The sequence below is a fragment of the Hemiscyllium ocellatum genome, chromosome 44, assembly GCF_020745735.1.
Source record: "Hemiscyllium ocellatum isolate sHemOce1 chromosome 44, sHemOce1.pat.X.cur, whole genome shotgun sequence".
NCBI lineage: Eukaryota > Metazoa > Chordata > Chondrichthyes > Orectolobiformes > Hemiscylliidae > Hemiscyllium > Hemiscyllium ocellatum.
The window spans coordinates 9975799-10046586 of record NC_083444.1 but is presented as its reverse complement, the minus strand read 5'-3'; the positions used below and the strand labels follow the sequence as shown (position 1 = coordinate 10046586).

The window sequence follows — 70788 nt, the reverse complement described above, 5'->3', positions numbered from 1 at the left end:
CCACACAGACAGCTGCCCGAGGCAGGAATTGAACCCAGGTCCCTGGTGCTGTGGGGCAGCAAGTGCTAACCACTGAGCCATCATACCGCCCACAGGGGTGGCAGCAAGAGGCCATTCGGCCCATCTGAATGAGCTTCATGTCTTGGCGCTGATCTCCCCTGTGAGCCTTGCGCATTGTTTCCATTGAAATAACCAATGCCTTGACCGAACCTACCTACAGGTCAGGCATCCCCAGACTCTAACAACACATTGAGTGAAAACAAGTCTTTCCTCACCTTGCCTTTACTCTTTTCTTTTCAAATCCATTGATAAATCAGTTCCCTCTCCTCCTCAATCTTTTCTGAATTGACAATGTCCAGCTCACTTTATAAACTTCTTTCAAAACCTTCCCTTCAAGGTGAGCAGTCCCAACCACTCCAATTTCTCTCAATCACTGAAGCCAAGAACCATCCTCGTCAATCTCTCCTGCGCTCTCTCCACTGGGTTCACCTCCTCCTTACAGTATACTGTCCACAACTGTGTCCTGCACTGCAGTTTAGGTCTGACTGGGGTCTCACACCAGTTCAACATAACCTCCTGTACATCTAGCTCTGTCTCCAACATGTAGCTCTTTCACAGCTCGGGGCTCGACCATTGGCACGTGTGTCTTAGGTTAGTGGTTAGCCCTGTTGCCTTACAGCACCAGGGTCCCAGGTTCGATTCCAACCTCAGGCAACTGTCTGTGTGGAGTTTGTTCCGGTTTCCTCCCACAGTCCAAAGATGTGCAGGTCAAGTGAATTGGCCGTGCTAAATTGCCCACAGTGTTAGGTGCATTAGTCAGAGGGAAATGGGTCTGGGTGGGTTACTGTTCGGAGGATCGGTGTGGACTGGTTGGGCCGAAGGGCCTGTTTCCACACTGTTGGGAACCCAACCTTAGCTCATTCTCCCCACTCTCTAGCAGGAGAAGTTTCTCCTGAAGTCTCATTTGGATTTGTCGGTGACCTTCTTCTACAGATGGCTGTATTGGACTGCCCTGGTGTGAGACGCATCTGTAGTGTTGAGGCTCCCCTCTCTGACTGTACTGCCCCCCTCCCCCATTCTGAACCTGTTTCATCTCTGGCTTTGCCTTCTCTCAGAATGACCACTGGCGGGCTCCTCCCCCTTTCTTCACACGTTAATGTCGATAGCTCTTCCACCCTCCCTTCTCAGAGGGTCGGTATGGACTGGTTGGGCCGAAGGGCCTGTTTCCACACTGTCGGGAATCTAATCTAATCTTTCAACCTGAAATTCCCTTGATAAACCTTTCACTTGCCTCCCCTTCTCCCATCCACCTCAGATTCTCCCTCTTTGAATATGCCTTTCACAATTGTACAGCTCTCTTGTGGCTCAGTAATCTTGGAAGATAATCTCACCGAAAATGAAGGGATGTGTTTTATTGAGTGAGGCACTGATGGTGTAGCCTGTGACATATTGCTTTAGTCTGGAATGTGTTATTCTGGAATTGGGAGAAAACATAGCTGACATGCAAATACCATCTGTGGAGGGAAGTGAGTGATATTTTTAAAAAAAAGAGTTCATTGCAGGAGGTGACAAAGAGTTTGGGTGGGTGGGATTGGCTCGGCTAAGATTTGTTGTCCATCTCTAGTTACCCTTGTGTAGGTGGTGTTGAGCTACCTTCTTGAACCGCTGTACTCCACGCGCTGTATGGCCATCCACACGGAAACAAATGTGATCCAGCGATATATTTCCAAGTCAGGGCAGTGGGTTATTTGGAGGGTAGTTCGCAGGAAATGGTGTCCGCTGCCTTCGCCCTTCCAGAGGGCAAAGGTCACAGGTTTGGAAGGTGCTGCCGAGGGAACTTTGGTGAGTTTCTGCAGTGCGTCTTGTACACTGCTGCTACTGAGCGTCAGTGGAAGGAGGGGCTGTTTGTGGATGTGGTGCCAATCAAGTGGGGGGGGCTTCTTGAGTGGGAGCTGCCTCCCCCTCCCGTCCAGGGCAAGTGAGGATAATTCCCTCACACTCCTGACTCATGCCTTGTCGATGGCGGACAGGCTTTGGGGAGTCAGGAGGGGAGTTTCTCGCTGCAGGGTTCCAGGGAACATCAGGAATGATTTCCGATATGAAGGAAAATTGTGATCCTGAGCCTTAGTGAATGGGGACATGGGGTGACCCACAGTTGCAAGCTCTCCAGGCCACTCCTGAAGACTTCAGACTAATCTCCAGCCTATAAATGGGAGCTAACATGATAGGGAGGAAACACAGGGCCACATTTAAGGACCTGTCGATTGTCCATGGGCTCATTCATTCATTCAAGGTTGGCAGAGGGAGGAAAAGAAGGGTCAAGTTTGGCTGACATCCAATTGGGTAACTGAGGAACTGCCAATTGGTTGGGAAGTGGGTCATGGAAAGCCAGGCAGCCAATAGGCAAAGGGGAATGTGGATTGTGGGGTGAGGTCATGTGATCAACCACTGCCCCACCCCCCCCCAACCCAGAGAGAGTTGGCAACTGCCACCGTCCCTTGGCGGTTGCTCAGACTCACACACTTACATTTCACACACGACAGAAGTGAGGCTTGTGTGCGATGCCTTCCAGAGTGGAACAGCTCATGAGATTGTCCCCACCCCCCCCCTTCCCCCCGCTACTGGGGCACACAGACCAGGCAGGGTGGGGGAGTTCCACAATTACGGAAGGTGGGGGGGCACGTGAGGTGGGGGTTTGCGGGAGGGAAATTCAGTCTCACGCCTTCGGAAAGCAGAGCTTGTGACTCACCTTCTACCGCCAGTACGGTGGGGGCGAGGCACAGGAGGATCCAAATGTCCATCTTCATGGGATTCCCAGGGGGTTATCTGACCCGGTCCCGCTCACCCAGTTCAGCGCGAAGCTCACTGCACTGCTCCCAGTCGTGTTAACGGTGGGGGACCTTTGCTCCATGCGCTGACTGACAAGCCGTTGACCTGCTCTGCCCGCCCCGGCCCAGATTCCTGCAAATCTTTACTGTTCATGTTCTTATCCAAAAGTCTTTTAAACATTGCAACCGTACCCACATCCACCACTTCCTCAGCAAGTTTATTCATCACATACAAACAACCTTCTCTTTAAAAAAAAATTGACCCTTTTTTAAATCATTTATCTCTCACCTTAAAAATATGCCCCCTCATCTTGAAATCCCCTCAGGGACTGACACCTGCCATTCACCTTATCTATACCCCTCGTGATCTTATAAATCTCTAAAAATGCCGTCTCTCAACGAAAAAAAGTCCCACCCTCTGTTCTCAGCAATATCCTTCAGAACTTATAGGCATCCTTCCTATCCTGCACACCATGGGACAATTTAGCACAGCCAATCCACCTTAACCCGCACATCTATGCACTGTGGGAGGAAACCCACACAGACACACGGGGAGATTGTACAAACTCCATACAGTCACCAGAGGCTGGAATCGAACCCAGGTCCCAGGCGCTGTTAGGCAGCAGTGCTAACCACTGAGCCACCGTACCACTCAGTAATCAATTGAGAGTGTGAGTGCTGATAGGTTTTATTTAAGGCAAGGTTACATTATTATTGAAGTGATTTCTGCTGTAAAGGAAATGTAACAGTGACATGTATACCGCTGGCATTATGCTCCTGTTACTCAGTGAGCTTTTACATTGATATGGAGGAGCCAGTGTTGGACTGGGGTGGACAAAGTTAAAAATCACACAACGCCAGGTTATAGTCCCACAGGTTTATTTGGAAGCACTAGTTTTCGGAGCGCTGCCCCTTCATCAGGTGGTTGTGGAACAGCATAATAAGACACAGAAATTGTCTTCCTGGGAATGTGACTGGAAAAAAGTTCTGGGATTTACATACTAATGAACCAAAACTTGCAACCCATTAGATTAGATTACTTACAGACCCTTCGGCCAACAAGTCCACACTGACCCTCCGAAGAGCAAGCCACCCAGACCCATTCCCCTATACCTAACACTACAGGCAATTTAGCATGGCCAGTTCACCTAACCTGCACATCTTTGGACTGTGGAAGGAAACCCACACAGACACAGGGAGAATGTGCAAACTCCACACAGTCAGTCGCCTGAGGCGGGAATTGAACCCAGGTCCCTGGCGCTGTGAGGTAGCAGTGCTAACCACTGTGCCACCGTGCCGCTCACCATTCTGGAAGATGAAAGACTTAACAGCAATCTAGGTTTGTTCAATATAATCGTTTCAGTTGCATTACGATGAGACCTTTTGCTATAAACGCTGAGTCTAATTATCCTGCTCCACAACCACCTGATGAAGGGGCAGCGCTCCGAAAGCTAGTGCTTCCAGATAAACCTGTTGGACTTGAACCTGGTATTGGGGGATTTTTAAACTTTGTTTTAGGGGTGATAGGTATAGGACAGGTGTCAGAGGTAGGTTCTTCACTTAGAGGGCGTGGAATGGCCAGCCTGCAACACTGGTCCAGGGCATTTTAATGGTCATTGGATAAACATATGGATGGTATTGGGATAGTAAAGGTCAGATGGGCTTCAGATTGGTTTCACAGGTTGGCGCAACATTCAGGGCTGAAGGGCCTGTACTGTTCTGGAATGTTCTATGTCGGCCTCCTGATGATGCAGAGGATCTGATCAAGTGGTGCCATTTGCTGTTACATACGCCAATAGAGATGATATCGGGGCAAATTCAGATCCCCCAGGGGTTTAATCGCAAACCTCGCAGGCTTTGACGGAGTTGACCGTCCACGAGGAATGAGCAGGAGTATGATCGGAAGACGGCCTAGGAGCCTTCAACTGTGGCCTCAAGACACTGTCCGGTGGAAGTCCGCCACTGGCCTCCTCCATGACTCCCGGCTCCCCGAAGGGGCTGAGGATGGGGTAGATCTGGCGAGGGGTGGGCACCAGCAGGCTGTACCTCACCAGTCGGATGCCAAGGCGTTTCCTGGCGAGATGCTTCATGGGCACGTATCCCCGGTGGTGGAAGCGGAGGGTGTAGAACAGGAGCAGACCACTCTCCAGCAGCAGAAGGAGGAACCAGAGGCCGTGCAGGAGGAAGAGGAGGAAACAGCTCCATCTGAGCATGCTCAGTGCCTCAAGGAGGGCAGAAGATGGCGCCCAGCGGTGAACAGCCTCATCAGGATCGGGGCTCAGGAGTTGTGTGGTGGTCTGCAGGCCTGCAGTGCTGAGAACTGTCAGGGTCGTGTATCCAGGAAGGCTAGTGGTGCACAGCTCTGACGGGTGCAGCTCAAGGAAGGACAGTCCCCTCATTGCAGGGGGGTCATTGCAAACAGTGTCTGTGGGGTTGAAAGTTCCTCCACCATTGACTTTATTCCTAGCCCTGATCCATTCCGTTAGGTACTGAATGTCACAATCACAGAGCCAGGGATTGTTAGACAGACGCAAATACAGCATGGGGTGTCCCTCTAAGAAATCCGGAGGGATTGTTCTCAGCTGGTTATCCGAGACATCTAATGTTGTCAGACTTTTTAAGTTGTGCAGTGAGCTGCTGGGAAGATTCTTGATGTTGTTTGCAGACAAGGTTAAATATTTGAGGTTTTCGAGAGGGTCAAAGATGTTCTCAGGGATAACCCGGATTGCGTTTCCACTGAGACTCAGTTCCTCCAGTGACACCAGGCCATCGAAAGCTCCCTCAGGGAGAGCCTGTATCTCATTGTGATCGAGGATGAGCGTTCTGAGATTCCGGAGGTTGCTGAAGTCGGGAATTCTGGTCAAGGAGTTTGCCGAGAGATCTAACTTTATTACTGGGAGAGGAAAGTCCGAGTCAAAGTGTTGAATCATGTTGTTGGAAAGGTCAAGGTCACTAAAATTTGAGAAGATTTCAAATGAGCTTAAAGCCACCGTGGTGAGATTGTTGTAGCTCAGTAAGAGGATCTCTGTGTCCAATGGGAGAGACCGAGGGACAGACACTAGGGAGCGATGACTACAGTTGATTCCTGGTTTACCTGCTAGATCAGTGTATCCAGCACAAGCCCCCAAAGGTGGTGTTGTTATTAAGTGCCTGTGTGGAGTGGTGATTTGGGGTCTTTCTGTAACAGTGGATGTCTGAGGGATCGTTTCAGTCATTGTAATGATCTCACAGATTTGCTCAAAAGGGAAATCGATAATTGGTGTCCCAAACCATTCACGTGGAGTTGAACATGTAACACTCTTCAAATCAGCCTCCTTTCTGCTGTTATAGATGCTACCATTATTGGACTGAATCCATTCAATCAGGTGTTCCACAGTGTCACACTGACAGTGCCATGGATTATTGTAAAGGTAGATGTAGGGTGCTGAGATTTTCAAAAAGTTTTGAGGAATTGTCTGCAGGATGTTGTTTGAGATATCAAATACATCTAAATACTCCTTGTTTTCCAGGGCATTTACACCGAAGTTTTCGATGTTGTTTGCAGACAGGGTTAAATATTTGAGGTTCTCAAGAGGGTCAAAGATGTTCTCAGGGATAGCCCGGATCGCGTTTTCACTGAGACTCAGTTCCTCCAGTGACACCAGGACATCGAAAGCTCCCTCAGGGAGAGCCTGTATCTTATTGTGATCGAGGATGAGTGTTCTGAGATTCCGGAGGTTGCTGAAGTCGGGAATTCTGGTCAAGGAGTTTGCCGAGAGATCTAACTTTATTACCGGGAGAGGAAAGTCCGAGTCAAAGTGTTGAATCATGTTGTTGGAAAGGTCAAGGTCACTGAGATTTGAGAAGATTTCAAATGAGCTTAAAGCCACCGTGGTGAGATTGTTGTAGCTCAGTAAGAGGATCTCTGTGTCCAATGGGAGAGACCGAGGGACAGACACTAGGGAGCGATGACTACAGTTGATTCCTGGTTTACCTGCTAGATCAGTGTATCCAGCACAAGCCCCCAAAGGTGGTGTTGTTATTAAGTGCCTGTGTGCAGTGGTGATTTGGGGTCTTTCTGTAACAGTGGATGTCTGAGGGACCGTTTTAGTCATTGTAATGATCTCACAGATTTGCTCAAAAGGGAAATCGATAATTGGTGTCCCAAACCATGCACGTGGAGTTGAACATGTAACACTCTTCAAATCAGCCTCCTTTCTGCTGTTATAGATGCTACCATCATTGGACTGAATCCATTCAATCAGTGGTTCCACAGTGTCACACTGACAGTGCCATGGATTATTGTAAAGGTAGATGTAGGGTACAAACACATTCAGAAAATTCTGAGGAATTGATTGCAAGTTGTTGTTTGAGATATCAAACTTATCCAGATTTTCCAGATCTCCCAGTGCATTTACACCGAAGTTTTCGATGTTGTTTGCAGACAGGGTTAAATATTTGAGGTTCTCAAGAGGGTCAAAGATGTTCTCAGGGATAGCCCGGATTGCGTTTCCACTGAGACTCAGTTCCTCCAGTGACACCAGGACATCGAAAGCTCCCTCAGGGAGAGCCTGTATCTTATTGTGATCGAGGATGAGTGTTCTGAGATTCCGGAGGTTGCTGAAGTCGGGAATTCTGGTCAAGGAGTTTGCCGAGAGATCTAACTTTATTACCGGGAGAGGAAAGTCCGAGTCAAAGTGTTGAATCATGTTGTTGGAAAGGTCAAGGTCACTGAGATTTGAGAAGATTTCAAATGAGCTTAAAGCCACCGTGGTGAGATTGTTGTAGCTCAGTAAGAGGATCTCTGTGTCTAATGGGAGAGACTGAGGGACAGACACTAGGGAGCGATGACTACAGTTGATTCCTGGTTTACCTGCTAGATCAGTGTATCCAGCACAAGCCCCCAAAGGTGGTGTTGTTATTAAGTGCCTGTGTGCAGTGGTGATTTGGGGTCTTTCTGTAACAGTGGATGTCTGAGGGATCGTTTCAGTCATTGTAATGATCTCACAGATTTGCTCAAAAGGGAAATCGATAATTGGTGTCCCAAACCATGCACGTGGAGTTGAACAAGTAACACTCTTCAAATCAGCCTCCTTTCTGCTGTTATAGATGCTACCATCATTGGACTGAATCCATTCAATCAGTGGTTCCACAGTGTCACACTGACAGTGCCATGGATTATTGTAAAGGTAGATGTAGGGTACAAACACATTCAGAAAATTCTGAGGAATTGATTGCAAGTTGTTGTTTGAGATATCAAACTTATCCAGATTTTCCAGATCTCCCAGTGCATTTACACCGAAGTTTTCGATGTTGTTTGCAGACAGGGTTAAATATTTGAGGTTCTCAAGAGGGTCAAAGATGTTCTCAGGGATAGCCTGGATTGCGTTTCCACTGAGACTCAGTTCCTCCAGTGACACCAGGACATCGAAAGCTCCCTCAGGGAGAGCCTGTATCTTATTGTGATCGAGGATGAGCATTCTGAGATTCCGGAGGTTGCTGAAGTCGGGAATTCTGGTCAAGGAGTTTGCCGAGAGATCTAACTTTATTACCGGGAGAGGAAAGTCCGAGTCAAAGTGTTGAATCATGTTGTTGGAAAGGTCTATGTCTTGGAGTTTTGAGAGGATTGCAAATGAGCTTGAAGCCACCGTGGTGAGATTGTTGTAGCTCAGTAAGAGGATCTCTGTGTCCAGTGAGATAGAATGAGGGACAGACACCAGGGACTGATGACTACAGTTGGTCCCTAGTTTACCTGCTAGATCCATGTAGGGTTTGCACTGAGGTGTAGTTAGGCAAACCTTGAGAATAAATAGACAACAGATGGCTGGAAGGTTTATTCTCCTTAATGGCCACATTCCTAAAAGGTAAAAGTACAAACAATTGGAAATGTTGACTTGCACTCCAAAGTTTCTAATCAGACTCTACTGGATTAACTAACCTTGGGGATTGGGATTCTGAAAGTAATCTTCAAACAGCATTTATTAATGTTTCACCCTTAATTCGAAGAAAGGTAGGAGAAATAGGCAGGTAATGTCTTCTGCGGCTATCCCCATTTCAAACAAGTATGCTGTTTTGGAAAATGTAGGGGGTGATGGATTCTCAGGGGAATGTAGCACAAACAGCCAAGTTTCTGATATTGAGACTGGCTTTAATGCAATGAGGGGTATGTTGGGTTCCAAGAGATAAATTGTGTTCGGGGACTCTCTAGTCTGAGGTACAGGCAGACGTTTCTGTGGCCAGCAGCTAAAAATCAGAATGGTGTGTTGCTTTCCTAGTGCCAGGATGTCTCAGAGAGGGTGCAGAATGTTCTCTCGGGGGAGAGGGGCCAGCAAGAGGTCATTGTCCACATTGAAACCGACGACATAGGAAGGGAAAAGGTTGAGATTCTGAAAGGAGATTACCAGAAAGTTATGCAGGAATTTAAAAAGGAGGTCCTCAAGGGTAGTAATATCTGGATTAGTCCCAGTGCTACGAGCTAGTGAGGGCAGGAATAGGAGGATAGAGCAGATGAATGCATGGCTGAGGAGCTGGTGTATGGGAGAAGGATTTTTGGATCATTGGAAACTCTTTTTGGGGTGGAAGTGACCTGAACAAGGACGGATTGCACCTAAATTGGAAGGGGACTAATATACTGGCAGGGAAATTTGCTGGAACTGCTTGGGAGGATTTAAACTAGTAAGGTGGGGGGGTGGGACCCAGGAGATAGTGAGGAAAGAGATCAATCTGAGACAGGTACAGCTGGGAACAGAAGTGAGTCAAACAGTCAGGGCAGGCAGGGACAAGGTAGGACTGATAAATTAAACTGCATTTATTTCAATGCAAGGGGCCTAACAGGGAAGGCAGATGAACTCAGAGCATGGTTAGGAACACGGGACTGGGATATCATAGCAATTACAGAAACATGGCTCAGGGATGGATAGGATTAATAGCTTAATGTTCCAGGATACAAATGGTAGAGGAAGGTTAGAAAAGGAGGCAAAAGAGGAGGGGGAGTGGCATTTTTGATAAAGAGATAGCATTACAGCTGTGCTGAGGGAGGATATTCCCGGAAATACATCGAGGGAAGTTATTTGGGTGGAACTGAGAAATAAGAAAGGGATGATCACCTTATTGGGATTGTATTATAGATCCCCTAATAGTCAGAGAGAAATTAAGAAACAAATTTGTAAGGAGATCTCAGTTATCTATAAGTATAGTAGGGTGGTTATGGTAGGGGCTTTTAACTTTCCAAACATAGATTGGGACTGCCTTAGTGTTGAGGGTTTAGATGGAGAGGAATTTGTTAAGTGTGTACAAGAAAATTTTCTGATTCAGTATGTGGATGTACCTACTAGAGAAGGTGCAAAACTTGACCTACTCTTGGGAAATAAGGCAGGGCAGGTGACTGAGGTGTCAGTGAGGGAGCACTTTGGGGCCAGGGACCACAATTCTATTAGTTTTAAAATAGTGATGGAAAAGGATAGACCAGATTTAAAAGTTGAAGTTCTAAATTGGAGAAAGGCTAATTTTGATGGTATTAGGCAAGAACTTTTAAAAGCTGATTGGAGGCAGATGTTTGCAGGTAAAGGGACGGCTGGAAAATGGGAAGCCTTCAGAAATGAGATAACAAGAATCCAGAGAAAGTATATTCCTGTCAGGGTGAAAGGAAAGGCTGGTAGGTATAGGGAATGCTGGATGACTAAGAAATTGAGGGTTTAGTTAAGAAAAAGAAGGAAGCATATGTCAGGTACAGACAGGATAGATCGAGTGAATCCTTAGAAGAGTATAAAGGCAGTAGGAGTATACTTAAGAGGTAAACCAGGAGGGCAAAACGGGGACATGAGATAGCTTTGGCAAATAGAATTAAGGAGAATCCAAAGGGTTTTTACAAATATATTAAGGACAAAAGGGTAACTAGGGAGAGAATAGGGCCCTCAAAGATCAGCAAGGCGGCCTTTGTGTGGAACCGCAAGAGATTGGGGAAGATACGAAACGAGCATTTTGCATCAGTGTTTACTGTGGAAAAGGACATGAAAGACATACAATGTAGGGAAATAGATGGTGACATCTTGAAAAATGTCCACATTACCGAGGAGAAAGTGCTGGATGTTTTAAAATGCATAAAAGTGGATAAATCCCCAGGACCTGATCAGGTGTACCCTACAACTCTGTGGGAAGCTAGGGAAGTGATTGCTGGGCCTCTTGCTGAGATATTTGTATCATTGATAGTCACAGGTGAGGTGCCAGAAGACTGGAGGTTGGCAAACATGGTGCCACTGTTTAAGAAGGGCGGTAAAGACAAGCCAGGGAACTATAGACCAGTGAGCCTGACCTCGGTGGTGGGCAAATTGTTGGAGGGAATCCTGAGAGACAGGATGTACACGTATTTGGAAAGGCAAGGACTGATTCGGGATAGTCAACATGGCTTTGTGCGTGGGAAGTCATGTCTCACAAACTTGATTGAGATGTTTGAAGAAGTAACAAAGAAGATTGATGAGGGCACAGCAGTAGATATGTTCTGTATGGACTTCAGTAAGGCATTCGACAGGGTTCCCCATGGGAGACTGATTAGCAAGGTTAGATATCATGGAATACAGGGAGAACTAGCCATTTGGATACAGAACTGGCTCAAAGGTAGAAGACAGAGAGGGTGGTGTTGGAGGATTGTTTTTCAGACTGGAGGCCTGTGACCAGTGGAGTGCCACAAGGATCAGTGCTGTGTACACTACTTTTCATCATTTTTATAAATGGTTTGGATGTGAGCTTAAGAGGTGCAGTTAGTAAGTTTGCAGATGATAACAAGATTGGAGGTGTAGTGGACAGCAAAGAAGGTTACCTCAGATTACAACAGGATCTTGACCAGATGGGCCAATGGGCTGAGAAGTGGCAGATGGAGTTTAATTCAGATAAATGTGAGGTGCTGCATTTTGGGAAAGCAAATCTTAGCAGGACTTATACACTTAATGGTAAGGGCCTAGGGAGCATTGCTGAACAAAAAGACCTTGGAGTACAGGTTCATAGCTCCTTGAAAGTGCAGTCGCAAGTAGATAGGATAGTGAAGAAGGCGTTTGGTATGCTTTCCTTTATTGGCTAGAGTATTGAGTATCAGAGTTGGGAGGTCATGTTGCAGCTGTACAGGACATTGGATAGGCCACTGTTGGAATGTTGCGTGCAATTCTGGTCTCCTTCCTATCGGAAAGATGTTGTGAAACTTGAAAGGGTTCAGAAAAGATTTACAAGGATGTTGCCAGAGTTGGAGGATTTGAGCTACAGGGAGAGGCTGAACAGGCTGGGGCTGTTTTCCCTGGAGCGTCAAAGGCTGAGGGGTGACCTTATAGAGGTTTATAAAATCATGAGGGGCATGGATAGGGTAAATAGACAAAGTATTTTCCCTGGGGTCGGGGAGTCCAGAACTAGAGGGGTATCGGTTTAAGATGAGAGGGGAAAGATATAAAAGAGACCTAAGGGGCAACTTTTTCACACAGGGGGTGGTACGTGTATGGAATGAGCTGCCAGAGGAAGTGGTGGAGGCTGGTACAACTGCAAAATTTGAAAGGCATTTGGATGGGTATATGAATAGGAAGGGATTGGAGGGATATGGGCTGGGTGCTGGCAGGTGGGACTAGATTGGGTTGAGATATCTGGTCAGCATGGATGAGTTGGGCCGAAGAGTCTGTTTCCATGCTGTACATGATTCTATGAGTGTCTACACGTGACTCTAGACTGTTTGTAGCCGTCTCTAGCTGCTCGCTCCTTGGCTGGTTTGGTTTCTACCTCTTTTAGCTGTATCTGAGGTGGGGAAGGTGAAGGTCACTGGGTTAGACAGCCTGAAGCATCAGCTCCTATCCTTACAACACTCAACAACAGACACAGAGTCTGCTGCTGCTACAGTCATAACCAGGTCTCTCAACAGAGGGTTTGGGACTGAACCCGCTATCTTCTGTGCTCATGGTTCAGTTGGTGAAGGCATAAGGATGAAACAATCAGAGTCAGGGTCAAGAATCATTGAAATGCTCACCGTGATTCCCCGTCTCTCGGTTTGAATTCATATAGCACCTACAGTGCAAGGAAACCCTTCATAGGAGTGTTACCAAACAACACTTAATCCCGCAATTGCTTCGGGAGATGTTTGGAGAGATGACCAAAATCTTGGTCAGAAGGTTGGAGAGTTGCTAAGGAAGAGAGGCAGAGAACCATGAGTTTTATTTAGGGAGAGAATTCCAGAGTTTGGGATTCTGAGGCTGAAGGCATGTGAGGAGTGATGGGAATCAGGCCCAAATTGAAGGAGGAGAGATGGCGGGAGAGGAAAGTGTGCAGACAGTTGGAAATGTGGCCAGGAGGAATCTGCACTCTAGGATGAGGCTTTCCAAATCTAGATGGCAATGGACCAGCCGCCAACGCAGCTCAGCAACAGCCAGAGGGAGAGGTGAAGGGGACATGAGGTGGGTAAGAACAAGGGGCTGCTGGGTAATGGATGCACCTCATTAGACCAGCTCTTTGGCAGCAGTGACAGGTCTCACCAGGGCTGGGGGTGCCAAGCAGCCGTGAGACCAGAATGTTGTAATAATTCCCAGTCCCTATGGAGGGCAGAGGAAGGAAATGGGTCAGTGCTTTGTATTTGAATTCTGAAGTGATCACTGTGCATCTGCTGCTTATGGAGGAGAAAGATAGGGGTGATTCTGTCTCTGGCTCCAGATTAGCAAGCGGGCTTGCTGATAGAGCCACATCCTGTTTTTCTCTCTCGCTGCTCTCACTCACTGGAACACGCACGTCAATCATTATTGAAGAGGAGCAAGTGAGGCTGAGGCAATTTCTCTCTCCGAGATCACTCAGGTCAATGGCTTCATCACACATCACAACAAACCTCCTTAGTCTGCATTGCAGAAATTCACCAAGGTTCCTCAGATAGCATCTTCCAAACTCACAACCCTAAGCATCTGGAGGACAAGGGCAGCAGATACATGGGAACACTACCCTTGTAAGTCCCCCTCTCAGCCACTCACCATCCCGACTTGGAAACATATCGGGTTGTTCCTTCAGTGTTGCTGGGTCAGAATCCTGGGACTCCCTCCCTAACGACACTGAGTGGGAGTCCCTACACCACACAGAGCTGCAGCGGCTCAAGGAGTTAGCTCACCCCCACCTTCTCAAGGGGCAATTAGGGACAGGGCAACAAATGCTGTCCCCAGCCAGTGTTGCCCACAAAAATGGATAAAAGTCTCCAACACAAAGGTCTGAAGTGGTCAAGATCAGCTCCCACAGTGATCACACACGGAGAAAATAATTGTACACAGTCTCAAAGATATTCACACTGACTCTCTCTCTCTCTAACACACACACAGACACATGTACATATACACATACAAAGGCAAACACACTCACAAAAACAGATACATACAGACACACAGTTGGACACATTCACAAATGCACGTGTGTGTATATACACACACACACACACACATAGACACATGTACATATACACATACAAAGGCAGACACACTCACAAAAACAGATACGCACAATCACACAGTTAGACACATTCTCAAATGCACGCGCATATACACACACACACACACACACACACACGCGGAAGGGAGCAATATATATGAGTAATCCCACAAGGACCTACAAGCACAAAAGCAATTGCTGCAACATTGTGCGTTCTACATTGTAAACCACGTCAACATCTTACATTTCTACAGCGCCTTTAGCATTGTAAATCCTTCCGAGAGTGTTCAACAATCACATTTACCCAAGACAGTGAAATGGGGCAGGAGGATAAATGAGGCAAGGCTTTGGGGAAATACAGAGGTTTGAGGGAGCATGGTAGGAGAGAGAGATGGTGAGGCAGGGAGGAGATTGCGATGTTTCAGGGGCTGATGGGGGTGGGGACCTGCCTTTCTTATCAAGGTATGGGAGGTGGGGGGGGAGGGTTCTAAACTTTTGGGAGCAGAATTCAGTCTGGGTCTTCTCGTCCAGTTCTCAGCTCTGACCTGTAGCCCCACGCTTTCCAAACAGGGGAGGGACAAGGTGGTAAAGTCCCGGTGTATTGAAGACCCTGTTGTTGGCACCAATCTGGTCCATTTCCCTGAAGAGGGGTGGCGAGGTCTGAGCTGTTGTGGCAGTGTGCCACCATGGACATTCCATTTCTCTACCCAGTGTGGGACTGCCTAGGACTCTCTTCCCGTCCCCCCCACCTGTCACTGCCATGTGTTGGAAGCGATTACAAGCCGATGGTCAAGATGGTGTTTATGACCACCTCACATCTTCAAGCGTCGGGTCCAGGAGTGGGACTTGAACCTGGATGTCCCAGCTCCGAGGATATTCTCCGCTGTGCCCATTATCTGTGGTCGGACCCAGTGTGTTCATGACCAGACTCTGGATGCTTCCCAGGGCCCCTAGTACCACTTAGGGGAACCCTGGGATTCACAGAGAAGTGCCAGCACTTACTGAAGACCGCCGTCATCCCCTCCCTCGGATGGTGATGTCCTGTAAGAACGTAGCGCCTGCGACCACAAAAGCTTCAATGCGGTGCTCCAAAGTACAAGTGGATCTTGAAGACCCGAGATATCTCCGGCTTGAACACAGCGGGGAATGGATGCTGGGCTTGGCAGCGTCCTCTTATCCCTGATCTCCAAGAGGAAATAACCCTCCTCCTACCATTCCTCACCCCACCCCCACTCCCTCCCCTTCCTGTCAGTAATGACACAGCCCGACAGGAATTGGAATAACCTACGCCCGTCCATCAGGCACTGTTTACAAACCCACAGACCATGCCGTTTGGTGGTGAGTGTGATTGTACAGCTCTTTCCTGGCCTCAGGATACCCACAGCGCGCATCGCAGACAATGAAGTCCCTTTGAAACATTGCAATACAAGGAACACATCAGCCAAGTTGCACACAGCAAGATCCCAGGAACTGGATCAATGGTGCTGGAAGAGCACAGCAGTTCAGGCAGCATCCAACGAGCAGCGAAAAGATCCCAGGAACACCTACCTTGATAAACATCTCCATAAAAACTGTATTATCAATCGCTCAGACCTTTTTGAGTATAGGAGTTGGGATGTCATACTGAGGTTGCACAGGACATTGGTGAGGTAGAGCACTGTCTCCAGTTCTGGCTGTCCCGTTATAGGAAGGATCTGATCAAGCTGGAAAGGGTTCAAAAGAGAGTTACCAGGATGTTGCTGGGAATGGAGGGTTTGAGTTAGAAGGAGAGGCCAGGATTTTGTTCACTAGAGCATTTGAAGTTGAGGGCTGACCATATTGAGGTTTACAAAATCATGAGGGACATGCATAAAGTGAATAGCAAAAGTCTTTTCCCTAGGGTGGGGGGATTTCAAGACTGGGGGTATATTTTTTAAGGTGAAAGGAAAAAGATTTTAAAAAGACACGAGGGTCAACTTTTATTTTAACAGAGGGCGGTTTGTGTGGAACAAACCTTCAGAGCAAGTGGTGTATGCAGGTTCAGTTACAAATTGTAAAAGACATTTAAATAAATACATGAATAGGAACGGTTTGGAAGAATATGGTGTGGGAGCAGGCAGATGGGACTAGTTTATTTTGGGATTATGGACTGGTTGGGCCGAAGGGTCTGTTTCCACGCTGGATGACTGAAATAAGCCTTTGTTACCAATAACTGGTCACCAGTCCACTGAACAATCAGGGCTCCTTGTTACCAATAACCGGTCACCAGTCCACTGACCAATCAGCTCCTTGTTGCCAATAACTTGTCACCAGGCCACTGACCAATCAGCTCCTTGTTACCAATAACTGGTCACCAGGCCACTGACCAATCAGCTCCTTGTTGCCAATACCTTGTCACCAAGCCACTGACCAATCAGTCCCTTGGCATTAGTAACTGGTTCAATCCTACATACCTCTTGACTCCAGTTTGTCTGCAAACAGGGTTTTAAGACCATAAGGAGTGGAAGTAAGGCCATTCGGCCCATCGAGTCCACTCTGCCATTCAATCATGGCTGATGGACATTTCAACTCCACTTACCCCCATTCTCCCCGTAGCCCTTAATTCCTTGTGACATCAAGAATTTATCAATCTCTGCCTTGAAGACATTTAGCGTCCCGGCCTCCACTGCACTCTGCGGCAATGAATTCCACAGGCCCACCACTCTAGGGCTGAAGAAATGTCTCCACATTTCTGTTCTGAATTGACCCCCTCTAATTCTCAGGCTGTGTCCACGGGTCCTAGTCTCCTCGCCTAACGGAAACAACTTCCTAGCGTCCACCCTTTCCAATCCATGTAAACAAGCAGTGTGCAAACAGCACTTACACTGAGTGTTGGGTTTTAAAATATCCAGTCGTCCTTTCAACCTCTCTCCTCCCATATCTGTCCACAGTCTAAAATACAATAAAATAAAAAGGTAAGCTTTTTAATGGGTGTCCTCAAGGTGCAGGTTCACTTCAACGAGAGGAGCTATAGGAATGATTACTGATTTAAAGAAAAGATATAACAAGTTGCCTCTCTGTCATAAAATATAGCAGGAGGAGGCCACTCAGCCCATTGAGTCTGTTCTGATATCCAACGAGATATTGGCTAAGATGAATAATCATTTTCCTGCCTTTCTCCCCAACACTTGACGCCTTGATTAAAAATCAGCTTTGAATATAACAAATGAACACCTGCAATAGCTCTCTGCTGCAAGGATTTCCACTCCCCTCTGAGTGAAGGAAGCCCTCCTCATCTCTGTCGGAAATGGGTGACCCCTTATTCTGAGGTGATGGCCCTCTGGTCCTAGATTCTCCCACAAGGAGAGACAACCTCTCCCACATTTACCCTAACAAAGCCGGTAAGAAGCTTGTATCTTTCAATAAGGTTGCAAGTCATTCTTATCAAATCCAAAGCAGCACAGACTGAACCTACTCAAATCTTTCCTCATAAAACAATCCCTCTAATCCTGGCATCAATTTTTTTTGGACTGGCTCCAATGCCAGTATATCTTTCCTCACATAAAGGGCCCCAAGTCTCTTCACAGTACTCCTGCTGTGGTCTGGCTAGTGCTCTTTGCAAAACCTCAGTACCCTTTAGAGTCGTAGAGTCATACAGATGTACAGCACAGAAACAGACCCTTCAGTCCAACCCGTCCATGCCAACCAGATATCCCAACCCAATCTAGTCCCACCTGCCAGCCACCCAGCCCTTATCCCTCCAAACCCTTCCTATTCATATACCAATACAGATGCCTTTTAAATGTTGTAATTGTACCAGCCTCCACCACTTCCTCTGGCAGCTCAGTCCATACACGCACTTAAGGGCAACGTGCAATCTGCTTTCAGTACTGCAGGATAACCTTGGATGCTAGTTTTTTATGATTCGTATAAAATCATTCAATGAAGCCTTAACCCCATTCCTGTCTCTCCCACTATGACTCTCGGCATTCTGGGTCCGCTAAGTGTTTATCTAGACCTTCAAAGTCCCAACCTCTGCTATTCTCTTGGGAAGAGCATCCCAGACACGAACAAATCCCAGAGGGAAAGAAAAATCTCCTTATCTATAATTGGAAGATCCTTGTTAACTACAAAGTCAGATTCAAGCACCTCCATCTATTTACTTCATGGTAGCCTAATGGAGACTTAAAACAAAAGGGATGTGTACAGGTGGAATGATAAGAGTTTGATTCATTTCGGGATGTACGTAAATCACGCCAGCACAGGAGCGGAACAGCACACCTTTTCCTAGGGAGTCCTGAATTTCTTAACCGTGGAACAGTTATAGCACAGAGGGAGGCCATTTGGCCCATTTTGTCTATGCTGGCTCTACACAGGCGACTCACCCTGTAGCAAGGCAAACGTTATTCTCTTCACGTGCTGATCACATTCTCTCCCAAAAGCCTTGATCGAATCCGGGTCCACCGCACTAGATTCCAATCTCTCACCGCGTCAAAAAATAAACTTTTTTTTTGCCCTTCCTGCATTGCCTCTTTTTGCAAATTCCTTTGAACCGGTACGCTCGTTTTTATATTCAAACAGCAAGAGATTCTTTCAACCTCCTCCCTGAGACCCCCTCACGATTCTGAGCATCTGGACTGGGGGTCAGGGGCTGGCTGTTTTTAAAGGCAGGACCTGCCCACAAGTACTTGCCAACAGCGAAAGGTGATGGAGGGGCAGTTTCCAGCAGCTTTTTTTTAACAATACATTACTTACACCGACCCCCTGAAGCACAACCCACCCATACATTTACCCCTTTACCGAGCAATATGGGCAATTTAGCATGGCCAATTCACCTGACCTGCACATCTTTGGACTGTGGGAGGAAACCGGAGCACCCGGAGGAAACCCACGCAGACACGGGGAGAATGTGCAAACTCCACACAGTCAGTCGCCTGAGGCGGGAATTGAACCCGGATCTCTGGCGCTGTGAGGCAGCAGTGCTAACCACTGTGCCACCGTGCCGCCCACCATTTCTCTATTCCCCCTCTCCTATTGTTTCCATTTGCCCTGCATATCACAAAGCTGTGAGACTGAGATATGGAACACCGACAAAAGGATTGTTAGCAGCGACGGTGCAATACTGACTGCTTCTGCACACTGAAGAACATCCTCCATTAGTCCCTTGGTCCTTCTTGGCAGCACCTGGTCTGAGCTCTCCCGCTTTGTGGGGACAAGTGGGGTGGGCTGCTTCACCAGGTCAGAACTTCTCTCATGGATTTATCTTGCCATTAACTCTCCGCCTCTACATCCTGTGCCTCTTTCCACTTCACCTGACGAAGGAGCAGCGCACCAAAAGCTTGTGATTCTGAATAAACCAGGACTACAATAACCTGGTGTCGTTTGACTTCTGAAGTTGCCCACTCCAGTCCAACACCGGCACTTCCACAGCAGAACTTGCAGGAACCTCGCAAGATATGGGAACAAATTCAGACTTAGCAAGGCTCCCTTTGAATGCTGTGCTACAGGAGACAGTGTATGTGCGTACATAGTGAACAAGGTGTAGTTGGGAGGATTGGGAAGCTAAGATGGGGCTGTCTAATCTGCCTTGCTTCAAAGTCAATAGTGGCTCTCACTTCTTAAGAAAGGGAATGTAAATCCACACACTTCAACCAATAATAGATTTATTGTCAGGAGAGGGCTTTTTAAAAAAAAATCCTCAAAAAATTACACATCACATGATCAAAACATCAACATTAGCTTAAAGACACCCATAGTGTCCCTCTGTTGGAGCTAGGACACAAAAATGGGCCAACAATATCTTTGGAGGATTGTCATGTTGGGTGGGGATACATGATCACAGAGATCGCTCAGAGCAGAGCACATTACAAACCCCTGTTCAAACTCTATATCCCCCCTCCTTGCTGAGGAAAAGGAGTCCCTTTGATGAGCTGCTGTGTGAGAAACAAGTCCAGATTCAAGAGGCCTTTACAGCACAGAACTGGAATCCTGCTGAAAAGGCAGACACATTCTGCAGCTTGAACTAATCAGGACAAATGGCAAGAATGCCAAAATTTAAATAGCAAGTTAGCTGGTGGCAGCAGAGAATGCGGTAGGCTCCTCTCGGGACACTGAAATAAAAGGTCCATTTAAGACCTCTCCCCTCCCCCACTTTTATTTTAAACCACAGTCCAAATCATGAGACTGTTGGAAATTTGGCATTCTTGCATTTGTCCTGATGAGAATAACACAAAGGTAACACGTCATTCCTTTTCAGCGACATTTAAATCCAGATTCGTTTATTCCAACATTTACCCAGAGTACCGAAACGTCTCAGGAACTCGGTAATTAATTCTGATCGGTGATCGTGATCAATCCCAAAGAAGAACACCTTCTGGGTGGTGACAGTGAGAATGTCTTGCTCACAAAGCTTATTCTAGAGTTTTTAAAAACTCCCAAAAGGTTTTGTGCTTTGAAGCAAATCATATCAATTTTCTTTTTAATGTATGTTTAGACTTAAAATATTTTCATTATATATACTTTTTTTTAAATATGAATTCAATGGATGTAAGGGGGACATTAGGCGTTTATCTGCACGTTAGGAACAAAAATACAATTTCTCTAGCATCGCCCACTGGATATCACAAAGCTTTATCTAGTTAATAACCTTTCTTTTGAAGTGCAATCACCTGCTGAAACATAAGAAACGTTGCAATCGATATGCAGACACCTCTCAAAATGCAGCAGCTGATCTGAGCTCTGAGGGGGATTGAGAAATAGCTGCTGAGCAATCGATATGTAGACTGAGACACACCTCAGTCAGAATAGGAGAAACTCCCCTGACCACCTCCAGAAGGGTGCTGCAGAACCTCAAAGGGCCAGTGGATGGGGAGCACGGGGTTGGGCGCGGTTAGTTCGGCTTCAACTTAAGGGCTGTGCCTTCAGCAAAACCTTGAGCTTTTGCAGCGGGCGATTTGTATTTTCATGGCCGTTCCACTGGACGGACGAGGTGGTGGGAGCAGGCAAGAGAAGGGTGGGGGGAGGGGGAGACAGGGAACACACCCTGCTCCATGGAGGTTTCAAGATTACGGGGCGTAAGGTGAGAGGAGAAAGCGTTTGGGTTGCAAGGAGAGGCTGAGACTTTTTTCACCGGAGTGTAGGAGGCTGAGATACATGGGGGGTATAAAATCATGAGGGGTATTGATCAGGTGATTGGCAGGTGTCTCTTCCCTAGGCTGGACAATTTCAAGATTAGAGGGCTTTTTTTTTGGAAAGGTGAGAGGAGAAAGAGTTAAAAAATTAGGTGAGGGGCAATTTCTTTTTTAAACACAGGGTGGAATGACCTTCCTGAGGAAGTGGTAGATGCAGATACAGTTACAACATTTAAAAGACATTTGGATAAGGACATAAATAGGAAAGATTTGGAGGGATATGGGTCAGGAGCAGGCAGGTGGGAACTCGTCTAGTTTGGGAATATGGTCGGCATGGACTGGTTGGGCCGAAGGGCCTGTTTCCGTGCTGGATGACTCTAAACCGGAGCCACACAGACCTGCCCTGATCACAGTTGAGTTTCTAAACCCCAGGAGGAGGACTGTGGGCAGGGACAGGCTACAGAACAATGCAGGAATTTGGGAACAGGGATTGTTTTAAAGTATAAATTTTCCAAACCATTTTTGGGGAGGGGAGAGTGGTGGCAGCAGAAACTCTGTGCTAGCCCTGTAGTTGGGATCTGTGTTAAGGGATTAATTCAGATGTCATCACGAGATGACAGCTTTAAATTACAAATATAAAAGTCTTCTGGCCAGAGATAATGGGAGTTTCTTTCACAAGACGCACCTGCAACTAGGATCCAAAAACTTTTGTGTTTTTTTTCAAAACTATTTTGAAGACAAAGGGAGGAGACTATGGAAAACTGGCCAGGGAAGAGTTCTTCCAACAGTACAATGAGATCTTTTGACCGAGACACGCAAAGACCTTCCCTAAAGACAGTGACTGTGAAAGTGCAGCCATCCCGCAGTAGTGACACTAGGATTATGGGCTCCTGAACCCAGGCTGACACGAGCAGTGGGTTCTGAGAGAGGGCGTTGAAAACAGAAAGCAAATTGCTTCAAAGGTAAACGCTGCAGATAGGCAGGGGAAGATTCAAGAGGCCAGACGTCCCTGCTGGCGATATATTAATAGGTGTGCGGTTAATGTTTCTGTGTGACATTCCTTGCGGCTGTTTTAATGCCCTGAGCTTATTTAATTATATCGCAAACAGTCACGTCTGGCTTTGCACGTCCTTCACCAGAGGAGTCAGGGTATGAACTGTCAAGTTCATTTCTCAACTGCAACACTGACAGAATAAAATGCGGTTTATAACAGGGATTATCTGGGCTCCTACTCACCCATAAGTGACATTTCAACGTATCGTCTTAATCCTCAGGCCCCAGCGCCTGTGATTCAGGCAGCACCGAGCACAGTCTGCAGGGTCAACCGAGGCTGAACTGCCCCCACAGGGGGCATCCTGACGCTCCAACTGCCCAACTGGCAGGGATCAGGAGAAGGCAGAGGATTCCTGCGTAATCTGGTCAGGCTGTAAGACTTTAGTGTGTGTGCGCATGTTTGTGTATGTGTGCCCACTTATGTGATTACACGCGAGAGACTGAGAATGCTCAAGCATTTGCAGAGAACCGTGGAATCCCGAGTGTGGAATAAGGCCATTCGGCCCATCGAGCCCACACCAAACCCCCAAAGAGCATCCAACCCTACCCTACTTCCCATGGCTGATCCACCCTAACCCACACATCCCTGGGCCCTTTGGGTAATTTAGCACGGCCAATCCACCCTAACCTACACATCCCTGGGCACTATGGGGCAAATTAGCACGGCCAATCCACCCTAACCTGCACATCCCTGGGCACTATGGGGCAAATTAGCACGGCCAATTCACCCTAACCTGCACATCCCTGGGCGCTATGGGTAATTTAGCATGGCCAATCCACTCTAACCTGCACATCCCTGGGCGCTATGGGTAATTTAGCATGGCCAATCCACTCTAACCTGTACATCTTTGGACAATGGGAGGAGACCCACGCAGATAAGGGGAGTATGCACAAACTCCACACAGACAGACATCCGAAGTTGGAATCAAACCCGGGTCCCTGGCGATGTGAGGCAGTAGGGCTAACCATAGAGACTGACGGATGGGTGTGTGGGTGCCCTTTACCCCAGTGCCAGACAGAATGTCAACGCCCCCTCCCCTGCCTGTGACAGTCCAGGCTGGGTGTTACCTGGAATGCCCCATCCTGGCACCATGGTGGCTTTGGGCCAGTCGTAAGCTGGAAAATCCCAGGTAATCAGAAGCCTCTCACCGACCTAACCCAGACTCCGGCCTGGATTGGACAGCACCCAAACCTCACCCTGAAACCCCCCCCGACCCCCACCCAGATCAAAGCAAAGCCACAGAGAGACACAATGGCGCTGTCACCCAACGGCAGAGGCTCCAACTTGGAGGGAGACCTGTGGCTGCCTGGGGGACATTTTGAGATTAACCATGACCTAAGTCCAGCGCTGTGGGAAACTTGGGAGGCAAGTTACAGACAACTCACGGTCCGCCAAAATAAAATAAGACAGCCCGCCACGCGTGTTTGTGGGACCCTCCCTTCGCTCCCATCCCTCACCCGGCCCAAACAGCCTCTCTGAATTCCTGCTGTTGGATCCGCGCCAGCCCCACCCCTAACCTTTCAGTGTTTTGCCCCCAAGTGTAAGGTTCCACTTGTTGGTGGACACCAGAACAAAGAATCTGGGAGCACGGGTGTGGGCACCTTAAACTCAGAGCCAGGTTCGCTCTGTGGGTGGGGGGGGGTTGAGGGGGTGATAGCAGGAAGTATATCTTCTTACAACAGGGAACTCTCTCTCCCCCAGACCGCACCCCCCCACCCCACCCCCAATCCAAAAGAAAAAGACTCCATGTCAACCAGAGGGCGAAGTGGTCATCTAGGGGGGAATAGTCAAAATGGAGGTGGACAGCAAAAGTGTAAGGGCAAGGGGGCCCTCGATCAGCAGGGGATAGAATTGAAAGGCTCGAAGGGCCGAATGCTCCCTCATGCTTGGGGAATGGGGCATGGGTCAAAGGTCGGGAGAAACAGGTTGAAGGCTAGCGCGTCGTTGTCAGAGCGCTCAATCTTCAACAAGTTCTCGGACTGGGCACTTTTCATCCCAGGCAAACAGTGGACAATTAACCATGACCTAGTCCAGCGCTGTGGGAAACCCAGGAGGAAACTTACAGACAACGCACGGTCTGCTAAAATAAAATAAGAACACAACACCTAAGATTATAGTCAAGGAAACTGCCAGCCCTGGCAAATAATATAACCCATCAGTCTCCCTCTCTCTCCTTCCTCACTCTCTCGAATATGTTCAGGACCCTTTCAGCAAGGGAGCTTCACGCAGTCACCGTTTTACTGATCCAGGAAATATTTCTTGTAAAACTTGTTCATCTGCTCCAGAAATATGAAGGTGAGGACTGTGTGAGGTCCCAGCCGTGCATAGTATGGAGTGAAGCCTTTCCACAGGCTGAAGAATCCCTCTTGTCGGATGACTCTGATGAGGACGTCCTGGGAGGAATGGGAAAAAGCGGGTGAGCAGGGAAGGGACTCTGCTCCCTGTTTTCCCGTGAAAGACGATCCATAAAGGCATTGCACTGTGTAGGTCTGGGCTGGGGAAAGACCCCAGAGGAGCACAGGGTTACTCTCTCATTAGACAGACAGAGACAGAGAGAGAGACAGACAGACAGACAGAGAGAGAGAGAGAGAGAGAGAGAGAGAGACAGAGAGAGAGAGAGAGACAGACAGACAGACAGACAGAGAGAAAGAGAGAGAGAGAGAGAGAGAGAGACAGACAGACAGACAGAGAGACAGAGAGAGACAGATAGACAGAGAGAGAGAGAGAGAGAGAGACAGACAGACAGACAGAGACAGAGAGAGAGACAGACAGACAGAGAGAGAGAGGGAGACAGACAGACAGAGAGAGAGGGAGAGAGAGAGAGAGAGAGAGAGAGTGAGAGAGAGACAGACAGAGAGAGAGACAGAGAGAGAGAGAGAGGGAGACAGACAGACAGAGAGAGAGGGAGAGAGACAGATAGAGAAAGGGGCAGGGAGACAGAGAGAGAGAGACAGACAGATAGACAGAGAGAGAGAGACAGAGAGAGAGAGACAGAGTGACTGAGAGAGACAGACAGACAGAGAGAGACAGACAGACAGAGAGAAAGAGACAGAGAGAGGGGCAGGGAGAGAGAGAGAGACAGAGAGAGAGACAGACACAGAGAGAGAGAGAGAGAGAGGGGGGGGAGGGAGGGGGAGGGAGAGGCAGTGAGTGGCAGGGAGAGGGAAAAAGATAGAGAGAGAGAGACAGACAGCAGACAGAGAGAGACAGAGACAGACGGAGAGGCAGGGAGAGAGAGAGAGACAGACAGACAGAGAGAGGGGCAGGGAGAAAGAGACAGACAGAGAGAGAGAGACAGAGACAAAGAGAGGGGCAGGGAGAGAGAGACAGACAGAGAGAGAGACAGGGACAAAGAGAGGGGGAGGCAGGGAGAGAGAGAAAGACAGAGAGAGATGGGCAGGGAGAGAGAGACAGACAGACAAACAGACGGGTTGATCCATGAGACAGCATGATTCATGCAAGGGGGAAGAGGTTGAGAAGATAGTACTGTCATGGAGTCCTCAGTCCTGCCACTGGGCGACAGTGATGGTAGATTGGAAATTCTCTAGCATCATCACCTGTCCACCTTTGACCCCTTGTTATCCCTTCACCCTTGCCCACCAGTCTAACTCCTCTGTCCCCGCTCCTCCCTTTGTCCCTCATAGGCAAAAGTGAAGACTGCAGATGCTGGAGACTAGAGTCGAGAGTGTGGTGCTAAAAAAGCACAGCAGATCAGGCAGCATTACTGTTTCCGTTGCTCTCCACATTGGGGAGACAGGACGCCTCCTCGCAGAGCTCTTCAGGGAACATCTCCGGGACACCTGCACCAACCAACCCCACTGCCTCGTAGCTGAACACTTCAACCCCCACTTCCACTCTGCCGAGGTCATGCAGGTCCTGGGCCTCTTCCATCGTCACTCCCTCACCACCCGATGCCTGGAGGAAGAACGCCTCATCTTCCACCTGGGCACCCTCTAACCCCAGGGCATCAATGTGGACTTCACCAGTTGCCTCATTTCCCCTCGCCCCACCTTACCCCAGCTCCAACCTTCCAGCTCAGCACCGTCCCCATGACCTGTCCCACCTGTCAATCTTCCTTCCCACCTATCCGCTCCACCCTCGTCCCTGACCTATCACCTTTACCCTCACCTCCATCCACCTATTGCACTCTCAGCCCCACCTCCGTCCCATCTACCTCACCATCACGGAGGCTCCCTGCCTCATTCCTAATGAAGGGCTTTTGCCCGAAACGTCGATTCTCCTGCTCCTTGGATGTTGCCTGACCTGCTGTGCTTTTTCAGCACCACCCTCTCAACCCTTCGTCCCTCATGTTATCCCTCCTCCTCCCGTGCTCTCCTTCCTAACTTGCAACCACCGCCCCAGAACATTACTGCACCTCTCTCAGGTTCCTGTTTACCTCTCTCCCCCACCCTCACCACAGCACCCACCCGATCACAACTCCCAGAATGCTTCCTCACCAGTCCATTCTTGTATTCCGGTTTCCCATCGATCATTTTCATATTCTGAATTCTGTGAAGGGAATGAGAGCAGCGATCATTTATCTTTCCTGCCTTCAGTTTGACGCCAACAGGCAACCACAAGGGTCAAGCACCACACAGAACTGGATGGGCATTCGCGTCACTTCATTGTTGAGTAAAGCTGTCTCTACTCATTTAAACTGACAGTAAAGCTCCCTCTACACTGTCCCCCCATCAAACATTCCCAGGACAGGGACAGTACGGGGTTAGATACAGAGTAATGCTCCCTCTACACTGTCCCCATCAAACACTCCCAGGACAGGGACAGCACGGGGTTAGATACAGAGTAATGCTCCCTCTACACTGTCCCCATCAAACACTCCCAGGATAGGGACAGCACAGGGTTAGATACAGAGTAATGCTTCCTCTACACTGTCCCCATCAAACACTCCCAGGATAGGGACAGCACAGGGTTAGATACAGAGTAATGCTCCCTCTACACTGTCCCCATCAAACACTCCCAGGACAGGGACAGCACGGGGTTAGATACAGAGTAATGCTCCCTCTACACTGTCCTCATCAAACATCCCCAGGATAGGAACAGCACAGGGTTAGATACAGAGTAAAGCTCCCTCTATACTGTCCCGCATCAAACACTCCCTGGACAGGGACAGCACGGGGTTAGATACAGAGTAAAGCTCCCTCTACACTGTCCCCCATCAAACACTCCCAGGACAGGGACAGCACGGGGTTAGATACAGAGTAAAGATCCCTGTACTGTTTATGACTGAACGTACTGTCCTGACGTAGGATGATGCAGCTGATGGTCGTACCTTGTTTTTGCGATGTCCACTGGCATGGAGGCTGCGGTTGTTACAAGCCCACTGATCATACTGGCACAGAAATGGCACAGGATGTTATCACGGAAATAACCTGCGGTCACAGGAGAAGATCACAATTCAAACCCAGATTAAAGCAGAGGCACACCGAGCCGAGTGACAGACCGTCTGGCCTGCAGGGTTTGAGATCGAGCCAGGGAGGGATGGGGAAGGGGGAGACAGGGGGAAGGGAACAGGTTAAAGGGCGAGCAGGAGAATCCGGACATGGAGCCATCTCACCTAAACCCAGCAGGAACTGCTTGGACTGGGAGTACGAGGCCAGCTGTGCTGCGTTCACCACCACCGCTCGCGTCATCGTCGGGATACAGCCCTGGAGAGGGGGCGGGGGGTGGGGTGGGTAAGAGAACAAGGAGAGGCTATGTCGGCGTGATCCACAAGCTGGCTCCAACACCAGAGACCTGCATTTGTGTGGCACCTCCCCGCACCCCAAAGCGTTTCCCGAGCAGGAGGAAGGCTGGGTGAGCTAATTTGGGCACAGTCAGCCCCCACACTGAGCGCTGCTGGGGCTGAGTGACAGGACTCCAGGGGAGAGCTCTTCCCGCCCTGTTTGACACCCACTGCCGAGGGGTCGGCAGGGTCCTGCGAGAGCAGATACCTCCGACTCTGTCGGCGGCGAGTGTTGGCCTGGAACACAGCCTCTGCGTCTGGATGAATCGCGCACAGCGCCATCGCCCCCACGATCTGAGACAGCGTACTGCGCAGTCCCCCAGCGCAAGGACTCCGAAACATGCGAAGTCAGGACAGAGGAGCAGCTACATGCAGGCAGCTAGTACTAGCTTCTTTTGGTTGGGCTGGAGGGGCTGTTCCCAACTCTGTTGGCCACGGTGATGTTGAACAGTGCAGCTGAACGGCCTAGCATTGGCTCCTCTCACTTGGCCGAGAGGAGCAATTTATTTCAGAGCGGGGCTGTGCTGCGGCTTACATTTGCTGTCAGCTTACCCTCCAGAGTGTGACGACCCCCTCCTCACGGGTAATTCGAATCAGTGCGTTAAATACGTTGGTGTAACCTCTCTGTTGGTCGACGGGTAACCTGCAGGAGAAAGGACGGCTTTCACGCTGGGGCCACTGTTCATCGCAAAACCCTGGCTGTAAAACTGGTCCCGATACATACACAGCAAAGACTGTGGATTGGAAACCCCTTCTTTCTCATTGGAGGAGTCGTCCAGAACCAGGCTGGGGTGGGGGGTGTGTGCGTATGTGAGTGACGGGGTGGGGAGAGGGGCGGTGGCAGATTTAAAATAAAAGGTGAAAGGTTAAGAGCAGGGTTGAGGAGAGATGTTGTTGGTCAGAGGGCGACTACAGTCTGGAACTCTCTGTCCGAAAGAGTGTTGGGGTCAAAGACTCTCGTAACATTTAAGTAATATTTGAGATAGACTCAGTTGCACTGCCAGGGTTACGGGTGAAAAGGTGAGCAGTGGGAGGAGTGGTGACAGATCCTGGTTAATCGGATAAAGACCTGCCTGAGTAACCTCCTACACTGTTAATGTCAATGAGTCGACATGTATGTAAAAAGGCAGCAACTGAGCTGGACACAGGTCCCTTGGAGGCTGAGACAGGATTAATATTGATGTGGATAAAGAAAACAGCAGCCATCACAGAATCACGTAGGCCATTCAGTCCATAGAGTCTGCACTGAAAACTATTCTACATCTATACTAGCCTCACTGCCCAATTGAATGTTACGATGATTCAAGCGCTCATCCACACTGTTTTGAAAGTTATCCACCTCAGCTACCCTCCCGGGCTGACCCCCACCAGCTGCTGGGGAAACATTTATTTCCTCAAGTCCCCTTGAAACCGCCTGCTCTTCACCGTAACATTATGACTAAGGGGGAACAGCTGCTTCCTATCCACCCTGCCCATGCCCCTCGTAATGTTATATCCCCCTATCAGGATTCCCACCACCACCCCCCCCCCCAACCCCCCTGCTCCAAAGAAAACAGCCCGAGCTTATCCAGCCTCTCTCCGTCGCTGAAACACTCCATCCCAGGCAATACCCTGGTGAAGCTCCTGTTCACACCCCTCTCCCTATGCAATCACATCCTCCCGAAAATGTGCGGACCAGAACTGACCAAACCTTTTCTGCACTCCAACATCACCTCACCACGTTTATAATCTGTGCCAGAAATGACAAAGGCAAGTGTTCTGTTTGCCTTCTTGACCTGCCGTGCCACCTTGGGCACGCTCCCTAAGATCCCTCCGACCTTCCTAGTGTCCTGCCATTCATCCGGTACTCCCGGGTCTTGTTATTTATTCCGGAGTGCACCACCTCGGATGTTTCAGGGTTCAGTTCTATCTATTAATGGTCTGCCTGATTCGCCTGCCAGCTAACACCTTCCTCCCACCCGGCCAATCCTTATGCCACCTGACGTTAGCCAAGTGTCTGGTGGTCTTCCTTCCCAGTGCAAAGTCACAGCACACGAGCTACATCAATTGCATCTTCCAGCCCAAACTCCGAAGTCACCTGAGGGTCCGGTCACAGATTCATACAGCACAGAAACAGACCCTTCGGTCCTACCTGTCCATGCTGACCAAGTTTCCCCAACTAAACTAGTCCCAACCTCCTCGTGTTTGGTCAAACCCCTCTAAACTTTTCCTGTCCATGTACTTGTCCAACTGTCTTTAACATTAAAAATCACACAACACCAGGTGATTTTTATCTTTGTACACCCGAGTCCAACACCGGCATCTCCAAATCATGTCTTTAACATTGTAACTGTACCAGTATCCACCACTTCCTCAGGAAGTTCACACACCCTCTGTGTGAAAAGTTCCTTTTAAATTTTTCTCCTCTCACCTTAAAAATATGGCCCCCTAGTTTTGAATTCCCCCACCTTAGGGGAAAAGACCTTTACTACCTACGACCCTCGTGATTTTATACACCTCAACAAGCTCACCCCTCAATCTCCTACAGTCCAGTAGAAAAACATGTCCCTGCCTGTTTTTATAACTCAAACCCTCCAATCACAGTAACATCCTGGTCAATCTTTTCCAAACCCTCTCCAGTTTAATGATACCCTTCCTATAACAGAGCGACTAGAACTGGACACAGTTACTCCAGAACAGGCCTCACCAAAATCCTTTACAACCTCAAAATGGCGTCCCAACTCAATGGTCTGAGCAACGATGGTAAGCATGCTAAATACCTTCCTAACCACTCTGTCTACACATGATGCAAATTCCAAAGAACTATGTACCTGAACCCCTATGTCTCTCTGCTCGATAACACTCCCCAGGGCTGAAAATGTGTTGCTGGAAAAGCGCAGCAGGTCAGGCAGCATCCAAGGAACAGGAAATTCGACGTTTCAGGCATAAGCCCTTCTTGAAATCCTTGTAGAGGGAGGAAGAGAGCTTCTTCAAGGAAGGCATCCTTGCAAGAGGATTTGCAGTAGGTTAAAATCTTCGAGGAGAAAGTGAGGTCTGCAGATGCTGGAGATCAGAGTGAAAATGTGTTGCTGGAAAAGCACAGCAGGGCCCTACCACTTACCGTCTTAGTCCTGGTCTTGATCATTTTACCAAAATGCAATACCTTGCATTTATCCAAATTAAACTTCCACTCACCATTTCTCAGTCGATTGGCCCAATCGATCAAGATCCTGCTGTACCCTCAGTTAACCTCCTTCACTGCCCACTAGACCACTAATCTCGGTCAACTGTAATTTTGAAGGTACTCTGGCGATTACAATCTCCAGCTCAGGGAGAACAGCATCGACCCGACCGCAAACTAAAAATGGTAAAGTACTGGAAATCAGAAACAAAAACGGGAAGTTGCTGGAAAAGCTCAGCAGGTCTGATGGCATTTGTGGAGAGAGGTCAGAGTTAAAGTCTCTCTGAGGAAGGGTCACTGGGCCTGAAATGTTAACTTTGATTTCTCTCCACTGATGCTGTCAGACCTGCTGAGCTTTTCCAGCAGTTTCTGGGTTTTTTTTTGTTTTTAACTCTACGAAGTTCTGTAATATTTTTACAGAGGGACCAGCTCTCAATTCCTACATTCCGGGGATTATGGGACCGTTCTGCTTGACCATCCTCAGTGGCCATATTGTCCCTGGAGAGTCTACCAGTCACCTTGTGTCTATTCTGTCTGATTAGTGGAGGCAGCTTCTCTTCATTGCCTCCAGACCCACAGGTGACTCTGGGCAGTTAGGGATGGGCACTAAACGACAGAAACACCCTCATCCTGTGAATGAATAAAGGCACGTCTCTTTCTGCAGCACTGCTGAGGGACTACCCGCCGGCCGCCCCTGCCTGTGCCAATGTCCTGCCCAGTGACGGACGCTGCCTGACCCACTGCCCCAGCCGCGGCACGCGCCCACCCACCTGCCGTCGGCGGTCATCCTGATGAGCGAGACCTCGGCTGGCGTCCCCACGAAGGCTCCGATGGCTCCTGCCGTCATGCCGATCAGTGCCTTCAGCAGGAAGTTGGGCGGCGTCCCATCGGCTTTGGTGAGCTTCTCGAAGAGCACGGTGTAGATGCCCAGCCGGGTGGTCGTGTAGGTGGCCTGGCGCAGCAGGCCAGCCGAGAGTCTGCAGCCGCCAACCGGGGAGTGTTGACCAGGAGGAAGGGGGTGGGGTACAGAGGGGCGGGGGGGTACAGGGAGAGTGTGACCAGGAGGAAGGGGGTGGGGTGAGGTGAGGAGGGAGAGAGAGAGAGGGGCGGGGGGTCCAGGGAGAGTGTGACCAGGAGGAAGGGGGTGGGGTACAGAGGGGCGGGGGGGTACAGGGAGAGTGTGACCAGGATGAAGGGGGTGGGGTGAGGTGAGGAGGGAGAGAGAGAGAGAGGGGCGGGGGGGGTACAGGGAAAGTGTGACCAGGAGGGAGAGGAGCAGGGGCGAGGGGGAGAGAAAGGAGGTGGAGGAGGGAGAGAGAGGAGCGTGGGGTTACAGGGAGAGTGTGACCGGGGTGGGGGGGAGATGGGGGGGGTGACACAAAAGGGGAGGGGGGCAGGAGAGAGGGTGTGGGGAAAGGGTGTAGGGTGAGAGGAGGCAGGGAAGAGGGTGGAACAGCACGTTCTGATTTTACTGCTCAGACAAAATGATAACATTCACGTAAGAAGAACACAGCACACGGCAAAGCAAGGACAAAGCAGCTCTCAAAAAGAGCATACTTTACAGGTGGGAGGGACGAGAGATATAACCTTGTGTTCTCCTGGTCAGTAGGGGCCCTTCTGCCTCTGGTGTTAGGTCTGGACAATCTCAGACTAGATTACAGTGAGCATCACGACTCAGTTACGAGCAGATGACCCTGCCATTAGAGAGAGGGAGGCAGGCTCAAACAAAATGACTCCTGTTCCCCCTCCTGCTGCACCAGCTCCCCTGGCCTGGCCTGGCCAAGGGAAAGTGGGACTGTAGCCATGTGGTGAAAATGTGTTGCTGGAAAAGCGCAGGAGGTCAGGCAGCATCCAAGGAGCAGGAGAGTCGACGTTTCGGGCATGAGCCCTTCTTCGGGAATCAACGCCAAATCTCCTGCTCCTTGGATGCTGCCTGACCTGCTGCGCTTTTCCAGCAACACATTTTCAGCTCTGATCTCCAGCATCTGCAGACCTCACTTTCCCCTGTAGCCACGCGGCACAAACAGGGAAGACCCAGAGCTCACACGGCGACACCGCGGAAGGTGAGTGATCCCCGTCTCGGCAACTGGCCTCAGAATGCTGGGCGAGGGGGGGTCTGGGAACAGGGAAAGGAGAGGTGGGAGCCACAGCTACCTGACGTGGTGCAGGGATCTTAACTTGCATTAATCCCGTCTGGAGCAGGGTGCCCCAGGCAGGATTACTTACCCTGTGTAGATTCCAGTGACCCCCTCGGCCTTCAGAATGTTGGTCAGGGCGTGGAAGCTGGTCTTGTACTCCTTTGTGCGTGCCCCTTGGCCACTCAACTGCATCCGGTTCTTCACCAGGTCCAAGGGCTGGACAAAGAAGGTGGCACCCATCCTGAAAGAGAAAACCCAGTTCTGGTTCAGTCTGGTTTCCAAGCCCGGGGCGGGCAGGGTGTTAGAGACTTTAACCCTAAGTGAGAGATGCAGGAGTGCTGGCCAGTGAAACACACTCCTGTGCGGGGTGTCCTGTCACACCATTAGGGCCTGAGCAGAACAGCAATGATTAAAATCTTACTCCCACCTCAGACACTGACACAAACCTTTATGCACAGACTGCCTACAGTGTGGGAGCAGGCCCTTTGACTTAGTCCCCCACCCCATCCCTGTAACCCCGCGTTCCCCATGACTAATCCACCCAGCCTACACGCCCCTGAGCACTATGGGCACTTCAGCACGGCCAATTCACCTGAACCTGTCCATCTTTGGACCGTGGGATTAAACCCACACAGACACTGGGAGAAGGTGCAAACTCCACACAGCCAGTCGGTTGAGAGTGGTGCTGAACCCGGATCCCTGGTGCTGTGAGGCAGCAGTGCCAACCGCTGAGCCACTGTGCCATCAATGCAGCCTTGACTTTATCAGACACCCTTGTTGATGGGATTGCCAAGTGGGGAAAGGTGCTGAGGTAACATGGCCATGGGAAAGTGATGTCCTCAGTGACAAATCTTGCAGGAAAAAGAGAAGCTGAGACTTTGGCAGCGTCTGTGGGAATTGCTTATGTTTAAGAAACACAGGATTACGGGGGCTCAGTCCTTTTCACTGGGTGGCACGGTGGTTAGCACTGCTGCCTTACTGCACCAGGGACCTGGGTTCGATTCCAGCCTCGGGCAACTGTCTGTGTGGAGTTTGCACGTTCTCCCCGTGTCTGCGTGGGTTTCCTCCGGGTGCTCCGGTTTCCTCCCACAGTCCAAAGGTGTGCAGGTCAGGTGAATTGGCCATAGTGTACAGGGATGGGAAGGTTAGGTGCGTTAGTCATGGGTAAATGTAGTGTGATAGGGTAGGGGAATGGGTCAGGGTGGGTTACTCTTTGGAGGGTCAGTGTGGACTTGTTGGGCCGAAGGGCCTGTTTCCACACTGTAAGTAATCTAATCTAATCAGAACAGGCCCTTTGGCCCATGATGTTGTGCCGAGGTTTAATCCTAATGTAAATAAAATAACTTAACCTATGCGCCGCTTAACTCTCTGCTATCCACATGCAGTTGTACAAGTGTCCCCAATGACTCTACTTCCACCACCACCACTGACGTTTAATTTAAAATGGGAGAGATCCATTCAGGAGTCAAAGAACAGCGGGGAAGGAGCTGTCGGTCCCTGTGTTTAAGCTTTTGTATCCTCTGCCTGACTGAAGGGGTTGGGAGAGATTTTAACCAGGCTGCGAGGGGTCTGCCATGATGTTGGCTGCCTTCCTGAGGCAGTGGGAAGTGTAGATGGAGTCAATAGATGGAAGGTTGGTTTGTGTAATGGACTGGGCTGTGTTCACAGCTCTCTGTAGTTTCTTACTGTCCTGGGTACCACGCCGAGATGCATCCAGACAGAACGCTTTCTAAGGTGCACCTAAAAAACATGGAAAGTGTCTTTACGGACATGCTGAATTTCCTTAGCTTCCTGTGGAAGCAGGGGCCTTGTAGAGTTTTCTTGACTGTCTTTATCGACGTGGGTGAACCAGGATAGGTCATTGGTGGACATCCACTCTCGACCATCTCCCTCTCAGCCCCGGCGATAGACAGGAGGCTCCTCCACTCAGCTGCTTCACTGAGGGAGAGATTGTTCTGTTTAACAGTACAGTAGAGGATTGTGGGACTGAACGTGAGACAGAGGGATGGGGTGGAGGGGATCGGAGTGGGTGGGAGGATTTGATTGCGAACTTTACACAAATCTGTCCCTGGTCAGGGGGAGCGGGAGTCAAATACAGCTACTACCCAACTACCTAGCCTCCCTGTGGACAGCAGAACTCAAGGAAGCAGCCTGGCCGGGCGGGTGCATCAGAAGAGGGTCCAGAGAAACGAGACGCTGATGAATCCTGTACCTTCTCAGCTGCTCCAGCCAAATCAGCAGAGTGTGATGCTGGAACTGGAGGGGTGGTGCGTATTCCTGAGCGACTCCATGTTTAACACGGAGCAATAATAGGAACCAGTGCCTCAGGTGTTGGCATGTAGCCAACGCAAGGGCATGGAGTGAGGTCAGGTGCTGAACACCAAACGCTCCGCTAAAGAAAATAAAACACCAGCAATCTGACCGATTGGGTGCCTCGTGGTGAACATTGCAAAACTACAGTGTCATCAAATAGCCTCAAGGTCTCATCACTAAAGGGGGGGGGGGGGAGAAGGGAGACCACGTTAACCTCCGACACAGATTTGGACTGGTTTGAGCATGTCGCCCAGGTGTGGAATGGCAGGAGCAGAGACCAGCTATCCCAACTCCAAACTTAAAACGGCTCCCTTACCCAGAGAAGCTCAGAGCGGCTGAGTCACTGTCACGCAGAGATATGTCGGCTGGAGGGGGGGGTGGTTTTGTTAAAGTGAATCAAAGCACAGGGTAGGCAAGTTATTCCAACTTGATCAGGCTTTCATCCCTTTATTCATCCATGGGATGTGGGTGGGGATAACAAAGGCCAATGCTCGTTGCTTGCCCCCGATGCCCTTCAACAGAGAAGCTTACAGGGCCATTTCACTGGGCAGCTAGAGTCACATGCAGGGCACACTGAGTAAGACACTTCCCTACGGGACATCAGGGAACCAGATGGGTTTGACAACAATCGATGGTCACCATCGCTTTCAATTCCAGATTTTTAAAACTGATTTCCCAACCGCATTAGCCTTGGCGTCCAGATTACTGGCCTTCAGCAGTCCTCAGCAATGACTCTGACCCCATGAAGTCTCATGGCAGCAGGTCAGTCAGGGCTGATTACCACGTCCTGGCCCTCTTTAGCAGAAGTCTCAGTGTTCCTCCAAGTGAAGCAGTGCTTGGAGAAGGTGTGGAGCGTTCCAATGGAACAGGGCAGGGGGAGATTCATCGCCCATCACCCAGAGTGGCTCAGCAGCATGGATATCGAGCTGAGAGACAGGATGTGAGGTGAGGGAACCATACTGTAAAACATCCCTGACCTCATCCTCGCTAACCTGCCTGCCTGTTTCAGAAGCATCGAGCTGTGACAATCTCGGTAAGACTGACCATTACCCAGTCAGAGTCTGGAAACAGACCCTTCGGTCCACCCCGGCCTGGTATCCAAAATTAACCGAGTCCCATTGGCCTCGAAATCCCTCTAAACCCTTCCTATTCATCTACCTCTCTAGATGACTTTAAAAAGCTATAATTGTACCAGCCTCCACCACTTCCTCAGACAGCTCATTCCATACACGCACCCCCCTCTGTGTGGAAAAATCTGCCCCATTTCAAATCTTTCCCCTCTCACCTTATACCTATGCCCTCCGGTTTTGGGCTCCCCCACCCCAGGGAAAATATACTGTCCATTTACCCTATCCGTGCCCCCTCATGATTTTATAAGCTTCTGTAGGGTCACCCCTCCTCCGACACTCCTGGGGAGATAGCCCCTGTGAAGGGCATCTCCTGACGTTTATTCCACAGTGCAGGAGCTGAAGGGAGGCCCTGTGAATCCAGAGTCCGGAGATCCGTAAGGGAAACTGGAGGCTCGGTTAGCCAAAAGCTCACAAAATCTTGTACCTTGGGGAGGAACAGCAAGGAGAAGCCAGAGCGAACACCACCGAGTCAAACTAAGGCCAAATCTTTACGTTTCTTCTCGATGTCGATGAAGTTTTGTTTAAAAATGTGAATTGAAAGCAGCCCACTTGATTGGCACCACATCCACATGTATCCCCTCCCTCCATCACCGACGCTCAGTAGCAGCAGCCTGTACAAGGTGCACTGCAGCAACTCACCAAGGCTCCTCCAACAGCACCTTCCAAACCCACCACCACTGGCCACACATTCCACCCCCCCCCACCCTCGAAGATGCTGCTAAAACCCACCTGACCAAGCTTCGGCCACTCCTTCCTAACATCTACTCCAACGGTTTGCCTCCCGTCTTTTATCCAGTTCCTCTCCCAAAGTGCATCATTAAGGCACTCTTGTTGAGAATTTAGATGGCCATTCAGTGCTCCAAGCCTGCTCTGCCCCTTGTAGATCATGACTGATCATCTGTCTCTGTGGCATTTAATGCATTGAGTGTTTCTTCGGCGCTTTGCAATTGTTGAAGACATTTTTACTCCTGCGTTCAAATCCTCTTGCGATGAAGGCCAACACTATATCTGCTCTTTTAGTGACTTGCTGGACCCGGAACATCAGCTTTCAGTGATTTGTTCACCAGGACACCAAGGTTCCTTAGACACCAATACTTTCCAACCTCTCGCCAATTTTGATGCTTAAAATGTGCAGCTTATACAAAACGAATTGCATCTTTCACGTCCTGCAGACATTCCAATGCACGTTACAGAAATAATAAAGCTTTTATTTAATTGAAATGTAGACATTATTGTAATGCAGGATATGTAGCAGTTTGCAATCAGCAATATAGCATTTGTTTAACATGCAACAATGCTAGTTGAGGATAAATATTTGCTCAGGACACCGGGGAGGCGGTGGAATGAACTCTCCACTTTGTCTTCAGGGTGTAAGAGCATAGAATTTTTCCAGAGATTAGTGGAACCTCAGTTTGACCTCTCATTAGAGATACCACTAACTGTACTGGGAGTGCCAACCGCATCAAATGTCTGTGGGTCTTGAGCCCACTATTTAACTGAAATACTTCCAGACGCCACCGTGCGGCACATTTCACTTCCCCACTTAGTAACCTTTCCAAAGCAAAAGGTGCTCCTTATAAACGGGAGCCTGGGAACAAGATAAATATGATTGCACACTTAAGACAGAATAATTTTCACACAAAACCCCTGCAGCACAGAAAAACACATTGAGAGACCGGTGCAAGGGCAATTCATTTTAAAATAAAGCCAAATTGTTAGTTCATACCCCTTCTGCTTAAGGCAGTCCCAAAATTGTCAGTGCACGTCTGAAGACGGTCCCTCAGGAATGAAGATGACAATCTTCCATTGGATCGTGACATTTCGGGCATAAGCCCTTCATCAGGAATTCTTGAAGAAGGGCTTATGCCCAAAACGTCGAATTTCCTGTTCCTTGGATGCTGCCTGACCTGCTGCGCTTTTCCAGCAACACGTTTTCAGCTCTGATCTCCAGCATCTGCGGTCCTCACTTTCTCCATTGGATCGTGACACCCTGCAACAAATGGCGGCAGAAGAGGAGGTGCTGTGTGGGATGCCCTGACTTCCACTTCTTAATAAGGTAAAAACAATGCCTGCAGTTGCTGGAAACCAGATTCTGGATTAGTGGTGCTGGAGGAGCACAGCAGTTCAGGCAGCATCCGAGGCGCGGCGAAATCAGCTTTTATATGAAGGGTTTTTGCCTGAAACCTTGGATGCCGCCTGAACTGGGAGAAAGTGAGGTCTGCAGATGCTGGAGATCAGAGCTGAAAAATGTGTTGCTGGAAAAGCGCAGCAGGTCAGGCAGCATCCAAGGAGCAGGAGAATCGACGGTTCGGGCATGAGCCCTTCTTCATGGGCTGAAGAAGAAGGGCTCATGCCCGAACCGTCGATTCTCCTGCTCCTTGGATGCTGCCTGACCTGCTGCGCTTTTCCAGCAACACATTTTTCAGTTCCAACCAGCTTCATTTCCACTCCATCTCAATTCAACATGTCTCTTTAAATCCAGATGTAAAACTATTGGATGCTGACTTCGCTCTGTAAATACTTGCAGGTTTAATACAATGAAAAAACAGAGGAATCCAGAATTCCACATCTTAATGTGCAGACCTAGCAAATTCTTCACATCTATCGCTTCCGTGTGCATAAAAGGGCAATGCTAAATCAGATTAAAGTCATGATGATTACACATTAAACAGCTGAAAACAGAAACAGATCAAAATCTGAGCTCAGAACCCTTGTTTACATGTCACCCAGTTAAAATAAAAGCCAGTGCTGTAACTCTGCATGCTCCTGCCTCATACTAAAGCAGCAGAAGCAAAAGCAGATTGAGATCATTCGCTTAAAGCAGTGAAAGTTTTTGACAGGCACTGCATGCAGCTGAAGGAGTCAGGAGCATGACTGCACAGCAATGGGGGGAAAACTCAGGGAAACATCACAGTCGGCCATCAGCCCCCGTGCGGCCGCGCACTTGGTTTGCTCAGCAATGGGGGCAAACTCAGGGAAACTTCACCGTCGGCCATCAGCCCCCGTGCGGCCGCCAAGGGCAAACCGACATTACCAACCGAAAATAAACCTTATTTAAATTCCGTTCCGAGCGGCCGGCGGCGGCTATTTCAAGGCGGCGGTTGATTCAATGTCAGGTTACGTTACCCCGCTAGGCCCCCGAAGAGGAATTTGATGGATTTGGGGGAAGTCCGGGCCTTCCCCCCGGCTTTCTCCGGCGCCATCTTCCACCCAAGCGGTGACTCCGCGGCGTGCGCGTGGCCGCAACCAGCGTGCGCGTTCGCGCGCGTGTGGGGTGGGGGGGGTACTGCGCGTGCGCCGGTGTGGGCGGGGCCGACTGCCACCTCCTCCCGCCGGTGGGGCGTGGTCTGATACAAACGCATGCGTACTCTCACCATGCGCCGTGGCTCAACGGGCTAGCGCTTGCGACTCCGATTCAAAGGTTTGTGGGTTCGAGTCCCGCTCCCGCCGAGGAAACCTGGCGCCCCAAGTCTTTTAGGTTATATGTTCAGCCTAATGCTTTTACCTATACAGGACCTTCTTTTTAATCACCAACACCATTGTTAAATTATTCTGACCTCCCTCTGTAATACTGCATCTTGTTTATAAGAATCCCTGCAGTATGGAAGCGGGCCACTCAGCCCATCAAATCCACACAGATGCACTGGAGAACATCCCATCCAAACCCACCTAGCTTACACACAAAGCACAACCAATCCACTCTAACCTGCACATCTTTGGACGGTGGGAGGAAACCAGAGCACCCAGAGAAAACCCATATGGGCACGGGGTGGGGGGATGGGGAGGGGGTAAGAATGCGCAAACTGCAGACAATCACCTGCCAAAGATGGAACTGAGCACAGGTCCCTGGTACTGCGAGGCAGCATTGCTAACCACTGAGCTACTGTGTTCTACCACACTAATGTATGGTACAATCAGCCTGGACAGCACACAAAACAACACTTTTCACTATATCTCGGACAAACCAGGAACAGGCCCTTCGGCCCTCCAAGCCTGAGCGGATCCAAGTGTACTGTCTAAACATGTCAGTCAATTCCTGAGCATCTGTATCCCTCTGCTCCCCACCTACTCATGCATTTATCCAGACGCATCTTAAATTAATCTACTGTGCCTGCCTCTACCACCCCTGCTGGCAACGCATTCCAAACACCCACCACCCTCTGTGGGAAGTACTTGCCGTGTGTATCCCCCTTAAACTTTCCACCTCTCATCTTGAAAGCATGACCTCTCGTTATTGAATCCTTCATCCTGGGAAATAGATTAGACTAGATTACTTACAGTGTGGAAAGCAGGCCCTTCGGCCCAACAAGTCTATGCCAACCCATTCCCCTAACACTACAAGCAATGTAGCATGGCCAATTCACCTAACCTGCACATCTTTGGACTGTGGGAGGAAACCCACACAGACACGGGGAGAATGTGCAAACTCCACACAGTCAGTCACCTGAGTCAGGAATTGAACCCAGGTCTCTAGTGCTATGAGGCAGCAGTGCTAACCACTGTGCCACCGTGACACCCACAAAAAGCTTTTTCCTATCCACCCTATTTATATCCTTCATGATTTTATAAACCTCAATTTCCCCCCCCAATCTCCTTTTTTCTAATGAAAACAAACCTAACCTACTCAACCTCTCTTCATCGCTAGCACCTTCCATACCAGGCAACATCCTCATAAACCTTCTCTGCACTCTCTCCAAAGATTCCACATGCCTTTGGTAATGTGGCGACCAGAACTATACGCAGTATTCTAAATGTGGCCGAACCAATGTCTTGTACAATGTTAACATGACCTGCCAGCTCTTATACTCAATACCCTGTCTGATGAAGACAAGCATACCATATGCCTTCTTGACCACTCTATCCACCTGTGCAGCGACCTTCAGGGTACAATGGACCTGAACTCCCAGATCTCTCTGCTCATCAACTTTTCCCAAGTCTCTTCCGTTCATTGTATAATTCACTCTAGAATTAGTCTTGCCTAAATGTATCACCTCACATTTGTCTGGATTGAAATCCATCTGCCACTTTTCCACCCAACTCTCCAGTCTATCTACATTCTCCTGTATTCTTTGACAGTCCCTTATGCTTTCTGCTACTCTACCAATCTTCGTGTCATCTGCAAACTTGCTGATCATACCAACAGTGTCCTCTTCCAGATCATTAATGTATATTACAAACAACAGTGGCCCCAGCACTGATCCCTGTGGAACACCACTGGTCACCTTTCTCCATCTCGAGAAACTCCCTTCATCTACTACTCTCTGTCTCCTGTTGCTCAACCAGTTCTTTATCCACCTAGCTACAACACCCTGCACACCATGTGACCTCAGTTTCTCCATTAGTTTACTATGGGGAACCTTATCAAATGCCTTACTAGTGTCCATGTATATGACATCAACAGCCCTTCCTTCATCTATCAGCTTGGTCACTTCCTCAAAGAACTCTATTAAGTTGGTAAGGCACGATCTCCCCCGCACAAAGCCATGCTGCCTATCACTGATAAGCCCATTCTTTTCTAAATATAAATAGATCCTATCCCTCAGTACCTTCTCCAGCAACTTTCCCACCACCGACGTCAGGCTCACTGATCTGTAGTTACCCGGAATATCCCTACTACCCTTCTTGTACAGGGGGTCAACATGAGCAACCCTCCAGTCCTCCAGCACCTCACCTGTGTTTAAAGATGCCACAAAGATATCTGTCAGGGCCCCAGCTATTTCCTCTCTCGTCTCCCTCAGCAACCTGGGATAGATCCCATCCGGTCCTGGGGATTTGTCCAACTTAATATCCTTGAGCCTTACTCAACACACCTTCCCTACTTATATCAACGTGATCCAGACTAATCAAACTTCTAGCTCTAATCTCAACATTCATCATTTCCCTCTCCTCAGTGAATACTGATGCAAAGTAATCATTCAGAATCTCACCCATTCTCTCAGGTTCGACACACAGCCTTCCTTCCTTATCCTTTAGTGGACCAATCCTTTCTCTAGTTACCCGTTTGCTTCTTACATAAGAATAAAATGCTTTGAGATTCTCCTTAACTCTGCTCACTAAAGCTATTTCATGACCTCTTTTAGCCTGCTTGATTGCTCATTTAAGACTGGTCCTACTCTCCCGATATTCCTCCAGGGCCCGTTCTGTTCCCAGCTGCCTGGACCTTATGTACGCTTCCTTTTTCCTCTTAGCTAGACGTACGATTTCTCCTGTCATCCACGGTTCACGAATTTTGACTTTCCTATCCTTTGCTTTCAAAGGGACATGCTTAACCTGCACTTTCTTCAACTTATCTTTGAAAGCCTCTCACATATCAAATGTAGACTTCCCTTCAAATAGCTGCTCCCAATCCACATTTCCCAGCTCCTGTCTAATTTTGATATTATTTGCCCTGGGCCAACTTAGTACTTTTCCCTTAGGGCCACTCTCATCTTTGACTACGAGTATTCTAAAACTTACAGAATTGTTGTCAGTATTCCCAAAGAAATCCCCCGCTGCAGCTTCTACCACCTGGCCTGGCTCGTTCCCCAACACCAGGTCCAATATCGCCCCTTCCCTCATCAGACTATTGACACACTGCTCTGGAAAAATCTCCTGGACGCTTCTTACAAACCCTTCCCCATCCAGACCTCTGGAGTTTTTGCTACTGCTGTTGGGGAGGTTTTAAACTAATGAGGCATGGGGTTGTGTATCCCAGTCAATGTTGGGAAAATTAAAATCTCCCATCCCCACCACCCTGTTGCCTCTACATCTTCCCATAATCTGTTTACCTATTTGTTCTTCCAGCTCACGCTCACTGTTGGGAGGCTTGTATTACAGACCCAACAATGTCACTGCACCCTTCTTAGTTCTCAGCTCTACCCATAATGCCTCACTACTCAAGCCCTCCATAGTGTCCTCCTTTAGCACAGCAGTGATATCATCCCTGATCAGCAATGCAACATCTCCCCCCTTTACTTCCCTCCCTGTCTTGTCTGAAGCATCTATAGCCTGGAACACTTAGGTGCCAATCATGCCCTTCCTTCAACCAAGTCTCTGTGATTGCAATAAAGTCATACTCCCAGGCACCAATCCAAGCCCCAGATTCATCTGCCTTGCCCACTATATTCCTTGCATTAAAGTGTATGCACTTCAGGCCACCCAGTTCTTTTGCATTCATCTGCTGTCTGTCCACTCTTCCCATTATTAATGCTAATTTCATGAGTCTTACTCTCTCCAGTTTCCACCTCGCTGTCTAATTGTCTTCTCTTCTGGTTCCCAGCTCTCTGCCACATTAGTTTAAAACCTCCCCAACAGCGGTAGCAAAAACGCACCCAAGGACATTAGTTCCAGTCTGATTCAGGTGAGGACCACCCACTTTGTAATAGTCCCACCTTCCTCAGAACCGGTCCCAATGTCCAACAAATCTGAAACCCCTCCCTCCTACACCATCCCTCAAGCCATGTGTTCATCCTGCCTATTCTTTCATTTCTACGCTGGCTAGCATGTGGCACTGGTAGTAATCCCAAGATCACTACCTTTGAGGTCCTCCTCTTTAACTTCTCTCCTAGCTCCCTGAATTCTGCTTTCAGCACCTCACATCGCTTTCTACTTATATCGTTGGTGCCTGTATGCACCAAGACAACTGGCTGTTCACCCTCCCCTTCTAGAGTGCTCTGCAGCCGATCGGTGACATCCCTGACCCGAGCACCTGGGAGGCAACATACCAGTCCCGTTTTCGGCCACAGAACCGCCGATCTACTCCCCTCACAATAGACTCCCCAATGACTTTGGCCCCAGGAGTCTTTCCCCCCCCCCCCTCCTTCTGAACAGCAGTGCCCGCCACTGTTCGATTCCGGCCTTGGGGTGACTGTGTGACTGTGTGAAGGAGATACACTCTCCCCCTGTCTACACGGGCTTCCTCCGAGAGCTCTGGTTTCCTTGGGGAGTGGCGAGTGAGTATCAATATTTAGAGGGGAGGGGGGAGTGTGTCAGTATTTACAGGGGGTGTCCCCAAGGGGAGGGGGTGTGTGTGTCAGTATTTACAGGGGGGTTCCCCGAGGGGAGGGGGGAGTGTGTCAGTATTTACAGGGGGTGTCCCCAAGGGGAGGGGGTGTGTGTGTCAGTATTTACAGGGGGGTTCCTGAGGGGAGGGGGTGAGTGTGTCAGTATTCACGGGGGGGTCCCCAAGGGGAGGGAGGAAGTGTGTCAGTATTCACAGGGGGGTTCCCCGAGGGGAGGGGCAAGTGTGTCAGTATTTACTGGGGGATCCCCGAGGGGAGGGAGGAGTGTGTCAGTATTCACGGGGGGGGGGTCCCCGGGGGGAGGGGGGAGTGTGTCAGTATTTACAGGGGGGTCCCCGAGGGTAGGGGTAGGAAGTGTGTCAGTATTTACAGGGGGGTCCCCAAGGGGAGGGGTAGGGAGTGTGCCAGTATTTACAGGGGGTTTCCCGAGGGGAGGGGGGTAGGGAGTGTGTCAGTATTTACAGGGGGTTTCCCATGATATCTACCCTGGGGAGTTCCTGCAATTGTACTTAGTATTTGGAGGAGGAGGAGGGCTATTAAATGCGGGGGTTGGTGGGTGGAAGTTCATGGCTGGACGTTCACTATCTCTGAATCAGCAAATCACCTCGCAGTTTGTGACACTTTTGGGCTGGCTCTTATGTCAACAGTGGGACAAGTGAAAGCGAAATGAAGCCGGGATTCTCAGAGTTCGGGTGCCTGTGTAGCAGAGTCGCCGAACATTGTTTGGCTGGTCACAAGAAATGGAGCCCAATTTCGCCGGTAACTCTGAAGGTCTGGCAGGTAGGTGATCTACACCCTGTTACCAGACAACAGGAACTGGGGAAGAAAGATTTGGAACAGAGTTCTGTCTCAGACTCAAACCATTTGCAACCGCGCCCCAGTTAAAAATCACACATCAGTATCGAGTCTTGATGGAGCACTGGCAACTTCCTTCATATTCCTGCCCCTTATGTTTTGGTTTATTTTTGTGGGTTTTGAAGATGAAGTTGGAAAGTGACGACAGTTTTCACCGTGTTTTGTAATAAGGGATATGTAACAATAACTAAATAAATCAATCTGAGTCAGTCTGGGCAAGCCCAGGATTTCAGCTCCGGTCCACCAACCCCAGCCCGGGCTCCCAACCCCACTTTGGAAATCCTTGGCTATCAGGACCTTGCCCCGATCGGCTGCCCCTGGTTCCGGTCTCAGTCTGGCGGTTGTTGAGGATAGGCATCAGCTCGGGTCTGATCATGGTGATTCTCCCGGAAAATACAGGAGAATCGGGGACTTGCTCGTGATGCCTCCCATGGCTGAATAGTGCACAGTGGCTGGCGATAGGGGAGAGCATAGATCGGTCAATGTTCCCTTTCTAATTGTGTGTCTCCGTGTGTGTGTGTGTGTGTGTGTATATATGTATGTGTGTGTGTGTGTGAGAGATTGGTCAGTTTTTGTGTGTTGGTTGATTTGTGTGTTTATGTGTGTTTGTCAGGGTGTGTATGTCTCTGTCTCTCTGTGTGTACAACTGTGTCTGTATGGGTGTATATTTTGTGTATATGTATGACACTGTGTGGGTGTGTATTTGTATTTGTGTGGGTGTGTATATGTGTATGTGTATGACTATGTCTGTGTGGGTGTGTATATGTGTATGACTATGTGCGGGTGTGTATATGTGTATGTGTATGACTGTGTCTCTGCGGGTGTGTATATCTGTATATATATGACTATGCCTGTGCGGGTGTATATGTGTATGTGTATGACTGTGCAGGTGTGTATACGTGTATGTGTATGACTGTGTCTGCGCAGGTGTGTATATGTGTTTGTGTATGACTATGTCTGTGCGGGTGTGTATATATGTATGACTATGTGCGGGTGTGTCTATGTGTATGTGTATGACTATGTGCAGGTGTGTATGAATGACTGTGTCTGTGCGGGTGTGTTTATGTGTATGTGTATGACTGTGTCTGTGCAGGTGTGTATATGTATGACTATGTGCAGGTGTGTATACGTGTATGTGTATATGTGTCTGTGGGTGTGTATATATATGACTATGTCTGTGTGGGTGTGTATATGTGTCTGTGTATGATTGTGTCTGTGCGGGTGTGTATATATGTGTCTGTGTATGACTGTGTCTGTGCAGGTGTGTATGTGTATGACTATGCCTGTGCTTCACTGAGTCTGTGTGGGTGTGTATATATGTGTCTGTGTTTGACTATGTCTGTGTGGGTGTGTATATGTGTATGACTGTGTCTGTGCGGGTGTGTATATATGTGTCTGTGTATGACTATGTCTGTGTGGGTGTGTATATGTGTATGTGTATGACTGTGTCTGTGCGGGTGTGTATGCGTATGACTATGTCTGTGTGGGTGTATATATGTGTCTGTGTATGATTGTGCCTGTGTGGGTGTGTATATATGTGTATGTGTATGACTGTGTCTGTGCGGGTGTGTATGCGTATGACTATGTCTGTGTGGGTGTATATATGTGTATGCGTATGACTGTGTCTGTGCGGTTGTGTATATATGTGCATGTGCAGGTGGGTATATGTGTATGACTATGTCTGTGTGGGTGTGTATATGTGTATGACTATGTGCAGGTGTGTATATGTGTATGTGTATGACTATGTCTGTGCGGGTGTGTATATGTGTATGACTGTGTCTTTGTGGGTGTGTACATGTATGACTGTGTCTGTGCAGGTGTGTATATGTGTATGTGTATGACTATGTCTGTGCAGGTGTGTATATGTGTATGACTGTGTCTGTGTGGGTGTGTATATGTGTGTCTGTGTATGACTGTGTCTGTGCGGGTGTGTATATGTGTATGACTGTGTCTGTGCGGGTGTGTACATGTGTATGTGTATGACTGTGTCTGTGCGGGTGTGTATATGTGTCTGTGTATGATTGTTCCTGTGCGGGTGTGTATATATGTGTCTGTGTATGACTGTGTCTGTGCAGGTGTGTATGCGTATGACTATGTCTGTGTGGGTGTATGTATGTGTATGTGTATGACTGTGTCTGTGCAGGTGTGTATATGTTTGACTGTGTCTGTGCGGTTGTGTATATGTGTGTCTGTGTATGACTGTGTCTGTGTGGGTGTGTATATGTGTCTGTGTATGATTGTGCCTGTGCGGGTGTGTATATATGTGTCTGTGTATGACTATGTCTGTGCGGGTGTGTATATGTGTATGACTGTGTCTGTGCGGGAGTGTATATGTGTCTGTGTATGACTGTGCCTGTGCGGGTGTGTATATATGTGTATGTGTATGACTGTGTCTGTGCAGGTGTGTATATGTTTGACTGTGTCTGTGCGGTTGTGTATATATGTGTCTGTGCGGGTGTGTATATGTGTATGACTGTGTCTGTGTGGGTGTGTATATGTATGACTGTGTCTGTGCGGTTGTGTATATGTGTGTCTGTGTATGACTGTGTCTGTGTGGGTGTGTATATGTGTATGACTGTGTCTGTGCGGGTGAGTATATGTGTCTGTGTATGATTGTGTCTGTGCGGGTGTGTTTATGTGTCTGTGTATGACTGTGTCTGTGCAGGTGTGTATATGTGTATGACTGTGTCTTTGTGGGTGTGTACATGTATGACTGTGTCTGTGCGGGTGTGTTTATATGTGTCTGTGTATGACTGTGTCTGTGCAGGTGTGTATATGTGTATGACTGTGTCTATGTATGACTGTGTCTGTGCGGGTGTGTTTATATGTGTCTGTGTATGACTGTGTCTGTGCAGGTGTGTATATGTGTATGACTGTGTCTTTGTGGGTGTGTACATGTATGACTGTGTCTGTGCGGGTGTGTTTATATGTGTCTGTGTATGACTGTGTCTGTGCAGGTGTGTATATGTGTATGACTGTGTCTTTGTGGGTGTGTACATGTATGACTGTGTCTGTGCGGGTGTGTTTATATGTGTCTGTGTATGACTGTGTCTGTGCAGGTGTGTATATGTGTATGACTGTGTCTATGTATGACTGTGTCTGTGCGGGTGTGTATATATGTGTCTGTGTATTATTGTGCCTGTGCGGGTGTGTATATGTGTGTCTGTGTATGACTGTGTCTGTGCGGGTGTGTATATGTGTATGTGTATGACTATGTCTGTGTGGGTGTGTATATGTGTATGACTATGTGCAGGTGTGTATATGTATATGTGTATGACTATGTCTGTGCGGGTGTGTATATGTGTATGACTGTGTCTGTGCGGGTGTGTATATATGTGTCTGTGTCTGTGCGGGTGTGTATATATGTGTCTGTGTATGTGCAGGTGTGTATATGTGTCTGTGTATGACTATGTCTGTGTGGGTGTGTATATGTGTATGACTATGTGCAGGTGTGTATATGTGTCTGTGTATGACTGTGTCTGTGCGGGTGTGTATATGTATGACTGTGTCTGTGCGGTTGTGTATATATGTGTCTGTGCAGGTGTGTATATGTGTATGTGTATGACTATGTCTGTGCGGGTGTGTATATGTGTATGGCTGTGTCTGTGTGGGTGTGTATATGTATGACTGTGTCTGTGTGGGTGTGTATATGTGTATGACTATGTGCAGCTGTGTATATGTGTATGTGTATGACTATGTCTGTGCGGGTGTGTATATGTGTATGACTGTGTCTTTGTGGGTGTGTACATGTATGACTGTGTCTGTGCGGGTGTGTTGATATGTGTCTGTGTATGACTGTGTCTGTGCGGGTGTGTATATATGTGTCTGTGTATGACTGTGTCTGTGCGGGTGTGTTGATATGTGTCTGTGTATGACTGTGTCTGTGCGGGTGTGTATATATGTGTCTGTGCAGGTGTGTATATGTGATAACGGAGAACTCACCACAAGGGTACACAGGAAAACAACACACACAGACCAAGTCCTAAACTATGAAAGTAACCACCCCAACACACACAAACGAAGCTGCATCAGGACACTATTCAAAAGAGCCACAACACACTGCAGTACACCAGAACTGCGAAAAGAGGAAGAGGAACACCTATACAAGGTATTCGCCAAAAACGGATACCCGCACAACTTTATCAACAGATGCCTAAGAGATAGACCACGGAACGAGGACATGCCACAACCAAAAGGACTAGCCACACTACCATACATCAGGAGCGTCTCAGAACTGACAGCCAGACTACTGCGACCCCTAGGACTCATAACGGCACACAAACCAACAGCCACGCTCAGACAACAACTCACTAGAACAAAGGAGCCAATACCCAACATGAGCAAAACTAATGTAGTTTACAAAATACCATGCAAGGACTGCACAAAACACTATATAGGACAAACAGGAAGACAGCTAACAATCCGCATACATGAACACCAACTAGCCACGAAACGACACGACCAGCTATCCCTAGTAGCCACACACTCAGACAACAAGCAACATGAATTCGACTGGGAAAACACTACTATCATAGGGCAAGCCAGACAGAGAACAGCCAGGGAATTCCTAGAGGCATGGCATTCATCCACAAATTCCATCAACAGACACATCGACCTGGACCCAATATACCAACCACTACAGCGGACAGCTGAAACTGACACCCGGAAGCGGCAAGGACAGACCACTATAAATACCGGAAGAAACATCAAAGAAGCGCTTCGCAGGAGGCTCCAGAGCACTGATGATGTCTCCTAGCCAGGGGACGAAACGTTTGCAACAAAAACTTCCAGCTCTGTGTATGACTGTGTCTGTGCGGTTGTGTATATATGTGTCTGTGCAGGTGTGCATATGTGTATGTGTATGACTATGTCTGTGCGGGTGTGTATATGTGTATGACTGTGTCTGTGCGGGTGAGTATATGTGTCTGTGTATGATTGTGCCTGTGCGGGTGTGTATATATGTGTCTGTGTATGACTGTGTCTGTGCAGGTGTGTATGCGTATGACTATGTCTGTGTGGGTGTACATATGTGTATGTGTATGACTATGTCTGTGTGGGTGTATTTTTGTGTATGACTATGTGCAGATGTGTATGTGTATGACTATGTCTGTGCGGGTGTGTATATGTGTATGACTGTGTCTTTGTGGGTGTGTACATGTATGACTGTGTCTGTGCGGGTGTGTTTATGTGTATATGTATGACTGTATCTGTGCGGGTGTGTATATGTGTGTCTGTGTATGACTGTGTCTGTGCGGGTGAGTATATGTGTCTGTGTATGACTGTGTCTGTGCGGGTGTGTATATATGTGTCTGTGTATGTGCAGGTGTGTATATGTGTATGTGTATGACTATGTCTGTGTGGGTGTGTATATGTGTATGACTATGTGCAAGTGTGTATATATGTCTGTGTATGACTGTGTCTGTGTGGGTCTGTATATGTGTCTGTGTATGACTGTGTCTGTGCAGGTGTGTATGTGCACGTCCATGTCTGTGCGGTTGTGTATATATGTGACTGTGCAGGTGTGTATATGTGTATGTGTATGACTATGTCTGTGCAGGTGTGTATATGTGTATGACTGTGTCTGTGTGGGTGTGTATATGTGTATGACTATGTCTGTGCAGGTGTGTATATGTGTATGACTGTGTCTGTGTGGGTGTGTATATGTGTATGACTATGTCTGTGCGGGTGTGTATATGTGTCTGTGTATGACTACGTCTGTGTGGTTGTGTATATATGTGTCTGTGTATGACTGTGTCTGTGCGGGTGTGTATATGTGTATGACTATGTCTGTGCGGTTGTGTATATATGTGTCTGTGTATGACTGTGTCTGTGCAGGTGTGTATATGTGTATGACTATGTCTGTGCGGTTGTGTATATATGTGTCTGTGTATGACTGTGTCTGTGCGGGTGTGTATATGTGTATGACTGTGTCTGTGCGGGTGTGTATATGTGTCTGTGTATGACTATGTCTGTGCGGGTGTGTATATGTGTCTGTGCGGGTGTGTATATATGTGTCTGTGTATGACTGTGTCTGTGCGGGTGTGTATATGTGTATGACTGTGTCTGTGCGGGTGTGTATATGTGTATGACTATGTCTGTGCGGTTGTGTATATATGTGTCTGTGTATGACTGTGTCTGTGTGGGTGTGTATATGTGTATGACTATGTCTGTGCGGGTGTGTATATGTGTCTGTGTATGACTATGTCTGTGCGGTTGTGTATATATGTGTCTGTGTATGACTGTGTCTGTGCGGGTGTGTATATGTGTATGACTATGTCTGTGCGGTTGTGTATATATGTGTCTGTGTATGACTGTGTCTGTGCGGGTGTGTGTGTATGTGTGTGACTGTGTCTATGTGGGTGTGTATATGTATGACTGTGTCTGTGCGGGTGTGTATATGTGTCTGTGTATGACTGTGTCTGTGCGGGTGTGTATATGTATGACTGTTTTTGTGCAGGTGTGTATATGTGTATGTGTATGACTGTGTCTGTGCGGGTATGTATATGTATGAGTATGTCTGTCTGAGTATGTATATGTGTATGACTATGTCTGTGCGGGTGTGTATATGTATATGACTATGTCTGTACAGGTGTGTATATGTGTATGTATATGACTGTGTCTGTGCAGGTGTGTATATATGTGTCTGTGTATGACTGTGTCTGTGCAGGTGCGTATGTGTATGACTATGTCTGTGTGGGTGTGTATAATTGTGTATGTGTATGACTGTGTCTGTGTGGGTGTGTATATGTATGACTATGTCTGTACGGGTGTGTATATGTGTCTGTGCATGACTGTGTCTGTGTGGGTGTGTATATGTGTCTGTGTATGACTATGTCTGTGTGGTTGTGTATATATGTGTCTGTGTATGACTGTGTCTGTGCGGGTGTGTATATGTGTCTGTGTATGACTATGTCTGTGTGGTTGTGTATATATGTGTCTGTGTATGACTGTGTCTGTGCGGGTGTGTATATGTGTATGACTGTGTCTGTGTGGGTGTGTATATGTGTCTGTGTATGACTGTGTCTGTGTGGGTGTGTATGTGTGTGACTGTGTCTGTGCGGGTGTGTATATGTATGACTGTGTCTGTGCGGGTGTGTATATGTAAGACTGTTTTTGTGCAGGTGTGTATATGTGTATGTGTATGACTGTGTCTGTGCGGGTATGTATATGTATGAGTATGTCTGTCTGAGTATGTATATGTGTATGACTATGTCTGTGCGGGTGTGTATATGTATATGACTATGTCTGTACAGGTATGTATATGTGTCTGTGTATGACTGTGTCTGTGCAGATGCGTATGTGTATGACTATGTCTGTGTGGGTGTGTATAATTGTGTATGTGTATGACTGTGTCTGTGTGGGTGTGTATATGTATGACTATGTCTGTACGAGTGTGTATATGTGTCTGTGCATGACTGTGTCTGTGTGGGTGTGTATATGTGTCTGTGTATGACTGTGTCTGTGTGGTTGTGTATATATGTGTCTGTGTATGACTGTGTCTGTGCAGGTGTGTATGTGCATGACCATGTCTATGTGGGTGTGTATGTGTGTGACTGTGTCTATGTGGGTGTGTATATGTATGACTGTGTCTGTGCGGGTGTGTATATGTGTCTGCGTATGACTGTGTCTGTGCGGGTGTGTATATGTATGACTGTTTTTGTGCAGGTGTGTATATGTGTATGTGTATGACTGTGTCTGTGCGGGTATGTATATGTATGAGTATGTCTGTCTGAGTATGTATATGTGTATGACTATGTCTGTGCGGGTGTGTATATGTATATGACTATGTCTGTACAGGTGTGTATATGTGTATGTATATGACTGTGTCTGTGCAGGTGTGTATATATGTGTCTGTGTATGACTGTGTCTGTGCAGGTGCGTATGTGTATGACTATGTCTGTGTGGGTGTGTATAATTGTGTATGTGTATGACTGTGTCTGTGTGGGTGTGTATATGTATGACTATGTCTGTGGGTGTGTATAATTGTGTATGTGTATGACTGTGTCTGTGTGGGTGTGTATATGTATGACTATGTCTGTACGAGTGTGTATATGTGTCTGTGCATGACTGTGTCTGTGTGGGTGTGTATATGTGTCTGTGTATGACTGTGTCTGTGTGGTTGTGTATATATGTGTCTGTGTATGACTGTGTCTGTGCGGGTGTGTATATGTGTATGACTGTGTCTGTGCGGGTGTGTATATGTGTCTGTGTATGACTATGTCTGTGCGGTTGTGTATATATATGTCTGTGTATGACTGTGTCTGTGCGGGTGTGTATATGTGTATGACTGTGTCTGTGCGGGTGTGTATATGTGTCTGTGTATGACTGTGTCTGTGCGGGTGTGTATATATGTGTCTGTGTATGACTGTGTCTGTGCAGGTGTGTATGTGCATGACCATGTCTATGTGGGTGTGTATGTGTGTGACTGTGTCTGTGCGGGTGTGTATATGTATATGACTATGTCTGTACAGGTGTGTATATGTGTATGTATATGACTGTGTCTGTGCAGGTGTGTATATATGTGTCTGTGTATGACTGTGTCTGTGCAGGTGCATATGTGTATGACTATGTCTGTGTGGGTGTGTATAATTGTGTATGTGTATGACTGTGTCTGTGTGTATATGTATGACTATGTCTGTACGGGTGTGTATATGTGTCTGTGCATGACTGTGTCTGTGTGGGTGTGTATATGTGTATGACTATGTGCAGCTTTGTATATGTGTATGACTATGTCTGTGCGGGTGTGTATATATGTGTATGTGTATGACTGTGTCTGTGCGGGCATGTATATATGTGTCTGTGTATGACTGTGTCTATGCGGGCGTGTATATATGCATGACTGTGTCTGTGCGGGTGTGTATGTCTGTGTCTGTACGGGTGTGTATATATGTATGACTGTGTCTGTGTGGGTGTGTATATTTGTGTATGTGTATGACTGTGTCTGTGCGGGCGTGTATATATGTGTCTGTGTATGACTGTGTCTATGCGGGCGTGTATATATGCATGACTGTGTCTGTGCGGGTGTGTATGTCTGTGTCTGTACGGGTGTGTATATATGTATGACTGTGTCTGTGTGGGTGTGTATATGTGTATGACTATGAGAAAGTGAGGACTGCAGACGCTGGAGATCAGAGTTTAAAAATATGTTGCTGGAAAAGCGCAGCAGGTCAGGCAGCATCAAAGGAACAGGAGAATCGACGTTTTGGGCATAAGCCCTTCTTCAGGAAAATCTTCAGGTGTGTATATGTATGACTATGTCTGTGCGGGTGTGTCTGTGTATGACTATGTCTGTGTGGGTGTGTATATGTGTCTGTGCAGGTGTGTATATGTGTATGACTATGTGTGGGTGTGTATATGTGTCTGTGCAGGTGTATGTATGTGCCTGTGTATGACTATGTCTGTGCGGGTGTGTATATGTGTATGACTGTGTTTGTGTGGGTATATTTATGTGTATGACTGTGTGGGTGTGTATTTGTGTCTGTGTATGACTGTGTCTGTGCGGATGTGTATATGTATGACTGTGTATTTGTGTCTGTGTCTGCATGGGTATTTATGTGTCTGTGTATGACTACGTCTGCATGGGTGTGTATTTGTGTCTGTGTGGGTGTGTATTTGTGTCTGTGTATGACTGTGTCTGTGTGGGTATGTATTTGTATCTGTGTGTGACTCTGTGTCTGTGTATGACTCTGTCTGTGTGTAACTGTGTGTACGGCTCTGTGTCTGTGTGTGATTCTGTGTCTGTGTGTGACTCTGTGTCTGTGTACGACTCTGTGTCTGTGTGTAGCTCTGTGTCTGTGTGTGCCTCTGTGTCTGTCTCTGTGTATGGCTCTGTCTGTGTGCCTCTGTGTCTGTGTGGGTGTGTATTTGTGTCTGTGTGTGGCTCTGTATGACTCTGTGTCTGTGTGTGACTCTGTGTGTGTGTGGATCTGTGTCTGTGTGTGGATCTATGTCTGCGTATAGCTCTGTGCCTGTGTACGACTCTGTGTCTGTGTGTGACTCTGTGTCTGTATGTGACTCTGTGTCTGTGTGTGGCTCTGTGTCCGTGTGTATGGCTCTGTGTCTCTGTATGACCTTGTGTGTGACTCTGTGTCTGCGTATAGCTCTGTGTCTGTGTGTGACTCTGTGTGTGGATCTGTGCCTGTGTATGACTCTGTGTCTGTGTGTGGCACTGTGTCTCTGTATGACCCTGTGTGTGGCTCTGTGTCTGTGTGTGGATCTGTGCCTGTGTGTGACTCTGTGACTGTGTGTGGATCTGTGTCTGTGTGTGGCTCTGTGTCTGTGTGTGGGTCTGTGCCTGTGTATGACTCTGTGTCTGTGTGTGGATCTGTGTCTGTGTGTGGCTTTGTGTCTGTGTGTGGATCTGTGTCTGTGTATAGCTGTGTCTGTGCGTGCCTCTGTGTGGCTTTGTGTCTGTGTGTGGATCTGTGTCTGTGTGTGGGTCTGTGTCTGTGTGTGACTCTGTGTCTGTGTGTGTGGCTCTGTGTCTGTGTGTGGATCTGTGTCTGTGTGTGGCTCTGTGTCTGTGGCTCTGTGTGTGGCTCTGTGTCTGTGTGTGTCTCTGTGTCTGTATGTGGCTCTGTGTCTGTGTGTGGATCTGTGTCTATGTGTGACTCTGTGTCTGTGTGTGACTCTGTGTCTGTGTGTGTGGATCTGTGTCTGTGTGTGGCTCTGTGTCTGTGTGTGACTCTGTGTCTGTATGTGGCTCTGTGTCTGTGTGTAGCTCTGTGGCTGGGTATGACTGTGCCTGTGTGTGGCTCTGTGTCTATGTGTTAACAATGCTTCATTAATTCTATTTCACTCTGGGAAGCTCTTGCCCTCGCAGTAATGTGAACAAACAGGTAATCCAAAGACCCAAATGAAGGCTTCACTCAGGAAGATGGTGTCAAATCCCACATCCTTGTGTTGGAAATCAAATTCATGTACGTGGAATGAAATTACTCTCAGTAACCATGACAACTATAACCATTGCTGTAAAAACACCATCTGGTTCACACCACCCTTTAGGGAAGGATATCTGCTGGTGTTACCCGGTCTGGCCTACATGTGACTCCAGACCCACAGCGACGTGGTGGGCTCTTCGGTAGAACTCTCCTGCTCGGTTTGGCAGGTGATTGGTGAATCCAAGAGGTTTACATTGTCAGACCTGCAGAATGACTGACTAAAAACACTCTTTGTACTTCCCCACCTCTTGCTCAGTCAGTCCACTGTGAGCTGCCTGCGTTTCGGAGGACAGGGGTGTCTGGGATTTCCCTTAAAACAGAAAGGTCTGGGGAACTTCCCATTTCACCTGATCGTGTCAGGAGACCAAAGTCGTCTGGGGGATTTTCCAGCCCTTCTGACCGGAACAGGAATTTCACAATGGGACAGTGCCATTACGATGGCCCTCAAAGTCGAACAGCCAGCCATAAAGTCATAAAGCACAGAAAGGCCTTTCCATCCGACTCGGCTGTGCCTCCCAGATATCCTAAATTAGTCTAGTCCCATTTACCAGCATTTGGCCCATATCCCTCCAAACCCTTCCTATTCATGTACCCATCCAGATGCCTTGTAAAGTTTCCTCCCAATGTGCAGGTCAGGGTGAATTGGCCATGCTAAACTGCCCGTAGTGTTTGGTGAAGGGGTAAATGGAGGGGAATGGGTCTGGGTGGGTTATGCTTCGGCGGGTCGGTGTGGACTTGTTGGGCCGAAGGGCCTGTTTCCACACTGTAAGTATCTAAATGCTGTAATTGTACCAGTCTCCACCACTTCCTCTGGCAGCTCATTCCATACACACACCACCCTCTGTGTGAAAATATAGTCCTTAGATCCCTTTTAAATCTTTCCCCTCTCACCCTAAACCTGTGCCTTCTAGCTATGGACTCCCCTAACCTGGGGAAAAGATCTTGTCTATTTATCCAGACCATGCCCCTCATGATTTTATAAACCTCTATAAGGTCATCCCTCAGCCTCCAGGGAAAACAGCCCCAGCCTCTCCCTGTAGCTCAAATTCTCCAACCCTGGCAACATCCTTGTAACAGATCCATTCTGCTCAGATACTTTAACCGCTGTGAGTCCGAGCCGGAAAGAGAGGGAGGGAACTGTTGCTGAAGCATCTCAGGTTTTGAAAGCAGGAAGGAAGTATTTTGGCTTTCAGATGTCACATCGCGGTGCTGCTCAGGGGAAGGGATGGAGGTTTCAATGGATCCCCAAAGTAGACAGCTCACCTGAGAGGTGCACCACAGCGCTGCCAAGTGGCCACAGCCTACAATGACAGTGACTGTTGACATTGCAAAATTCAATGGGAAAATGTCGGCCTGTAAGGGGGCAGGAACAGCCCTTTGGGTTCACATTTCCATTCAGTGAGAACTAATCGTGGCCTTGAACCCACTGTTAAGCCCAACCCCTGCTAACCTTAGGCTCCCTTGTTAGTTGAGAATCTCTCCATGATGAGAAACTGAGGTCTGCAGATGCTGGAGATCAGAGCTGAAAATGTGTTGCTGGAAAAGCGCAGCAGGTCAGGCAGCATCCAAGGAGCAGGAAATTCGACATATCGGGCATAAGCCCTTCTCCTGCTCCTTGGATGCTGCCTGACCTGCTGCGCTTTTCCAGCAACACATTTTCAATCTCTCCGTGATGGTGAGTGTAATGGCGTCCCCTGACACTGTGACAGGAGAAACAGCCATAAATAAGACACAGGACAGATCGAGGCCGTTCAGCCCATCGAGTCTGCTCCGCCATTCAATGAGATCTGATCATTAACTCTGCACTTCTCCCTTTGTCCATTACTGATTAAAAATCTGTTTCAGCCTCGAACATACTTAATTGACCCAGCCTGGATGGTAAAGAATTGCACAGACTCGCTCCCCTGTGAGAGAAGAAAGTCCTCCTCATCTCTCTCTTCATTGGCCGACCCATTATTCCGAGACAATGCCTTGGAGTCCCAGCTGCAGCTGAAAGGCAGGATTTATTCACCGTTATGAGAAGGGAACTTAAGAGATCTCAGGCAGATTTTTCTGCCTCTTTGACTCTCACCAGTTCAATACAGGTTGAAGCTTCCAACAGAATCCTTACAATATGGGAACATGTCACAAGTCCATTCCATCTCTCCGAAGAGTAGACTCAACTCCCCTCCCACCACCCTATTCCGGTAACTCTACGTTTCATATGGCCAACACCTCCCCCTCACCCCGAACCTGCACGCCCCTGGGGCAATTTAGCAAGGCCGATCCATCCTGACCTGTACATCTTTATACGTGTGAGGAAGCCCACGCAGACACGGGGTGAATGTGCAAACTCCACACAGTCGCCCGAGGCTGGAATCGAACCTGGGTCCCTTCAAGCTGCAGAGTATCTAAAGATATTTTCTTCAGCAGGAAGCTCAGAAACTAGAACCATGTGCGAGCACTTCAAGAATACCAGCGATATGAAGATACACATCAGAACACTTCTGGATTCGGTAGGTATCTCGGTCGTCCTTTTTATTCCTTCAGATTATCCTCGCCTTCCCAAACATCTCAGACTATTCAGCCCACTGCCACCTGGTCATAGAGATGTACAGCACGGAAACAGACCCTTCGGCCCAACCTGTCCATGATGACCAGATATCCTAATCTAGTCCCATTTGCCATCACTTGGCTCATATCCCTCTAAACCCTTCCTACTCATGTACCCATCCAAATGCCTTTTAAATGTTGTAATTGTACCAGCCTCCACCACTTCCTCTGGCAGCTCATTCTCCACACGCACCACCCTCTGCATGAAAAAGTTGTCCCTCAGGTCCCTTTTAAATCTCTCTCCTCTCACCTTCAACCTATGCCCTATAGTTTTATAGCTGAAAATGTGTTGCTGGAAAAGCGCAGCAGGTCAGGCAGCATCCAAGGAACAGGAGAATCGACGTTGCTTATGTCCGAAACGTCGAATCTCCTGCTCCTTGGATGCTGCCTGACCTGCTGCGCTTTTCCAGCAACACATTTTCAGCTCTGATCTCCAGACCTCACTTTCTCCTATAGTTTTATACGCCTTTACCCTATGTAAAACACCTTGGCTATTCACCTTATCTCTGCCCCTTGTGGTTTTATGAACCTCTATAAGTTCACCCCTCAGCCTCCATACTCTAGGGAAAAACAGTCCTTATCTATGCCCCACAGCTACAGCAAGATCTAAACAAAAAAAAGTTAAACTCAGAATTTTGAAATATTGCTATATTTGATTATTATTTTTGCTTTCCTGTATGCGAACCGACAATTTGGAAGGGCTGGTTCCCCTTCTCCTGCAGGAAGAAAACATGAACATAACTCAAAATTACTTTGCATCATAAGCTGAACTCATCTAATGTGTACCAGTTTAATTTTAACCCTCAGTACACGATTTCATTACCTTGTTATTTTTATGAATAGGATGAGGGGGAATGTTATTTGGACCATTCAAGAAAAAGTTCCATTTTAAGATTTTTGATACATAACTGTCTGTAGTCATCAGCCACAAATTTTTCATTGAACCTGGCAATGCTACTCAGAACGAGAACAGCGTTTGGAGGCAAACTGAGACTGATCATTGAGATTTCTGGTTTCGAATACTCATTCCGCTTACGTGACTCCTTCCCTACCTGGGCCCTTCTGCCACAGATGTCAGTCCAAGTCCCACTTCAGAAACTCGGGATGGTGTGCTGGGAGTGCAGTTCTTCTGGATAGACCCTTACCCTGTGGTCTCTGACTGTGCTCTCACATGTATGTAAAATACTCCACGGACACTATTGAACAGGGGTAGGGCAGTTCCACCCCCCCCCCTCCCATTTGGCACATGGATTAGAATTAGGAGCTGGGAATAGGCCATTTGACTGAACGGACTGTACCCTCCATTCCACTTTCCTGCCTTCAGTCCCTCCAGAAGCCATGTCTCCCCTGTCAATCAATAATCCACCTAACTCAGCCTTGACTATATTCAATATCCCAGCCTCTTCAACTTCAGCCAGCCCCGACACCCTTCATTATGTCATAACCTCCTCCAGCCCCTACACCCCCTCCCTATCTCTGTAAACCCCTCCAGCACCTACACCTCTATCTCTGTAACCCCCTCCAGCCCCAACACCCCTCCCTATCTCTGTAACCTCCGCCAGCCCCGACACCCTTCACTACGTCATAACCTCCTCCAACCCCTACACCCCCTCCCTATCTCTGTAACCTCCTCCAGCCCCTACACCCCCTCCTTATCTCTGTAACCCCCTCCAGCACTTACACCCCTCCCTATCTCTGTAACTTCCTCCAGCCCCTACACCCCCCCCCTATCTCTGTAACCCCCTCCAGCCTCTACACCTCTATCTCTGTAACCCCCTCCAGCCCCAACACCCCCTCCCTATCTCTGTAACCCCCTCCAGCACCTACACCCCTCCCTCTCTGTAACCCCCTCTAGCCCCTACACCCCTCCGTATCTCTGTAACCTCCTCCAGCCCCGACACCTTTCACTATGTCATAACCTCCTCCAACTCCAACACCCCCTCCCTATCTCTGTAACCCCCTCCAGCCCCTACACCCCTCCCTATCTCTGTAACCCCCTCTAGCCCCTACACCCCCTCCCTATCTCTGTAACCCTCTCTAGCCCCTACACCCCCTCCCTATCTCTGTAACCCCCTCTAGCCCCTACACCCCCTCCCTATCTCTGTAACCCTCTCCAGCCCCTACACCCCCTCCCTATCTCTGTAACCTCCTCCAGCCCAACACCCTTCACTATGTCATAACCTCCTCCAACCCCAACACCCCCTCCCTATCTGTGTAACCCCCTCTAGCCCCTACACCCCTCCCTATCTCTGTAACCTCCTCCAGCCCTGAAACCCTTCACTACGTCATTACCTCCTCCAACCCCTACACCCCTTCGTACCTCTGTCACCTCCTCTTTCCCCGACACCCTCCGAGATGTCTGCACTCCACTCCCCATGCCAGCCTCTCGGGCAGCTTCCGACACCTAACATTTTGCCATCAGGCGGCAGTGTCTTCAGTTGCCTAGGTAGGCCTCAGGCTCTGGAATTCCCTCATAAAGCTGCTCACCTCCCTCTTTGAGCAAGTCTTTGGGTCCACCATCCTTAATATCCCCCGACGTGCGTCTCAGGGTCAGAGTTGGGTTGACCCACGTGTCTTTGAAAAATGCCTTGGATGATTCAGTGTGCCGTATAAATGCAGGATGCTGGCTGTGAGAAAGCAGAGGCTAAATCTCTGGTGAAGGAGTTTCTAAGAGTTTCTTTTGACCTCACCAGGGTATCTACATCTTCAGCTGCCCCTACTGTGGGCAGAGATGGCCTTGGCAAGAACTACGCAGACTGGAACTCTTCCCTGAGAGTGATCAGAAGCTCTTTGAGGAGAAGATCTCTCGACTGACCGAGAGTGACACCAGATATTACAAAAAGGTACAAGTTGAAAGCCAAACTCTGTAAGAATTTAGCGAGTTTTGAGAAGATTTGTAGCTCAGGTTGAAGTTCTGGATGTAGGTTTGATCGCTGAGGTGGAAGGTTCAGTTTCAGACGTTTCGTCACCACACTCGGTAACATCTTCAGTGAGCCTTCGGATGAAGCACTGGTGGTGTAGCCTGCTTTCTAATTATACCATAGGAAATGATGTTACCACAGGAAATGACACCACCAACCCTAGGAAACTCAAACATAATAGAAAGCAGGCCATCAAACCAGTGCTTTGTCCAGAGGCTCACTGAAGATGTTACCTAGTATGGTGACGAAACATCTGAAAATTAACCTTCCAGCTCAGCGAGCAAACCTACATCTGTAAGGATTTGTCACACCTTGCCATATCTCAATCAATCCAAGGGTGAAGGCAGGTAGTCGTGATCGGAGTGGGTTCAGACTGGTTCGGGCCTTTGGATTCATAGGAAGCTACAATAAAAAGAACTGAAAGGTGAGATTTGGGATCAAATGTTTCCATCTTGTACTCACCAGGACAAATCACAAGAATACCAAATTTCCAACAGTCACAACAATTTAGACTTCAGGTGAAAAGGGTGCCGATGGGTCAGGAAGTTGCCTCTGATTTGATATCGCCAAGAAGAAAGCAATGGAGAACTCTGGGTAACTCAGAAAAGGCGCAGGGATTGAAAATGTTTAGTTTGTTTGCAGGGAATAGGTCATCTGTGTCTGAATTGCCACCACCACCGTGAATCAGTTGATTGATCTCAAAATTTGTGTGGTTTGTTTTGGGGGGGTTGGGGTTGGGTTTCTGGCACATTCCAGATTGTTCCGCGAGCGGCCGTCCCAACTGTAAAATCACACAACATCCTGGTTGTTGGTTAGTTCGGACAGCAACGGACGCTCAGAGGAACATGCTGTTTGATCCGAACGGCGAGAGTTTGTAACATGCGCCCCTTTGCAGCACATGACTGGGCCATTCGGCCCAACTGGTATTTCTGTTCCACACCCAGCTCCTCTTGACAAAGCCATGCTGACTCAGTCCCATTACACACAATCTCACAGGCTCTAAAATCTTACAAAAAACCAAGGTGAGGTTAATTGGTCTACAGCTTCCCGTATCCCTCCCTCCCTCCATTCTTCAACAAGGGTGTGACATGGGCCGTTTTCCAGTCTCATGGGACCCTCCCTGACTCCAGGGATTCCTGAAAGATCATCACCAATGTCTCCACAATCTCCTCTCCTTCAGTCCATCTGATCCAGGTGATTTATCCACCTTTTGGCTTCCCCAGCACCATCTCCTTGGTGATGGCCGCTACACTCGGCTCTGCCACCTGACTCTCTTGAAGTTCTGGTAAGCTGTTGGCGTCTCCCAGACTGAGGCAAAGTATCTATTCAGTTCCTCTATTTCTTTGTTCTCCATGACTGACATCCAGCTTCACTTTCCACTCTCTTGCCTCTGTGTTACCTTTTAGATAATCTCAACAAATCTTATGTTACTGACTAGCTTAGCTTCACATTTCATCATGTCCCCTTATTGTTTTCTTTAGTTATCCTCAGCTGGTTTATAAAGGCTTCCCCACTAATCTCTTCACCATATTGTAAAGATCCAAAGAAAGAGCATACAATGTGGAAGCTGGCCATTCAGCCCAATGTGTCCACACTGACTCTCTGAAAAGCATTCCACCCAGATTCACTCCCTATCCCTTTAGCCCTGCATTTCTCATGTCTAACCCATCTAGCCTGCACAGTTCCAGACACTATGGGGCAGTTAAGCATGGCCAAACCACTCTAACCTGCACACCTTTGGTCTCTGGGTGATTTTGGTACAGTTGGCCAATTTTGCTTGTGTCCTGATGAAGGGCTTTTGCCTGAAACGTCGATTCTCCTGCTCCTCGGATGCTGCCTGACCTGCTGTGCTTTTCCAGCACCGCTCTAATCTAGACTCTGATCTGCAGCCCTCACTTTTGCCCAATGTTTGCTTTCGGGCTATCATGGGTTGGCAGATCTTTTCCCACAGCTGGGGGAGGGGTTGGAACACAAGGGGGAGTGTGCAAACTCCGCACAGGCAGTCGGCCAAGGCTGGAATCGAACCCAGGTCCCTGGCGCTGGGAGGCAGCAGTGCTGAGTCACCATGCCTCCCACCGGTGGGTGGGTTGGGAAAGTACAGGGTTACAGGGACAGGGCAGGATGCTCTTCAGAGGCTCGGTGCAGACTTGATGGGCCAAATAGCCTCTTCCCGCACGGTAGAGATACGATGGTATCAATTGCAGGCGCACTGTGGCGGGGGTGAAGGAGGAAGGTCACTAACGGTGCTGCTGTTGCCCTTGTTGCCAGTGTCCGAAGTGCAAACGCGTCGTGCAGAGGGTGGACCTAGAGGAGCGTTTTGTGGAATGCCCAGCCTGCCCAGGGAATACGGGAAAGCCCTATCGGTTCTGCTGGGACTGCCTGAGGAGAAGGAACAGGCGTCTGGCACAAGGAGAGGCCTGCAAGAACAAGGACTGCAGCTTGGTGGCGCTGCTGCAGTCGTGCCCCACCATCAGTGACCCGCTTTTGACCGTCCATGGCTGCCCTTCGATCCGGGCATGTCCCGCCTGCAGAGTCCTGGTCTCCCACAGAGGGGGTTGCAAGTACGTCTATTGCAGGAGCTGCGGCCACTCCTTCTGCTACCGGTGCTTGGAGAAACGCACCGTCTGCCACGCTGCCAAACCCGAGTGGTACCACGTGGCTCGCTGCGCCAAGCCCAGGGCGCCCAGGCAGACGGTTCTAACCAAACGGCCAACTCCAGCCAGTGCCAAGCAGCTCCAACCCCACCACTGACGCTCCGTAACAGCAGCGCATACCATCCACAAGACCCCCCCCCCCCCCCCCCCCCCCGCAGCAACTCACCCTGACAGCGCCTTCCAAACCCACGACCACTGCTACTCAGAAGGGCAACAGGTACATGGGCGCACCACCCACCTGCAAGTTCCCCCACCCCAGAACACTCGCCATTGTTTTGATTCCATGCCTTTAAGGGATGCATTCTACCCCTTCTGTAGCGAGTTTTGGTCACAGCGATGTCTGCTCCAGGAAGGCAGTTTGTAAATAGTTTTGGGTTTCCCGCTTCAAGGTAATTCTCCCTCTCCTTGATGTGTTGCAGACTGTAGCTCAGGCCCCAGCTCATCAACCCTGAGCCAGAGTTCTTCAAGCAAGCCACACTCGGTACAGGTGTGGTCACTATGAAACCACAATGGGCTCCAGTAGCTCCTACAGCCTGTAGGCACAACACATCACCTGGTCGTCCATTTCTATTTTGTTTGTTTAGTGTGGCTTTAAGAAGTGTGTTTTGTCCTGGTTTCTTTTAGAGAGAGATTGGGAGCAGTCTATGAGAAGATAAAACCCAAAGTCTCCCAGGCTGTTTTTTAAAAGGTTGAAACAATAGAAGCAGCCTGACTGGGTGTGGTCATGCTCTCTCAATTCCAGAATTTTCGGTTTAGCTGGGGTCTCAGCAGGTTTGAAAGGCAGCGAGTCTTTCTTCTCTCTCTCTCTTAGACTTGTCTTTTGATATTCTTCCCCTGGGTATTTTGTTCCAGAGTAAGACAGAAGAATCATGGGTGGGTGAGCTCAAGCTCAGAGAGATCCAGAAGGATTTTGCTTTTGGCTATTTTTTTTCAGTTAGTTTGCGATTGTAGCAGACAGCTACGGTTCTTTGTGCTGCTATATTGAAGACTTAGCTTTCCTCTCTGAAATCAGAAGGAAGAGACTGTTTCTTCATACTGGACTGGAAAGAAAATAATAACTGTCTTGCCGCTTTGCATTTTTGCCAAAGGACGTGCTTGCTGCCTATATTGGAACAGCTGATGATTAGTGGTTAAGTAATACACTGGAATGGGATCTCGGGGGTGGAGGGGAAGGGCCGCAGAGATTGTGGGTTCTCTAATGCTGATGGTGGTTGCTTCGGAGATGGCAGGCTATGGGGTGGGGTGGTACAGGCTGAGGGGTGACCTTATACAGGTTTATAAAATCATGAGGGGCATGGATAGGGTAAATAGAATCTTCCCTGGGGTCGGGAACTCCAGAACTAGAGGGCATAGTTTTAGGGTGAGAGGGGAACAATATAAAAGAGACCTAAGGGGCAACGTTTTCACACAGTGGGTGGTACATGTATGGAATGAGCTGCCAGAGGAAGTGGTGGAGGCTGGTACAATTACTGCATTTAAAAGGCATTTGGATGGGTATATGAATAGGAAGGGTTTGGAGGGATATGGGCCGTGTGCTGGCAGGTGGGACTAGATTGGGTTGGGATATCTGGTTGGCATGGACGGGTTGGACCGAAGGGTCTGTTTCTGCGCTGTACATCTCTATGACTCTAAATACATTATCTAGTTAACCATGTCAATAAAGTTTGGTTTATATTTTAATTGCATTGTAAGAATAACGTGTCAAACAGCAGAGTGCTGGAAAGGCTCAGTCAGTCAGGCAGGCAGCATCCGAGGAGCAGGAGTGTTGACATATCGAGCATAAGCTCTTCATCAGGAATGTTGGGAGTGGGGGGTGGCCCAAGGGGGCTAAGAATGGAAGGGGGGAGGGGGATGGGACTGGGGAGCGGGGAAGGTAGCTGGGAATGTGATAGTCCTCGGATGCTGCCTGACCGGCTGTGCTTTTCCAGCACCACACTTTTTGACTCTGATATCCAGTCCCCTTTCCCTAAGAATAAAGTGCGTTTTGATTAAATGTTAGCAGTGGACTCATGAAATCATGTCTCTAACATGGCACCTCATACTTGCTTTCCAAATAACAATTGAGGCCTAGGCTATCTCCATTATATATCTCTTTAACAGATTTTGGAGGGAAGTCTCTAAACCTGGAACAGCATCGTCCTTCCTTCAGTGCTAATACCCTGAATGGCATCCTTAATGACATCATGGGTGTCCCTGCACCACATGTACTGCAGCAGTTCAACATCACCTTCTGAAGGGGCAATTAAGGATGGACAATAAATGCTGGCCCAGCACATCCCATGAAATATTTTTTAAAAATCCAACCAACATGGAACAGAGATAAATTACAATTAGTCCTTTCCTCATCTCTTCTTAGCAGAGAGCTCTGTGGGACTGTTCATTGAATTGCTAACGTTCATGATGATTGACAGTTAACTGCCAAGCTTAACTCAAGAAGGTTGGCACTGGTTGGTCAGGGCACTGCCTTGAGAACCACACCCGTCTTGTTGAGTTGAAAGGCATGTGCACGTATCCTCTCAGTCTGCATCTTGCCTTCCGCCTTTAATGGGCGCTCTTGCAAATTGTCCTGATGAGCATGACGGGAAAGGTTTTCACAAAACGTGTCGGATTTTAGCGACGCTGAAGGTAAAATATGCGCAATGCTGGAAATCCGAAATAAAAACGAAGCAAAAACTCCGGAATGAAACTCAGGTGGGATGTCAAAAAACGCAGGCAATGTTTCCGGTCGAGACGCCCATCTGTCAGAATTGAGAGAGGGGTTTTGAAGCCACTGGTAGGGGGAAGGGGACTGGAGGAACTAGATGGTGTGTGTTAGGTGGAAGGCCAGTGGAGATTAAAAATAAAAACCTTCATCCTGCAAAAGGCAAAGATGATGGTAACAGACAGAGAAAAGATTTCATCCAAATGCAGTATTATTGGCAACATAAAACTGAGTGATTGTTCCAAATGACAAAATGGCCAATAATAAAGGCTCCCTACATGTTGCCTCAACATGTCTCAGGATGTGTCCCAACAAATATCAGGTCAGAGGCCAGGAATCCTGCGACTCATCTTCTGACTCCCGCAAGCCTGTCCATCATCTACAAGGCACAACTCAGGAGTGTGAGGGAATACCCCCCACTTGCCCTGGGTGGGGGCAGCTCCAACAACACTCAAGAAGCTCAACACCATCCAGGACAAAGCTGCTCCCCACTTGATTGGCACCACATCCACAAACCACCGACGCTCAGTCGCAGCAGTGTGTACCGTCTACAAGATGCACTGCAGAACGTCACCAAAAGGCCTCAGACAGCAACCTTCCAAACCCTGGAAGGACGAGGGCAGCAGATACATGGGAACACCACCCCCTGCAAGTTCAAGCCTCTCCCCATCCTGACTTAGAAATATATCAGCCGTTCCTTCAGTGTCACTGGGTCAGAATCCTGGGACTCCCTCTCATGGTGGGAGCACCTGTATAAAATAGGCTATGGTGGGGGGGTCAAGGCATTGGCTATCTCAAGGGGTAATTAGGGATGGCCAACTAGTATTGGCCTGGCTGGTTACACCCATGTCCCAAGAATTAATAAAGAAAAATCCAATTGCCAGGCTGAGGGGAGGGGGCAGCGACAGGGCAAGGGGAGGGGGAAGAGGGGGGCAGTGCCAGAGGGAGGGACAGATGAGAGGGCAGCAGTGCCAGAGGGAGAGGGCAGTGCTGGGGCAGGGGAAGAGGAGAAGGGTGCAGTGCCAGGGGAGGGGATAGGAGGGGGCATTGCTGGTGAGGGGAGAGTGCATTGCTGGGTGAGGGGAGGTGGAGAAGGGGGCATTGCTAGGGGGAGGGGAGGTGGAGAAGGGGGCATTGCTAGGGGGAGGGGAGGTGAAGAAGGGGGCAGTGCTGGGGGAAGGGAGGTGAAGGGGTATTGCCAGAGGAAGGGGAGATGGAGAAGGGGGCAGTGCCAGGGGAGGGGAGGTGGAGAAGGGAGCTGTGCCAGGGGAGGGGCCATTGCTGGGGGAGGGAGGTGGAGAAGGGGGTAGTGCCGGGGGAGGGGATGGGAGGGGGCATTGCCGGGGAAGGGGAGGTGGAGAAGGGAGCTGTGCCAGGGGAGGGGACATTGCTGGGGGAGGGAGGTGGAGAAGGGGGCAGTGCCGGGGGAGGGGATGGGAGGGGGCACTGCCGGGGGAGGGTAGGTGGAGAAGGCGGCAGTGCTGGAGGAGGGAATGGGAGGTGGAGAGGGGGGCAGTGCCAGGGGGAGGGGAAGGGGACAGTGCCAGGGGAGGGGAAGGGGACAGTGCCAGGGGAGGGGAAGGGGACAGTGCCAGGGTTGGTGAGGGGGAGGAGGGGACAGTGCCGGGGGAGGAGGAGGCAGTGCCAGGGGAGGGAAGGGGACAGTGCCAGGGGGTGGTGAGGGGAAGGAAGGGGCAGTGCCGGGTAAGGGGACAGTGCCAGGGGAGGGGAAGGGGACAGTGCCAGGGGAGGAGGAGGCAGTGCCAGGGGGAGGGGAAGGGAAGGAAGGGGCAGTGCCGGGGAGGGGAAGGGGCAGTGCCGGGGGGAGGGGAGGGGGCAGTGCCAGAGGGAGGGGAGGGGGCAGTGCCAGGGGAGGGGAAGGGGCAGTGCCAGGGGGAGGGGAGGGGGCAGTGCCAGGGGGTGGTGAGGGGGAGGAGGGGGCAGTGCCGGGGAGGGGAAGGGGAGGAGGGGGCAGTGCCAGGGGGTGGTGAGGGGGAGGGGGGGCAGTGCCAGGGAATGGGAAGGGGACAGGTGCCAGGGGGTGGTGAGGGGGAGGAGGGGGCAGTGCCAGGGGGAGGGGAGGGGACAGGTGCCAGGGGGTGGCGAGGGGGAGGAGGGGGCAGTGCCAGGGGGAGGGGAGGGGGCAGTGCCAATGGGAGGTTGCACCTGGCAGGTACAATAACTGAAAGCTGAGCCAAACGACACAAACTGAGGTTGAATAACACGCAGACCCTCGATTCTCTCATCCCATTTTATTTGGAATTATAAAAGTCCAGTGTCACCATGTGACCTATACATTTGCATATTCTTCAATCATTTTTAAGGCCAATGTGTTTTATCTCAATTTCCTCCTTGCACTGGTTTGGATTGTAACCTTCTCTCACACAGGACTGTTTCCAAGTCCGACTGGAAACCTCCACCTTGCTTTTTATGTGTCTTTTTAAAACTTAAATCAGAGAGTGCCTCGTTCCTTTCTTAAAATAATTTAAATCCAGCTTAAATTTAATATTCATTAAAAATTTTCTTTTTCTAAATAAAAAGAATAGCATTTGGGTCTCGCTCGTTCTAACAGAACTAACTTCAGCCACTTCTTACTCAAAGAGAAATGCACAATAAAATCTATCTTTCAGTGGGACGGGGCGAGGGAGAGAAGGAAGGGGAAAGGACAGAGAGTGAAGGAGGGAGGGAAGGAAAGAAACACAAAGGGAGGGGAAAGGAAAGAGAGAGACTGAAGGGGAAAGGGAGAGGGAAGGAGAGAGAGAAAGGCGCAAGGGGAGAGAAGCAGAAAGAGAGAGAGAGAGAGAGGAGGAAGGACAGAGGAGGGAAGGAGAGAGTGTGACGGAAGGAGAGGGGGGATGGAGAGAGAGGGGGAAATGTGAGAGTAGCTGAACATGACAGAGGGGTAAGGAGAAAGAGGGAAAGGAGAGAGGGGGAAAGGAGAGCGAGGGGGAAAGGGGGAGGCAGGGGAGCAAGGAAAGAGAGAGGGATGGAAGGGAAGAGAGAGGGATGGAAGGAGAGGGGAAAGGAGAGAGAGGGAAAGGAGAGAAAGGGGAAAGGAGAGAGAGAAAGAGAGGGGAATGGGGGAGAGAAACTGGAAAGGCGACAGAGGGGGTAAAGGGAAGAGAATGAAGAGAGGAGAGAGAAAGTAGACAGATAAGAAGAGAGAGAGAAAGGATGGTCTGACAGACAAAAGGATGGCAAAAATCTGGGAGAAGGAAAGAAGAGGTGAGATGTGCAAAGGGTGAAGGGAAGGGAGGAGTGAAAA

At 48.9% G+C, this 70788-nt stretch overlaps 3 protein-coding genes across 6 annotated transcripts; 1 reads left to right on the top strand and 2 right to left on the bottom strand.

Annotated features, from left to right (window-relative positions):
- Positions 1-3745: 3745 nt before the first annotated feature.
- LOC132835283 (protein slit-like) lies at positions 3746-15378 on the bottom strand. The gene is made up of 2 exons (XM_060854698.1): positions 15237-15378; positions 3746-8664 (listed from the first exon to the last, which is right to left on the bottom strand). Exons 1-2 carry the CDS (start codon positions 15250-15252, stop codon positions 4664-4666), a joined length of 4017 nt encoding a protein of 1338 aa, XP_060710681.1. The 5' UTR covers positions 15253-15378; the 3' UTR covers positions 3746-4663.
- Positions 15379-19838: 4460 nt separating this feature from the next.
- slc25a11 (solute carrier family 25 member 11) lies at positions 19839-40098 on the bottom strand. The gene is made up of 8 exons (XM_060854485.1): positions 39987-40098; positions 33506-33658; positions 32050-32256; positions 28672-28762; positions 27952-28042; positions 27667-27766; positions 26834-26885; positions 19839-24769 (listed from the first exon to the last, which is right to left on the bottom strand). Exons 1-8 carry the CDS (start codon positions 40061-40063, stop codon positions 24614-24616), a joined length of 927 nt encoding a protein of 308 aa, XP_060710468.1. The 5' UTR covers positions 40064-40098; the 3' UTR covers positions 19839-24613.
- Positions 40099-45422: 5324 nt separating this feature from the next.
- Positions 45423-64958, top strand: LOC132835267 (uncharacterized protein DDB_G0292642-like). Of its 4 annotated transcripts, none has more exons than XM_060854670.1 (4): positions 45423-45640; positions 59068-59150; positions 61941-62090; positions 64437-64958. In XM_060854670.1, the coding sequence occupies exons 1-4, from the start codon at positions 45601-45603 to the stop codon at positions 64917-64919; spliced, it is 756 nt and encodes a 251-aa protein (XP_060710653.1). In that variant the 5' UTR covers positions 45423-45600; the 3' UTR covers positions 64920-64958. The 4 variants fall into 4 exon arrangements, with proteins under 4 accessions (XP_060710653.1, XP_060710651.1, XP_060710654.1 ...); XM_060854668.1 differs by having other exon boundaries at positions 59065-59150; XM_060854671.1 differs by lacking the exon at positions 45423-45640 and adding an exon at positions 54873-54951.
- Positions 64959-70788: the final 5830 nt, after the last annotated feature.

What these genes read in the sequence shown, in the direction of transcription:
- slc25a11 (XM_060854485.1), bottom strand. Translation starts at nt 40,063, where the DNA reads ATGGCGCCGGAGAAAGCCGGGGGGAAGGCCCGGACTTCCCCCAAATCC. An exon ending in CTCTTCGGGGGCCTAGCGGG is followed by an intron (nt 33,659 to 39,986) that starts GTAACGTAACCT and finishes TTTCTCTTTCAG; the next exon opens with GATGGGTGCCACCTTCTTTG. An exon ending in GGGTCGTCACACTCTGGAGG is followed by an intron (nt 28,043 to 28,671) that starts GTAAGCTGACAG and finishes CCCCCTCTCCAG; the next exon opens with GGCTGTATCCCGACGATGAC.
- LOC132835267 (XM_060854668.1), top strand. Translation starts at nt 45,601, where the DNA reads ATGGAGCCCAATTTCGCCGGTAACTCTGAAGGTCTGGCAG. An exon ending in TAACTCTGAAGGTCTGGCAG is followed by an intron (nt 45,641 to 59,064) that starts GTAGGTGATCTA and finishes TATTTTCTTCAG; the next exon opens with CAGGAAGCTCAGAAACTAGA. An exon ending in TCAGAACACTTCTGGATTCG is followed by an intron (nt 59,151 to 61,940) that starts GTAGGTATCTCG and finishes TGACCTCACCAG; the next exon opens with GGTATCTACATCTTCAGCTG.